The sequence below is a fragment of the Benincasa hispida genome, chromosome 8, assembly GCF_009727055.1.
Source record: "Benincasa hispida cultivar B227 chromosome 8, ASM972705v1, whole genome shotgun sequence".
NCBI lineage: Eukaryota > Viridiplantae > Streptophyta > Magnoliopsida > Cucurbitales > Cucurbitaceae > Benincasa > Benincasa hispida.
This window is the reverse complement of record NC_052356.1, coordinates 51501891-51573979: the sequence shown is the minus strand read 5'-3', so window position 1 is coordinate 51573979 and position 72089 is coordinate 51501891. Positions and strand designations below refer to the sequence as shown.

General features: G+C 32.6%; 1 protein-coding gene and 1 long non-coding RNA gene across 4 annotated transcripts; one reads left to right on the top strand and one right to left on the bottom strand.

Annotated features, from left to right (window-relative positions):
* The first annotated feature begins 24013 nt into the window (after positions 1-24013).
* LOC120083730 lies at positions 24014-25117 on the top strand. The gene is made up of 2 exons (XR_005483526.1): positions 24014-24397; positions 24513-25117. It is a non-coding gene; the product is annotated as an uncharacterized LOC120083730 (long non-coding RNA).
* Positions 25118-28052: 2935 nt separating this feature from the next.
* On the bottom strand, positions 28053-38421 carry LOC120082847 (homeobox-leucine zipper protein MERISTEM L1-like). Of its 3 annotated transcripts, none has more exons than XM_039038186.1 (11): positions 37884-38421; positions 36582-36846; positions 34832-34949; positions 32493-32681; positions 31931-32407; positions 31687-31788; positions 31353-31553; positions 29239-29413; positions 28858-29129; positions 28636-28731; positions 28053-28560 (listed from the first exon to the last, which is right to left on the bottom strand). In XM_039038186.1, exons 2-11 carry the CDS (start codon positions 36809-36811, stop codon positions 28177-28179), a joined length of 2244 nt encoding a protein of 747 aa, XP_038894114.1. In that variant the 5' UTR covers positions 36812-36846; positions 37884-38421; the 3' UTR covers positions 28053-28176. The 3 variants fall into 3 exon arrangements, with proteins under 3 accessions (XP_038894114.1, XP_038894112.1, XP_038894113.1); XM_039038184.1 differs by having other exon boundaries at positions 36582-36839; XM_039038185.1 differs by having other exon boundaries at positions 28858-29120; positions 36582-36839.
* Between the last annotated feature and the right edge of the window lie 33668 nt (positions 38422-72089).

The window sequence follows — 72089 nt, the reverse complement described above, 5'->3', positions numbered from 1 at the left end:
AAAATTATGAATTTTTAATTTTATATTTAATAGGATAATAGGTAATTAGCTATTCCATATTTTTAAAAATTTATTGATCTATTAAATACAAAATTAAATATTTAATTTCATTAAACATAAATGCAATTATAGAGAAAAAGGGTAAAAAGTTAGAAGAAAAGTTTGAGTTGAAAGCTTGACTCTTGGGTAAAGCTTGGAAAATTGGCTAAGTGTAACCCATGCGTTGGAGACTAGAAAATTGGCTAAGTGTTAGTGCCATGCGTTGGCCTTGCTTATTTGAGAGGTTATTTGGGCATTGAAGGAAGCTAAGGTATGACGAAGAGAAAAGTTATGCGTGGGAAAGCATGTGACAACCAAAGTCTTGAGAGGTTAGCAAGCATACGGCAGCCTTAAGTGTGCGCGAGCGTGGGCGCTGGGCGCTGGGCGTTGGAGTTGCGTGCGCTGGACAATTGTATAGCAAATGTGCGAAGCTAAGCGATGAGGTAGGCGATCGTGCGGCAAGGTGTGGCGCTAGACAATGCAAAGAGTCGTGCTAGACAATAGCGCTATGCGATGGACGATAGCGTTAAGCGATGGAGCGTTAGCACTCCGCGATCGGCATCAACATTAGACGATGAAGTTGGGCGATGGCGCTATGCGATGGGCATGGGCGCTAGAAGATAGCCATGATGTGCTAGATGATGGGCGTCAGCGCTACACGACGAGCATCAACGAGATCTGCACGATGAGCGAGAGTTGTGCTGTAGGTTGTGAGCTGAACTAAATAATTGGACTTATGTTGAATGGTATTAACCACTAATTAAAAACATTAGATGTCCTTAGCACCATATTTAACTCCATGAAAACTAAAGGTGTCATGCTATGCTTTAATGAGAAGCGGTGGAAAGCAGTATAAAAAGGGGGGAGGTCAAACTTCAAACGATCAGTTTGATCATTTCCTCTATGCAAATTTAGAGTTCTTGGTGTCATTTGAAAGTTTCGAGAGTCTACTTTCAGAGGTGACACTGCTGGAAGAAGTCTTCATCGGATTAAGGTTGGAGAAGGAGAAAAAGGACCATCATTAAAGAATTAAATCTCTAGGACAGACCACAAGGAGTTTGAAGTTGAAATTTTGAGGAGAGCTTACAGTGGAGTCCTGGACGCATAAGCAGCCTTGTGGATGACCATATGCAACTGTAAGAACACTTGGAGAAAACTGTTGGTTGCAGAAATGGTGTTACGTTTGTGAAGAGCGGTTGGAAGCTTTGCTTGACTGAAAGAAATTCCTAAGTGTTAAGATATATAGTAAGGTGTGTTGAGTGAAAGTCTTCAAAAGGGAAGGCTAAACACAAAGCTTACTTAAGGGTTAGTCTCAAGAGGGAGACTTATGCTAGTAGCTAATATATGCTTTTATGTCCACAGGATTGACACCAGTGATGGAAGCATATCGACCCTTGAGGAATAGTTCTAAAAGTTGTGAGTGACTAAATGTTTATAATGTTTTGAAGAAACCATGTTTTAAAGAAAGATTATTCTCATGCTAGCTAGTTTTACAAAGTAATTTCCAAGCAAACTATGAGTTATGTTTTGTACGCATGCCATGTATGAAATTTTATTGAAAAACTATTTATGTGTATTTAATTACACAAAGCATGCGTTAGTATCTTTAAAGACATGTTTTCTATGCGTATTGCTTTACATGCTTTAAAGAGTAAGTCATAGTATGACTAGTTTTACTTGAAGCTCGATACTGAGGAACATTTGAGAAAGTATCCGAGCAGCTCGATACAAAGGGACATTTTGAGAAGGTATCTAAGCAGCAGTACCTAAGGTATGACAGTACTTAGTTATGGCCACGTGCACGTTGGTAGTTAAAGTTAGAGATTGAGCAAAAGGGTTCTCTCTTGACTAAGTAGTTGACGTTGGGATTTAACCATAGCAGGGTTATTCTCAACTAAGGAATAGTTTAATGTTTTATGATGAAAAAAGCTTTATATGCTTTATGCTTGGAAAATGTTTATATTACAGTACAAGGTTACTGTAGAAATTTACATTTCAGATTGATCTCTTTATTGAGTATTTTGCATGAGAATCAGTTTTCTTTCTTAAGTCCTTCACTGGGCTAGCAAGCTCACCCCATTTTCAAATGTTTTTCTTTCCCCCAAGTAGCGGTGAAATCCTCAGGAGATAGCTCTGCATCTGCTTTGCCACTCAAGGACAAAGTTATCGTAATTTGTCTGTTAGGTGGTTATTGTAAATATTGTACACATATTACAGTTGTTCATATAGGGATTAAGTTTTGGGTATTGGGACTTGTGAAACTAGTAATGTAATCGCTGTAAATGGTTTGTGTTTAACACTTAATGTTTTTAGCCATAGAGGCATCCACTATGTGTGAGATTGCATGTTTGTATTAGAGTTATTTCCGCTAGAGTTATTAGGCAGTAAGTGTCAGCAAAAGGATTGATAACTATTGCAGTCATGTCCTTTCTTAGGCTCAGGGAGTAGTCTGGGAGAGGGTGTGACAATGAGTCTGTCACATTTATTGTCACCTTTACCTTTATCATTATCGTTACTATCAGAGTGAAGTAGTAATGCAGTAACGATAACAGTAATAATAAAATGTGATAGATTCATATTTCTAGGTACACTACAAGAAAAAAAAATTCTCTTCCGTCAGGAGTCTTGTAGTTCAATTTTGATAAGAGCCTTGTAATTCATAAGTATCCACCACACGTTGAAGATATGAAACTTGTGGAGCTATTTGTAAAGCAACAGAGGTTAGGGGCCGGCCGCAACGAGGATGACGTGACCAACAAAAATACGTACAAACACAAACCAATTGTGAAATTACACGTAAATGTTTTATTTTTAGTTTTATAGGAAGAAATATATATGTTTTTTTTTTTTTTTCCTTATAAATATATATATGTTTGTTATTGCAGGGAATCGCACATTTTAAATGCAAAATATTACGCGTCAAAGTTCGAAGACCGAAGCTTTCAACATCCATGTCAACGTTAATGCGCTAAAGATATTAAATGTGATGCCCGATGTATGTGCTTCTTTTAGGTTATGATTTTAATGTTTATAAAGTTTGACTTTTATTCTCAATATTTTCTTATCCTTATTGTTTAACACACACACATATATATATATATATATTTTGAGAATGAGAATGAGAAATAATTAAAAGCTAAAATTTAAACCACATGAATACAAGGTAAAATAATAACGATCAAGGATATTGAAAAAATATTGAAAAGAAAAATCAGGGAAACACTCTATATGAAAATTAAATAACTTTTATGAATCAATTATGATAAATTAATTTAATACTAATCAACATGGCTGCCTCATAGAGTAAAAAAATCCGTTTTTTTTAAATGTTTTTTTAAACTATGATGTTCTCTAACCTCTCATTTTTTCGCTTCACATTTATTGTTTGGTTTGACTTTTTTAACCGTCATTTTTTCGCTTTCATAATCAAAGATACTGAAAAGAATTGGAAAGAAAAAGAGAAAAAGAATGGAAATTTTGACAAAGACTATTTTGTAAATCAACTTTGATAAATTAACACATAATTTTATAGCTCTCAAGTGTGATTTATAAAAATTAGGATTGTTTTCTCATTATTTCTTAATTAAACTCTGTTTTGATAATTTGATTTAAAATTCAAATGTTGTCTTTTTTTTTTTTTTTTACAATTTTCAAAAATCAAAATTGTTATCAAACGATATCTAAATTTTAAATTTTTAATGTAATAATTCTCTAACATATTCAACATCTTTTTATGATTAACAGATCTATTAAAGACAAGATTTAGTCATTTTTTGTCCAATAAAATATTAAAATTTTATTTTGTATTCGATAGACTTTTGAATGGTAAAGAATTAATTATCATCATGGATCAATTAGATATTAGATATATTAAAATCTTAAAAATTTATTAGACATAAATTCGAAAGTTAATGAGATTTAATAATCGTTTTTTTAGTACTTAATTATACATATTTCACATAAACTTGATAGTTCAACATTTCTATTGATGTTTTTATGTCTATGGTTCACAACTATGTAAGAGAAGAATTAAAGTTTTAATTCAATCGCTAAAAAAACAATTAAACTTTTTAAGAAAAATAGCAATCTAATATCACTAATTTTGAACATCTATTTATAGATTGCCCTTATGCTATTTTTATTTGGTCCCAACTTACAATTTTTCTCCTCCGTGGCTGCATATACTTCATTGGACAGCCTTGTTCACTCACTAATGCACACTAAGGTCCTTTCGTGCAATTCTATTAAAACTAGGGGTGTTCAAATAATCCAACAATTCAAACAACCCGAATTTTCCAATCCAAAATATAAGGGTTGGATTCGGTTAGTTTTGTTCTTGGGTTGAGTTTGGTTGAATTTTTCTATTTTTATTGGATTGGGTTGGGTTGTGGATTGGCTAAAAAATTTTTGGGTTGATCCAACCCAACCCAAATTTTGTATATATATTCCTCCTTGTTTAAAGTTTGATTTCTTTGTATTGATTAATTTCTTTTAAAATTGTTATGATATTTGTCTTTGTTTAAAATTTACAATAAATATCATAGATATTTTGTATTTAGTATCTTAGTTTTATGAGATTTTAGTTATTAGTTATGTGTTGTATATAAATTTACATATTTTTCATTAAAAATAAAAAAGTTATAACCCGACAACCCAACCCGAATTTTAAGGGTTGGGTTGGAAAGTCATTTGGGTTGCCAATTAAACCAACCCGAATTTTCGGGTTGGTCCAAAAAATACTCTCAACACAACCCAACCCAACCCATGTACACCCCTAATTAGAACTTCTCTTTGGTGCTTGTGGTCGGAAAGAAACAACAGAACATTTTACGATTTTAGACCTCAATTTTATGGGACAATCATTATTTTCGTTGTCCTTTGGTGTACTAAAGCTTCTCTTTTTTTTAATTATACCACTTTATCTATTGCTCTGAATTGGAAGACTTTTCTTTTAGTCTCTTTTGATGTTCTTGTTGGTTTTATCTTGTTGAGCACATTTCTTGCTCTCTGTATCTATCACAAACTCTTCTTGTACTTTTGGATATTAATAACATTTTATGGGAGTATGACGAGGATGCTAAGAATACATAAACCTAATTATGATATTTGGGTCCACCTCCTGATTCCTCCCATATTTTCAGTTAATAAAAACACTAATGTAAACCTACGAAGCCTTTTTAACGTGTAATATGATAATTTCTTTACTTATATGTTTTCAATTTCTTTATTATTGTTGTTTTGTTTTTTGGTAAAGAATTTAAAATTATATATGTTTTATAATCTTTACAAGGAAACCCTATAATATTGAGATTTATAAACCTTGATTATCACATGCATTGCAAACACCATGAAATCGTTTTTTTCCCCCCTTTTTTAAGCAAATCTTGAAATAAAATTGGTTGGTAATAGAAGGGGCATTCTATTATTTCGTCGAGTGAGCATTATCTTAATATTATAAATTTGTTAAATTATAGGTAGGGTAGACGTCCATTATTAGTGTCCATTGGTCATTCTTTGTGATTTTATTTACTTTTTTTGTTATTTATTTTATTATATTTATTTTAATATTTATTTATTTTATTATATATAATTATCATATTATATTTTCTCCATATCCGTGTTCTCGTTGTGCGTCGTTGTGGTCCTCAAATTCACAACATGTTGTTAGCACGAGCTCCTATCATTTTTCTCGTTAAAGATAGGTCCTAAAGGTACGTTGATTTTTCTTTCTTCATTATAATTAATTAATTTAATGTTATTTTGCATATTTAACTATATTAAATTTCTAATATAAATACAATATTTTATGATAGTGTTACCATGACAAATCTCACAAAATTAGACTTTGTCACCCTTGATATTAACGACAGTAATTACTTGTCATCGGGAGTCATTCACGAACTCCCAACGCTGGATATAGTGCGTCGGGAGTTATGCGAATTTTTGTCGGGCAATGTACGTCGTCAGGAGTTCCACTAACTCCCGATTGCCTCTTCTATGCATCGGTATTTGATGCCAAAATCTACCTAGATGCTATGAATCTTTGAAAGACTATTCAAGAAGAAAATACGACATCCAGTCAAGACAAAGAAAAAACTATGATTTTTCTTCGTCATCATCTCCACGAGAGATTAAAAATAGTGTATCTTACAATAAAAGATCCTTATATCTTGCGAAAATTTTTGAAAAAAATGTATGATCATAAAAAAAATAGTTATTCTTCCTAAAGCTTGTTATGTGTGGATGCACTTGAGGTTACAAGATTTCAAATCAGTAAGTGATTATAACTCTGCATTATTTAAAATTACTTCGAAATTGTTGCTATGCATAGAGGAAATTACTGATACTGATATGTTAGAGAAAACATTTTCTACATTTCATGTCTCGAATATGCTCCTACAAGAGTAATATCGAGAGAAAGATTTTAAACAATATTCTCAACTAATTTCATGTCTTCTCGTGGCCGAACAAAATAACGAGTTATTAATGAAAAATCATGAATCTCGACCAATCGGGACGACATCATTCCCTGAAGGGAATGCTATGAATTTTAATAATAATTGTGTCGAGGTTGTGGTTGTGGTCGAGGTCATGATTGTAGTGGAGGAAGAAATAATTATTATTTTCATGGTGGTCATTCTAATCATTCAAATTTTAAAAGAACCACACAAATTGATGATTACAAAGGAAAAGCTCCACAAGATAAGAGTTAAAAAAATGTTGAAAATAAATGCTTCTGATGCGAAATGATTGGGCAGTAGTCACATACCTGTCGTACATCAAAACATTTAGTTGAACTCTATCAAGAATCCTTAAAGGAAAAAGAGAAAAATGTGGAAGCAAATTTTGCATACCATGATAATGACATCTTAGACCCATCTCATATGACAAATTTGGATGTGATAGACTTCTTTGAATCTCTTGAAGAGAAAATCGACATAATTGATGGAACTTCAAGTGTTTCCTTTTACTTTAAAAATATCTAAACTTAATTTTGTTTCTTTCCATGTTTTTTTCCTCCTAGTAGATGTTAACTTTTTTATATTCCAAATGTTGTTTTTCTTATTGTAATTATTTTCTTTTAATGAAGAAATCTGGATCATTTTCATATGTTGGGTGACTAAAAAAATGAGTAAATAAGATCTATGTCTGGCAGACAGTACAACTACAAATACAATACTTATAAGTAAGATATATTTTTCCAAATCGACAATGCTTGAAGCAAAATTTAATAAAATATCTGGTTCTACAAACCTACTTGAAGAGTTTGGAAAAGTAAATATTATTTTTTCTAGATGAACAAAATTTACAATTGACAATGCATTGTTCTTTTATCAATCAAAGAGAAATCTACTTAATTTTAAAGATATACGTTGCAATTTTTATCATATTGAGATTGATAGACAGAATAATATGGAATATCTTTATATCCGATCTACTATCTCATATAAAAAACGTATACTAGAAGAGTTGTCTGCTTTACGAATAATTGAAACATATACTGTAAGAGTATATCAGCATGCAGCGGAAGCAACAAAGATCAATAAACATTCTAATTCATTAATTTTGGCTATAAATAAAGTATGCTCATACAATAATAAGAGGGTTTCAAGTCATACCTTTGTAGAACTTCTTGCATCTCGATTCTCAGCTGCAATTCCTCTCCAAATCTCGTTGTGAATCACCTCAAGATCTTCCCCAATATTTTTTTGGAGCTTTAGTTTGAGTTGTGGGACTCAAAATAAGCTTGAATGAAGGGAACTTAGAGAAGAACTCACTGCAACAACCCACTTGAAGAACAGCTTCTTCAACTCGATTTTTTCAGCAAAAACTCTATTGATGCATGCCTCAATTCCATTTCCATCTTCTCTATTTATTGCAGGACTTTCATGCAAAGAAGATGGCTACATTTGATGCAACTCATGCTTGGAGATTTGAAACAAATGTTAAGTGGGTTTGTTGTGAGCTAGTTGAAAGTGTTAATGGAAAAAACCATAATTCCATTTTGTGTTTTTCAAACTTTTCAAATTTTACAAAATGATTAAAAAATCAATTTTATTTCAAAATTGAAAATATTGTTAATTTCACAGATTATTTTTCTAATAATTAATATAATTAAAATTAATTTAATATCCAATATTAAATTAATTTTTAAACAAATTCCACCTTCATGAATTTAATGTTTAAATCATATTTAAATATTAATTAAATTCTCCAATTCTGTTTAATTTCAAAATTAAACGCGTAATTATATCTTATATAATTACTAATTCTTTTATTTTTAACTTGAACGTTTCAAATTAATTTATCACGCGACTCTGAAACTAATCCATTTACGAGCTAGTAGAGGGACCTCGCGGACCTACAGATCATGGGCTCCAACGATCAGAGATTAATTGGCTAAACTCTTTACACCGAATTAAACCCATTCTTTAACTAATGAGTCGCTCCACTAAATCCCATAGTTGCACTCCCCTCACTGTAGATATATTATGTCCACTCGATATAACCATGATTAGTAAGTTAACCCTTCACAGGTTGTTTGTAATAATGGTTGGGTCAAATGTCTATTTTATCCCCGAGATTACCTATTATTCCTTAAGTCCCATTGACCCTCTAATGAACAATTGATTTGTGATCCATCAATAAACCGAGTCCCTCTTGGGTCAATGAGAGGGTCGGACCCCTTGTTCAAGACTCGGAGTCAGCAGTTAAGGAAACAACCTCTCTACTATCCCTAAAAGTAGGTAGGAGCGAATTTCATCTTGCACCCTATGTCCCCAGCTATCTTCCCAGTCATACCCCTAAAATGGAGGTTTATTGAGCCAGCGTTGTTGAGCCAACCCTGACCTATGTAAATCTAAGGATAATTTCGAATAAACAGGAGCTCATGTTAACTCAGGATTAAGGTCAAGTTACTTAGGTCATCACTTTGAAACAGTCGGTCAAAAATAGTAAACAACGTTATTAAGAGTGGCTAATTTCATGGTCTGATCTTGTACAAACCCATTGCATAGGATGCCCCAACTCCTCGTGTCATAACATGTACGAATTAGGATCACATCGTCTGTAGTACTTTACAACTCTTTGTAACAACTACAGAATGGGCCGCATCCGATAGTGTTATCAGAATAAGATACCCAACCTCATTCATATACTATAGATCATTTTGACTATTTACTTGAACCTGATCCACTTTTATGTCTCTACATAAAGTTCAAATACTCATGTAATAGTGATGGGACTTTTAGTTTATTGGATTTCTAATAAGCAATATATATATTAAATAACAACTTATTGAATTTTCAGAATAAGTTTTATTGTTTACAAACCACGAATTTTAGAACATAAAACCTAACATATGCAACAATGAACATAAAGTTCATGAATCCAAACATCTTTATAATTTGGCATGAGAAATTAGTGTTGGGCTTGGTTACAATGATAGTGGGCTTAGAATGATCCCACCGAGGCCCAAAGCTGAAAACACATCAACTTAAACCAACTGAAAAGAAAGAGAAAATAGTGGTCTTTGATTCTGTATGCTAAAAGCACAATCCGTGTGTTGCAAGATCGTGGCCTTACACGTTGATGGCTGAGATGTTCTTTATCCACTCACTCAAACAGAGTAATCTTGAATGACTATCTTTTGTTTTTCATTTCAAATATTTTAGAGGGAAAGACGGAAGCTCAAGAGTGAAATCTGAAATGACAGAGAGCGAGATGCTGCCAAAATCCAGAGTGATCTTGAAGAAGAAGAAGGGACAAGCTACTAGCATGAAGAATAAAGAGAAGGGGAAGAAAGAAAACACAAGTTTTTAACGTGGTTCGGCCTAAAAAATGCCTACATCCACAAAGAAGCTGGATTTAAGTTTTGGAGAGTTCTTGGAGAACTTTACAGATGAGTATTTTAGCTAGCTTACTCTTCTGTTTTCAGTACATTATTGAAGGATCTAGCTACATATGTATTTATACAGAACTTTGTTGAAGTAAATCAGTTACAACTGAATTTGTTTAAGTTGATTTCATCATATTTCTTTAACAAATCTCCACCTTGAAATTAACTTCAATAAGTTTCTTTCAGCTCCTTTTTTTGCTAATCCTTTCTTCTTCAACCTTTGTCTCTGAGCTTAAACCCAATGATGTCGAGGTACTTCTGAAGTTTGAGCTGGGTGACTGCTTTGGTTAACATGTTAAAGGCATTCTCAGAGGTATGAACTTTTAGCACTTCAATCTTCTTGTTTTCTATCTGTTCACATATGAAATGGTACTTAACATCAATGTGTTTAGTTCGATTATGATATTGTGGATGCTTTGACAAATGTATTGTACTTTGATTGTCACAAAACAATTTTACTGTATCTTGTTTAATACCGAAATCAAGTAGTAGCCCTTTAAGCCATAATCCTTCCTTAACAGCCTCTGATAAACATATTAATTCAGCCTTAGTGGTAGAAAGGGCTACCACTTTTTGCAATGATGCCTTCCAACTTAATACATAACTTCCATATAGGAAGATATAACCAGATAGGGACCTTCTTTTGTCTAAGTCCCCTGCGTAGTAAAAATCAACATAGCCTATTAGTTCTGCTTCATTGTTTAGTGTTTGTTGATACAGTAGTTTGGCATTCGTAGTGCCTTTTAAGTACCTCATGATCCACTTTATTGCCTTCTAATATCTCTTACCCGAATTATCCATGTACCTATTGATCAAACTTGTAGCATAGGCAGCCTTGTAGAAATCATTAGGTAAATAAGACTTCCCATAGCTTGGGAATATGGAATGGTTGACTTTAGCTTTAAGTGTTCAATATTTGTCTCTTTGGGCGAGTTCTCTGCTGAAAGTTTGAAATGATGTGCAATAGGAGTACAAACTACTTTAGCTTCTATCATGTGATATCTTTTGATTAGCTTTTCACAATATTGTGTCTGATCATTGCATAACTTGCATGATGTTCTATCTCTTTTGATATCAATACCTAATATTCTGTTTGCATTGCCCATGTCCTTCATTTCAAATTATGATTTCAGTAAGTCTTTGACTTATTTTAAGTCCTTCATAGTAGTTCCTGATAGTAGCATATCCTTTACATATAGAAGTAGATAGATAGGATGAGCATAGGTTTTAGTGTTTATATAAACACAACTATCATAGGAACTCTTAACAAACCCATTCTTTTGAATAAAATCATTAAATCTTCTATTCCAACACTTAGATGATTGTTTAAGACCATAAATAGACCTTTTAAGTAGACAGTAATGGTCTTCTTTCCCACTGACTTCATAGCCTTTAGGTTGGCACATATAAATGGTTTCACCTAGAAAGCCATGTAGGAATGCTATTTTAACATCAAGTTGCTCTAGCTCTAGGTCTTGTTGAGTCACAATGGATAGTAAGAGTCTAATAGATGTTTACTTGACTACAGGGAAAAATATCTCATTGTAGTCAACACCTTGTCTTTGAGTGAATCTCTTTGCAACCAGCCTAGCTTTATATCTAGGTCATTGTCCATTAGGAACACCTTCTTTGAATTTATACACCCATTTTGATGCAATCAGTTTGCACCCTTTAGGTAAGGGAACTAAATCCCAAGTGTCATTCTTGAATAAAGACTCCACCTCTTAATTTATAGCCTCTATCAACATTCTAGCTTTAGCACAACTCACTGCCTCTTCAAAGGTAGAGGTTTCTAGCTCATTATTTAGATCTGAGGCATTTAGAGCTAAGTTGATGTAATCATCATATGTAGAGGGTGGCATTATAGTATTCTCCTTTGCCTATCTCTTGCTAGGCTATAATCCCTTAGGTCTGGACCTTCTTGCTCAGGATCAGAAGAAACCTTTTCTATATCTTCTTCATGATGAGGCAGCTGATCAGTGTGAGTATTTGAGCTTGAGGGATCAGATGTAGGAATTAGAAACTACTCCACCTGAATTGTGTCAGTCTTTTCTTGTGGTGCTGAATCATTTGAATTAGGCCTTTGCATAAACATTTTTGTCCCTCTGAAAATGACATCTCTGCTTGTTACACACTTCTTCTCAGTAGGATGCCCCAATCAAAAGCCTTTTATCCCTTTAGTGAATCCCAAAAACATACATTTTACTGCACGAGCAATTAACTTCCCCTTGTTCTGGTGTACAAAACCTGTACACCTAAACACCCTTAGGTTGTTTAGGTTAGGAGGATGTTTGGTTCACCTTTCTTCTAGAGTGAGCAAGTCTAGTGAGATATGAGGGCATCTGTTGAGTTAGACTGTATAAGAGGCTGTTTTAGCCCAAAACTTCTCAGGTAGAATGGCATCTGATAGGAGGCTCCTCACTATTTCCATAATTTTTCTGTTTAGCCTCTCTGCCGCCCTATTTTGCTGAGGTGTGTACCTTACAATCCTGTGTCTAATAATCCCTTGCTGTCTACAAAAAAACATTAAACTCTTCTGCATGTAACTCAAGCCCATTTTCAGTCCTTAGACACTTTATTTAACAGTTAGTTTGCTTTTCAACCATAATTTTCCATTCTTTGAACTTCTCAAACACCATATCCTTAGTTTTAAGGAAGAAGATCCAACATTTCCTAGAATAATTATCAACAAAAGTTAGGAAATACCTGGCTTCACTTAAGGATTGGAAAGGTGAAGGGCCCCAAAGGTCTGAGTGCACGTAATCAATGGCCTTAGTTGTGTGCTGAGCCTTGACAAAACTCTGCCTGGTTGTGTTGCCTATCGCACAATGCTCACAGAAAGATAGGCTCTGATGAATTCCTTTAGGTAGAATTCCTTAGTTGGGAAGAGCTTGGAGGTCTTTGACACTAATGTGGGAAAGTCTTTGTGCCAAAGGTCTCATTCAGTAGGCTCTTTAGTAGTCACAACTAGGGTTGAGTGTACTTTTTGAACTCCTTGAACAACATAGACCCCATTTATCTTGATCCCTTTGAAAATAGGCTTACCATTCTTCAATACTTCACAATAGCCCTTTCCTCTGTATTCACAACCAATTGAGTCTAGTATGCCTAGTGAAATCAAGTTTCTCTTCAATTTAGGCACATGTCTGACATTTCTTAGTAATTTGACTGTCCCATCTTCTAGCTTGAGTGACACTGGGCTAATTTCAACAACTGGACATGAGTTATTGTTATCCATGTATACTGAACTTCCATCTAGATATTTGTATGTGTTGAACCAGTCCTTGTGAGGTGTCATATGAAAAGAACACCCTGAGTCTAGAACCCAATCTAGGTTCTTAGCTGATCCAACATCATCAACCCTTTGATTTGATGTAGCTAGGGCATCTGAATAGAAAAAAGAGTCCTCCCTTACTAAACCTTCTCCTAATTGACTTGTCTGGCTTTTCTGTTCTTGTTGTTATTGTTTGTTCTTCTGTTCATTTTTCCATTTCAAAGTTCTGCAATCCTTGATTAGATGCCCAAACTTCTTGCAATAATTGCATATAATCTTGGATTTTTCTTTACCTTCTTTGGTGGAATTTTGCTTGGCCTTTTCTTTGTTGTTTTGCTTAGTTTTGCCTTTAACAAATAAAACTCAGCACTAAGTTTCTCTTCTTTGTTAGTTAATAGCTCCATTTCTCTGATCTTTAGAGCTGAAATGATTATATCAGTTGTTATCGAATCTCTTCCATACTTTAAAGTTGTCTTAACATCTTTGTAAGAGTCTGGAAGTGAGTTAAGAAGCACAAAGCTCATTATCGACCTCAATTGTATGCATTAGGCCAGTATCTTATCATAAGTACTAATCATTACAATTAGCTTATGGCTATGAGCCAAAGATTTCTCATTTGAGAATTATTGGATGTGCATTATATGTTCCAATTGCTCCACTACAATATACTAAGATTAGTCCTCAAAGGAGGTTAGAAATATATATTGGATATGATTCCCCATCAATTATCAAATATCTTGAACCCCTAACGGGTGATGTATTTACTGCATGATTTACTAATTGTCATTTTAATGAGACAAAATTTTCAACATTAGGTGGAGGAATTAAGATGTTAGATAAAGAAATTACATGGAATGCATCGTTATTGTCTTATTTAGATCCCCGTATAGATCAATGTGAACTTGAAGTTCAGAAGATAACTCATTTTCAAAATATAGCAAATCAGTTACCAAATGCATTTATAGATGCAAAGAAAGTAACTAAGTCACATATACCAGTTTCAAATGTTCAATAAAAAATTGATATCCCAAGACAATGAGTCTGGAACAATGTAGGAGCATGGTAGACCAGTGGGTTCCAAAGATAAAAGTCCTCAAAAAAGAAAAATAATTAATAGTCAAGAAGAAATTCATGACATGATTAATGAGGAGGGTGGAATACATAAAGATGATAATGAGATTTTGATAAACTATGTCATGACAGGAAAAAGATGCAACCGAACTCATGTAGTTATTGATAACATTTTTGCATATAATGTTGCTTTTGATTATATATCTAAAACTAATGATTTTGAACCAAAATCTATTGAAGAATGTCGACATAGAAAATATTAGCTTCAGTGGAAAGAAACAATCGAAGGAGAATTAAACTCACTTTCAGAAAGTCAGGTTTTTGGACCAATAATCTGCATACCAGAAGGTGCCAAATCTGTAGGATACAAATAGGTATTTGTGAGGAAAAGAAATGAAAATAATGAGTTCACTAGATATAAAGCAAGACTAGTTGCATAAGTTTTTTTTACAAAGACTTGGTATTGATTATGAGAAGATTAAGGGGATCGGATCCCATAGTGGAAGCATTTTATGAGAACACCTTACATCCTGCAATTTGATTTTTACATAAACAAATTCATTATACTAAAAAAAAAATATAAACATGTAAATTAGCATGTTTTGGGAAAAGATTAAAATCATTCTTACCTTTGTAGATTCCCAAGTTCCAAGAACGATCCTCTCGAAGTTCCAACAAATGGCTACTCCTACGATCTTGATCACAAACGATTTCTTGAACAATCTCGAACATAGCCATGAGAGTAACCTCGTTATTCTCTAGGATTCCAAAAGGATAGATGGTATCCACCTATTGAGAGAGGGAAAGAAGAAAAGGCGTTTGGAGATTACAGAGGATTCTCTTTGTGGCTTAAAATTTTGTTTTGCACAATAACACTTGTGTGTTGTGTATTGTCTGCTGGTCTTTATATAGAGAAGGGTCAAGCCCTTTTCCTATTTCCCTTTTTCCACAATTAATTAATTAATTAACACTTATTTAATTAATTTAGTACAATTAAATAACATTTATTAATTTAATTTTTACATTAATTAAGTGACTATTTAAATAATAAATCCAATTTAATGTATATATTTAACTATCATAAACATCATATGTATATGTGCAATACCTCTCTATTAATTAATTCTTTGCGAATCTAATTCGCTTGAATTAATTAATTGAATCTTATTCAAATATTGCTTTCCAATTTAATTTAAATTTTAGATCATATCCATAATCAATTATATATTAATCACATTAATATATAGTTTCCTCAAATTAATTTGAACAATTCAAATCATCCCTCTTAAATATCCTCTAGTGAGCTAATAAGGGGATCTGGTGGACCTGTAAATCAAAAGCTCCAACGATATGAGATTAATTGGCTAAACTCATTGACCAAGTTAATTAATATTCGTTAACTGTGGGTACACTCCACTAAAGACTCACAACTACACTCTTCTCACTACAGATATATTTCTATGTCCACGAATATAGAACAAGTTAGTCCTTCACGAGTATTCGAAACTCCAACTAGGTAAAATTGCCATTTTACCCTTGGATTACCCTTGACTTCTTAAGTAACAATGCTCCTCTAATGAACAACTTGTTTATGGTCCAACCAATAAACATAAACCCCTCTCGGGATAATGAGAGGGTAAGGGTCCTTTGTTCAAGTCCCAGAGACACCACTTAAAGAAACACTCATCTACTTACCCCTAAGATGGGAATGAGTGAATTTCATCTTGTATTATTATGTTCTCAGCTCCCCACTCAGTCTTCTCAAAATGGTAGGCATATTGGATTGGTGAACTAGCCACCCTAACCCATACAAATCAAAGGGAAATCCCTTGTGAACAGGAGTTCATAATATATTTAGAATTAAGGCTAAGTTTCCTAGGACATCCTTTTGAAATAGGAATCTAGCTAGTTAACAGTATTACATCTAGTGGTTACTATTTCGCGGTCTGGTCTTATGCAAACTCATTGCATAGGATACCCCAACTCGCATATCAACTACACGAACGCATTGGATCATTACGTTTGTATCAAATACAAAGTAGGTTGTATCCATAATGTTACCAAGATAAGGTACCCAACCTTATTCCTATACTATAGATACTTTAGGCTGTATCTTGAACATTGATCCTTGTATGTCTCCAGATATAGTTCAAGACTCGTAAGCCAGTCTTAGATGTTGGTTTATTGGATTTAGGGTTATTAAGACAAAATAGACAAACAACATAAACAATAACATTTATTGAATTAACATCTATGACTCTTTATTGATGATGATCAATTAATAACATTTACTATCAACGAGTTTTAGGGTATAAAACCCAATAGAGACATATTATCTGGTGGTGGGCGCAATTATGCTAAGATATTTAATTGGTCTGATTGTGTATGAAAGTCTGGATATGCATCTTATGAATGTAGTTACAACATATTTATATGGATCTCTTGATAATGATATTTATATGAGAATCCTAGAAGGTTTAAGGTATATGGAACATATAAATCAAATTCTCAAGAATTGTATTCAATAAAGTTACAGAGATTGCTATATGGATTGAAACAATCGGGACGAATGTGGTACAATCACCTGAGTGGATATTTGTTGAAAGAAGGATTAAAACAATCCAATATGTCCATGTGTGTTTTTATAAACATAGTCAGAATTTGCTATTATAACTATATATGTTGATGACTTAAATATAATTGGGACTTCTAAAGACCTTTCAAAGGCAATAGAATATCTTAAGAAAAAATTTGAGATGAAAGGTCTCGGAAAAATAAAATTTTATTTTGGTTTAAAAATTGAGCATTTAGCAGAAGAGATATTTGTTCATCAATCAGCTTAAAGGAAAAGTTTTGAAAAAATTTTATATGGACAAAACACATCAATTGAACATTTCAATGGAAGTTCGTTTACTAGATGTGAAGAAAGATATATTTCGACCTTGAGATGATAATGAAGAACTTCTTGGTCCTAAAATACCATATCTTAGTACAATTGGTGCACTTATGTATCTTGCTAATAATACAAGATAAGATATTGCATTTTCAGTAAATTTATTAGCAAGATATAGTTCTTCTCCAACAAAAAGATATTGGAATGGAATTAAGCATATACTCTATTATCTCCGAGGAACGATCGACATGGGTTTGTTTTATTCAAATAAATCGAAATTTGATCTATTTGGTTATGTAGATTCTGGATATTTATCTGATCCACACAAAGCTAAATCTCAAATAGGTTATCTGTTCACATGTGAAGGAACTACTATATTATGATGATTGGTGAAACAGACCATAACAGGCACGTCCTCAAATCATGCTGAAATTCTTGTAATTCACGAGGATAGTCGAGAATGTATATGGCTAAGATCAATGACTCATCACATTCGTGGTACATATGTCTTATCTTCCAATAAAAATCTTCCAACGATATTATATGAAGACAACACAGCATGCATATCTCAAATCAAAGGAGACTATATTAAAAGAGATAGAATAAAACATATTTCACTGAAGCTTTTCTACATTCTTGATCTTGAAGAAATTGATGACATCATTATACAACAAATTTGTTCGAAAGATAACCTGGCAGACTTATTTATAAAGATATTACTTACTGTAATCTTTGAAAAACTGGTGAATATTGGAATATGGCGACTCAAAGATCTCAAGTGATGTTTCCATGAGGGGGAATAAATATACTTTTTAAGAGTATTAGATTATATGAAATATGTACTCTTTTTCCTTCACTAGGACTTTTTTTCCTAGTAAGGTTTTAACGAGATATATTTCATATATAAGGGGTATATAACGGGGAGTATTATAAATATGCTAAATTAGATCTAATGTGGATATCCATTATTAGTGTCCAATGGCCAATTTCACTTATCCATTACCCAATGTGTTGTCCATATGTCTCAAGATTACGCATTATTACTGTCCTTGTAATTGGTCCTACTTACCAAATTGCCTATAAATAGTGGCATTTGGTGGGTTTTGAAAGACCACACACATATTGATGATCGATCCAAAAAGATTGGAGAAAGTGGAGAAATCCATTATTTGTTATTTTATTTAATTTTTGTTATTTATTTATTTTATTTTATTATATTTATTTATTATATATTAATATTATATTATATTTTCTCCATATCTGTGTTGTCGTCATACACGTTGTGCTTCTCAAATTCACAATAGGTAATATATTTATTATCTTTTTTCTTTTGGAAATTTTTTTAAGCATTTTTTCTTTTGGAGTTCATTATCTTATTTAAACATGTTTTAATTGTTTTCCAGGTTTATATCTTACACAAATCTTATCTAATTATTCAACGCATCTCCTCCACTAATGAGTGTGTAAATGGTTCGCCTAATTAAAAACTGAAGTGATATTGACTATCTTGTCCAGAATGAGTCCCACAATTATTGAATAACAAAGCATAATAGTTCATTTGTGTGGTGAAATTAGACAAATTTTAAATTTAATTAATTTCAAAACCCTCAGTTGTAAATTTTCAACAGCTAAAATGAATGAAATTGAAATCAAAATTGATTAGGGACGAGACGATAGAAAAAAAAAAATGGTCACAATAGTCTATTGGAGTTTGTGCCCGATGAAATTAATGTTAAGATTAAACGTTGTGAATAATATATCACTATCAAACTTTACATAATGACTCTAGCGACTTGAGTAAATTCCCTAAAATATCAAAAAGATCTATAAAATAATTCTTCAAGAAAATACGTCATCATAGGTAAGCAAAAATCTTCACTAAACTTGTACCTAATTCTATATTCATACATAGTATCAATTCATACACATAACTCTACAAACCAACTAAATTTTTCTTTGGTAAAAATATTTAATTAATAACAATATAAAATGTAAGAAATTAAAAATTCAAATGTGAAATTTGAAAGGAAATTAAAAATAAAAAAAAAAATAAAATTGGTGGGTTGTTAGAGAGAGAGTGTTATACGTGGAGAAGAAAATTAAGGTTTAGTTTGGGGTAGTTGTAGCTTTTGAAATAAATGCCGACAATTGTGCTCCTAGAAAGAAATAAATTGGTGTTGGACAAATTTCAACTTAAACTTGAAAAAGTAGGTTATAGTATTTGTAAATAAATATACAAAATGTTATTTTAGATATAACAACTCAAATAGACTTCTAAATAATTTTTCTATTTTTTTATAATTGTTTGGAAAAATATACTTTGTTTGTCATAGATCATCTTTATTTTTTTTTAAAAAAAAAATCAATATGATATATTTTTTAAAAAAAAAAATTGATGCATTTAATTCATAAAAATCATAAAATAGATTTGATTAGGTAAGAAATAGATATATATATAAAATAAATCTTATTTTTAAAGTATAAAATTAAAAATTAAATATCCATTAAAAATCCTACGATTTTAGGAGAATCTAAAACTTAATAGGATAATTTTCTTAAACATGTTTTATAAATTATTTTGCATTTTACCCAACGCAAAAAGCTATTACCATTTTTCTATAATAATTTGTATCTTTCCAAAAGCATTCGCAAATGTACGCTTAATAATAGTAATAGTAATTAAACACAAAAAGAAGGAGAAATATATCTAAGAGGAGAAATCGTGGGAGAAGAAAAATTGAGCCTTCAAACCATAATTAGAACTTTATGTTTAGAAATTTGGTGTGTGCCATACCTTAGCTTGGTGGAGTTATTGAAGCTTTGTGAGGAACTTTAATGGTGTTATTTCATTTTTTTTTCCTTTTAAGAAAAGTGAGGAGTAGGTTTGTTTATACAAAGAATTGAGTTTGGAGCCTAAGTGATTAAATTTCTCTGTAACATTTTTGTTAATCATAAGAGTTAGAGAGAGATTTGAAGCCTTGTTTGGGTTTTACTGGAAGTGTAAGTGTAAGTGTATTGGAGTAAGTGAGTTTTCTTTGTTTCCAATTTATGAATTACTATGGGTTTGTTCCTAAATCATGGAGATTTTGCCTTCCATTTAGGGGAAAAAAAGCAGAGCTTGAAGCCAGGGCCAGTGATGGAGGTTGTGTCCATAGAGAAAGAAGGGAAAGAGAGAGAAGTTGAAAGGAAGAAAATGATTGATTTGGGAAGGTGGTACAACAAAAGGAAAGGGTGATATTAACGAGAGAACGTGGGTGAACAACCTCAACGTTAAGGGTGTGCTTTGGGAAAATACATATATATATATATATATATATAATTATTTTGTTGCTAAAAGTAAATGGTGAACTTGAATATAGGAGAGAGGAGACGGGAGAGAGAAGAGCGGTTCAAATTAGAATTAAAGGAGTGTTTAGCTCACCAATATGAGTTGAGTTGAGTTTATATAATATATCAATTCATTGTTTGGTCCACCAACTTTAAATGTTTGTGGAGTTTGTTGAAATGTAAACTTGATTTTGGGTTAAAAGTAATTGGGCCTAGCCCAAACAAAAGCCTAAGTTTTAGAAATATCAAACATTAGAATATTCTAGAGAAATTACATGTAGGAAATATTAGAACATTTTGTAGGATTATTTAGAAAGTATGAGAAAAGTAAGTAATCATAGAGAATAGTCTAGATAAACATTTGTAACCATTAGATCATGAATGTGTTGGCAAAATCCTAGCCATAGATTTAGGTGAGCCAACTAGTATAAATAGGATGTATGTCTTAACATTTGTATCAAGCCAAAAAATTAGAAATGCTCAATAACACAAGTAGCCTCTTTCTCAATTCTCTCTTCACATTTCCTCCAACCTCCAAAATTTCTTTCCAACAAAGTGTATTAGAGCCTAAAGACTCTTTTCAAAAAGATGGCAAGCAATAGCATGGTTCCATTCCAAGTTCCTATGCTCAACAAGAGCAATTATGATAATTGGAGTTTCAAGATGAAGGCTCTCCTTGGCTCACAAGATGTGTGGGAGATCGTAGAGAAAGGATACATCAAATCGGGGAATGATGGTGGTCTTTCTCAAGCACAAAGGGATAGTTAGAGAGACTCAAGAAAGAGTGACAAGAAGGCTTTCTATTTAATCTATCAAGGATTAGATGATGATCCTTTTGAAAAGACTTTGGAAGGAAAAATGGCAAAAGAAGCATGGGAGAAGCTTTAAACATCATACAAAGGAGTGGATCCAGTTAAAAAGGTACGTCTTCAAACTTTAAAAGCTGAGTTTGAAACTTTGCATATGAAAAAAGGGGAACCTATCTCGGACTCTTTTTCTAGAGTCTTAACTATCACCAATCAACTTAAAAGAAATGGTACAAATATTGATGATGTTAAAATCATGGAGAAAATATTAAGATCATTAGATCCAAAATTTGAACATATTATCGCCATAATCGAAGAGACAAAAGACTTGGAGGTCATGACCATTGAGCAACTCATGGGTTCGTTACAAGCATATGAAGAAAAGAAAAAGAAGAAGGAAGGAATCATCGATCAATTGCTCAAGTTGCGAATTGATTCGACTAGTGGAGCAATTAGTTCGAATAATAGAAGTGAACAAGAACGAGAACATGGTGGGCATCGAGGATGAGGAAAAGGTCATGGACAAGGACAAGGATGTGGTTGGAGGCTCTATGAAGACAACAATAATAACTCCCAAAGAGGATCAAGAAACTCAACAAAAGATTGTGGACAAGGCAACTCAAGATCAAGGTATGATAAATCAAACATTAAATGTTATAATTGTCAGAATTTTGGGCATTATGCATCCAAATGCAGAGCTCCCAAAAGCAATAAAGTTGAAGAGAAAGTGAACTACATTAGAAAGAAGTCAAGAATGTGGCACTTTATTAATGGCTTACACGAATGATGTATGGAACAAAAATAATGCATGGTACCTGGACACTAGGGCAAACAACCATATGTGTGGAGAAAGAAGCATGTTCGTGGAACTTGATGAATTAGTGAGTGGCAATGTAGCCTTTGGAGATGAATTCAAGGTATAAGTAAAAAGAAGAGGTAACATTCTCATCTGATTGAAGAATGGTGATCACCAATTTATTTAAATGATTATTACGTGCCAAATATGAAGAGTAATATCTTGAGCCTAGGCCAACTCCTAGAGAAAGGATATGACATTCGATTAAAAGACAATAACCTTTTTATAAGAGATAATGCAAGTAATTTGATTACTAAGGTACTAATGACCAAAAATAGAATGTTTATACTTAACATTCAAAATGACGTCGCAAAATGCCTCAAGATCTGTTACAAAGATGCATCTTGGCTTTGGCATCGATGCATCTTTGATACGAGCATCTCAATTTTGAGGGATTAGAGTCACTCTCCAAGAAGAGCATGGTGAGAGGGCTGCCTTCCATAAGCCGTTTTGATCAAGTGTGCGAAGGATGTCTACTTGGTAAACAGTTCAAGAAAAGTTTCCCAAAGGAGTCAAACTCAAGAGATCAAAGGTCTTTGGAACTCATACATACAGATGTGTGTGGACAGATTAAGCCAAGCTCACTTGGTAAGATTAACTATTTCCTTCTCTTCATTGATGTTCTTCCGAGAAAAACATGGGTATATTTCTTAAAGCATAAATCAGAGGTATTCGAGAACTTCAAGAAGTTTAAATCCCTTGTTGAGAAATAAAGTGGTCTGGTGATCAAGGCCATGAGATCTGATCATGGAGAAGAATTCACATCAAATGAATTCCAAAAATATTGTGAAGATCACGGAATTCATCAACCCTTGACCGTGCTGAGATCCCCTCAACAAAATAGAGTGATAGAAAGAAGGAACGAAACAATTTTGAACAGAGCAAGAAGTATGCTTAAAAGCAAAAAACTACCAAAGGAGTTTTGGGCAGAAGCAGTAGCATGTATAGTCTACCTATCTAACCGATCTCCAACAATAAGTATATCTAGAAAAATGCCACAAGAAGCATGGAGTGGAAGGAAACCTGGGATTTCCCATCTCAGAGTCTTTGGAAGCATTGCTCATGTGCATATAGTAGATGAAAAGAGAAACAAGTTGGATGAAAAAACTGAGAAATACATCTTCATCGGTTATGACTCAATTACCAAAGGCTACAAGCTCTGCAATCTAAATACAGGAAAGACAATCCTGAGTCGAAATGTAATATTTAATGAAGAAGGAGAATGGGATTAGGGAAAGCATGATGAAGACTACAACTTCTTGCCCTAATTCGAAGAAAGTTACATGGAGCAAAAAAGTACAGTGCAAACAAGAGGGGAGCCTTCTATGCATCAACTTCTCCAACTTCAAGTTCTCAAGAGGATGGAAGCTCAATCTTAAGTGTTCAATGCTTCAGAAGATTACAAGAAATTTATAAGGTAATTGAAAATCAAGATAGTCTTCTTTGTTTTGTCTTTTTGTCGATTAAAGGGAAGAATAAAATATAAAAAAAAGGAAGAAACAAAAACTGAGAAAGAAAATAAAATGAAAAATGAAAAAATGAGGGAAGAACCAAAAATCGAAGAAGAGAAAGAAAATAAAATGACTAAAAAAAAGTGTACTACAAGATAAGACAAGAGAGTGCGAAATTAGAAATTAAAAAAAAAATCAAGATTGACTAGTCAACTCATCCATATTTGCAAATATTTTAAAGATGTATATTTTTAGATTTTTTTCTCTTATTCTACTATGTATTACAAATAGCTTTTTAAATTAGGTGTGTGATTAATTTAATTGATATTGAATTATTATTTAATTAATTAAAATTAAATTAATTTCTCATTTTATTTCAAATTTAAGAATTTGAACTTATGATTTTGATTTTGATTAATTTTGAATTAATTGAGATTTACAAAAAAAACTGAAACTGAGAAAGTGGAAAACATCCCAATTTTGACAAAAAGAAGGTGTTTCCTCCTTAAATCACCACTTAGCCAATTATCTTCATGATCTGAGTTGAATAAAACTCTTCATTTTGATAGAAGGTGTAAGGTTTTTTGCTATTGAAATTAGTTTCTGTAGAAAAGTTTATTCATCATCTTCAAATTTTTTTTCCTTCATAAATTTACTTCAATTTGAAGTTCCGCCACTCAAATTCAAGGCTAAGAATAGTAGAAAAGATCTCTGTAGTTCACTGTTGAATTGGAGCTGAAACCACGTGAAGAGCAGCTTGGAATTGGGGAAATTCATCTAAGGTATGTAGTTTAGAAACCCTCTTCTGAAGTTTCTATTTAAGCATGCTTTTAGATCTCAAATTAAATATAATTAGAGTGCTTATTGATTTTGTTTGCTTCCGTTACATGCTAGTAGATCCTAACAGTCATAGACTCGAAAACTAACTATAAGCTGCTATTGGGATGTCATGGATTCATGGAAATGGGGTCATAACATCAACACTACATCAATATTTCAAGTTCAATCAAAATGGGATTAGGAAATTTGAAGTAGACTCTAATCCATTTTCAGAAGCTAAGTCTCACTTCGTAGATGTGAAGTTTTATTTGAAGAGTGGGGGTGTTAGTGAGGCAATACATGTGGAGACTCTATTAATAAAAATATGGAGGTGAATCCAAGTCAAAATCACAAGCAGATGTAGGGAAAGAAATAGACGACAAGGCACGAGCCTCTGATCTTGCGCTATGTTCCTTTTATATGTCTCTACAGTCGAGTGCTTCACTAATCTCTTGTCTTCGACGCTCAAAATATAGTATTGTGCGATAAAATATTAGCCTAACCAAAGAAGTAATTGGTAATATTCTAGCACCTTTGAAAATAGCATTTATGCATTCAGGTGCATTGCTTGTCATCTACCCATAGCGGTACCCACTGTCATGTGATTGGGTCCATTTTTTCAAGTCAATATCAGAAAAATATTCAAGGCATTCAGGGTTCAATTGTTTCAATTCTTTCATGTACCTAATGAACTTGTGCCTTTGGTTTTGATTTCCTGCCTTAAACACTGAATCTTTTAGTTGCTTTGATTTATATTTCATAATATTGGCAACATGGCAAAGATAATATCGATGGTACGCTCTAGGTTCACTCCAACCAATTTTCTCATTATTAATTGTAGCAAGAATGCCCTTATGTCTATCAGAAATCAAGCAAATACCATCTATTTGGGTAACATATTCATGCAATGCCCATAAAAATCATGACCAACTAGACAAAATTTCACCTTCAACAATAGCAAAAGCAAGAGGAAATATATGCCCGTTTGTATCATAGATAAGACGGTCAATAATTTTTCCTTACACTTTCAATAGAGATGAGTTTCATCGATCTGGATTAGTGGTCTACAATATTTGAACTCTTCTCTTGTAGGACCGAAGGACCAGAAAATTCGACCAAAAATAGTCGTACCTGGCACATCAGACGGAAGGAAATAACAATCTGATCGTATTCCTGGATTGTAGTGAACAAGAGTACTCAACCAATATGGAAACTCTGAGTATGATTTCTCTCAATCACCAAACACAGTAGTAATCAATGTTTTTCTCTTGGCTTGCCACACCCGTCTATAATTAACATTATAGGCATATTGTTTTTTAATTACTTCTTGGAGTAGGACCACAGGTATCCCAGGATCACCTCTAACCAAATATTAGATTTTGATAATCATAAAATTTGAATCAAACTGTGAATGATTCTATGTCAATTTTAAATACAAATATGAGTGTTCCCCTTCAAGTTTGGTGATTTCGAACATCCCATGAGTTTTATGCCGACATGTCGATAACCTCCAATCACAACCATCCTTCCACTGTTTGCATCTCACATACCAAATATCTTGATTTGATTCCACTACAATAATCTCATAGTGTTCTAGTAATTTTTTTTTACAGTAAGTTGTAAATCTTCTTTAGTATTAAATAATATTCCTTTCTGTATTAAACTAGAATTATCTACACATATACTTCTTTCCTTCAAAGTTGACCCTCGTTCACATGTTGAATTAGTAATTTTCCAATCTATTTGGGTGAACATATTTGACGGTACCAACTTAAGATCATGTTCCCCACTTCTATCTTTTCCAAATAATTCATCAAGTTCAACATCAATATCATTGTCTCCATCATTTTCAGATTCATGAATATGAATGATTAAATCTTCAGGACGCATCGACATATTTGTTATGGTTTTTTGAACTGTTATAGTTGACAAAAAATATGTTAATATGACAAAAAGATATTATTTTTTTCCTTTTTAAGAAATTCCAAATATTTTCTTAAATCGACCCAACAAATAGCCCAACAAAATCATCCCAAAAAATAGCCCAAAAAAATCCAATTTAAGTTCAACATATAAGATCTCAAGATTATACATTTAAATCAACCCAAATCTAAGATCCATAAACTATACATTTAAATCAACCCAAATAAAAACAAAATAATATATCCATGAATTATACATTTAAATCAGCCTAAATGAAAACAAAATGATAGATATATGAAGCAATTTTGATTTTTATAAACATATATATATATATTGGGAAAAAAAAAAAAGAAAAACTTTACCCAAGGCGGATGAAGACAAAGATTGGAGACAATGGGTGGTAGATCTTGGCTCACGGCGGCAACAACAAGAGAGGAGAAAAAGGTAATCATGAAGACGGCGGACGACGACGGATTTGGCGAACGATGGTAGTGGAGAGGAAGAAAGGAGAAAAAGGTCTCGGATAGGGGGAAGAGGAAGGGATTGCGACGTTTAAGGGACCACTAATTTGTGTACCTAGTCCACGACTTAAGGTAATCGTGGACCCAATTCACGATTACCTTGGTCAACGTTGCATGACTTCCACATTGGTATTCTGCGTGTGCCAGAACATAGGACTCATGTAACAGGTACATGATTTAGTTCTACATGATTTAAAAATCTATTTTTGTCAATATTATCCATCCAACATTATTTTTGTTAATAATTATTAAAATAACATTATTTAAAAAAATTATGATATTAGTGATAACGGTGATAGAACTTTCTTAAATTGATTGCCATTGAAAATTGATAGCAAATTGAAAAATTATCGATCAAAGTATATCAATGATAGCCATTGAAAATTGATAGCAAATTGAAAGGTAATATTTCAAGTGTTACTATTTTAAGGTTGCATTAATATTTCTTAAATTGAAAGCTATCACTGATAGCAACTATCAATGATAAGAATTAATAATAGCTACATTTGTATTATTTTAGGTCTAATTATTATTTATGTAATCAAACCCTTTATTTAATTAAGTACCGCAAATATACTAGCATTCCATTTATTTAGAGACAGAAGAACCATACGTCTAACTGAGTTAAAATCATCTAAATATGCGAGGGAGAAAATTCAACGAGAAACTGTCTTAGTGGGATTTCGATTTCACCATACGGGTCAACAAATTTAATTAATTGAATGCAAATAGCAAACATGTAATCATTGAATAAGTCAAATACAATTAATATTTTTTTCTCATAAGGTATCTAGTTTCGATAACCCTAGGAAAGGAAAGACTTTCAATTAAATTACGTTCATAATTGGCCATTAACTAGCGAAAACATACATCATCTTAAAGCAATAAATTAAATTAACAAAATTTTATGAAACACCTGGCGTAATTCGAATGACATAAATTTGAACTATTTTGAAATCTAGTTTTGATTCCTCACTCCATATATTAAATATATATATATAGAGAGAGAGGTCCTGAAAATTAATTACTAAAAGTTTGGCATATGAGAAGTCAATGTCCGAACCCATTACCATTACAAGCCTTGCAAGTAATGTGAATTTTGGTGCATTTGGTTTGGTTAGTCATTTCAGACAAACAAAACAACACCCACCAATTCACAAGGCGTAGGATAACACAAGGTTCGTTTTTGACTCCTCTTCCTCCCTTCTACTCTGTTTAATTTCTTTATATAGCTCACTCTTTTGAAATTAATTAAAGAAAAAAGGAAAAACATAAAATAGTGTCTATGAAAAATATAATTAATTCATGGGTTGGTCACACATGAGTGCAGCTCTAATCCGCTCCACCGTGCACTTGATGAGGCTGTTCACCGTCGCCACCGACCCAAGAGATAATTTGGCAGTTGGAACCGAGTCCACTAATATCTGAAAAGCAACGGTCAACAAGGAACCACCGGACCCGAATTCGAGAATTGCTGGAGGCCCATCAGGCCCAATGGGCGGCCCATCAGGGAGAATGGCGAATCCAGATGGCAAGAGAGCCACGTAATCAGGGTCACCGCCGCTTAAAACCACGTTCATGGCGACGGTGTCGACTGGGGCGTAGATTATGTAGGAACCGGTGATGTCGTCGCTGCGGCTCTCTTGTAGTATCAACATGTTGCTTTGACTTGAATTTGCACTCTGTGAATTTAATGTGAAATTAATTGTGTGAGTTTGAGGAGGAGGAGGGGAAAATGTTGAATAACAAGCACTTACATTAACACGAAGTAATGACACACAGTTTCCTGGGTTTCGATCGTTGCCAATTCGAGCCATTTCTTGAACTAACCCACCGTTTGAAAGTATATCCCACTGCCAAAACAAATATTTCGTCATTGAGCTCACAAATTCATCTCTTTGCTGTAAATTTCACGTTTAAATTCTAAGTAAAATTTCGAAAACAATATAGTTATCAAACAAGGACTTGAAATTAAATACCTGATTGCGGGTGTTTTCGTCTCGGAGGAAATGGAAAACCCTATTAGGGAGAATTGGAATCCAGAAAGAAGTTGCTGCATTGAGAACAATTCCAGGAGGTCGACCTGGGTCGTCGAGGCTCTTTCTCGCCATGACACGAACATCGTCGGAATCAATGGTGGATAATGTGGTCCAGTTTTGTGCAGTAGCAGCCCCAACGCCACTGCAGAAACTCCTCACCATTCTCTCTGCTAACTTCATTACGCTCTTCCTCCCCTCTTGCCCTGTTACCACTTCACAAAATTATTGCAAAATTCAATCATTATATTACTAATTTTAATTCCCTAATTTAGAAAATTGAAACAAAAAATGTGTTGATTCATTTTTTTTTTTTTAATTTACCGCATATGTCTAGTGCAGGAATATTGGTAGATGAGGAGTTGGTTAGGCGTTGGCATTGTCGATCGAGAGTAGCCATCCATCGTTTCGCGCCGAAGGCAAGACCACATGTCACCACTCGTTTGTACAAATTGTGTACTGCTCGATCATCCACTTCTACATGTTCCACCCATGTCACCTATAATCAAATCATCTCATTTTAATATTTTTGTAATTACACTTATAAATTGATGTGTATTTGGTAGCTATTTAGACTCCGTTTAGTAATCATTTGATTTTTTTTTTTTAAATTAAGTCTATAAACATTACTGTCATCTCCAAATTTTTTTTCTTAATTATCTACTTTTTACTAATGATTTAAAAAAACCAAGTCAAACCAATAAAATCGTAGCTCAACTGGCATAATGTTTATACTATCGACTTCGAGTTTTGAGGTTCAATTCTTCCGCCCCATATTTTAGTTACAATACCTTTGCAGGGAAAAAAAAAAAAACCAATCCAAGCCAAAATTTAGAAAAAAAAAATAGTTTTTTAAAATTTATTTTTATTTTAAAATTTGGCTAAAAATTCAACTATCGTAAGATAAAAAAACAAAAAACAAATTAATTAACAAACAACGCCTTAATGTTTCGCTTTTGAAGATTGATTAAGATCCGTTTGATTTTTGAAAATATGATTTGCTTTTTTCATAATTCTTCTAATGGTTTCCATAATTGGAATTCGTAGCTAGATTAAAAAAAAACAAAAAGCAACTTAAAGAAACTTTCAAAACCTGGTTTTTTTTTTTTTTTTAAAAAAAAACAGCCCAAATAAAGATAGACAACAAAACAATTGAATCTTATAAATAGAAATAATGAAGTAAAATTAATTTAAAAACTAGGTAATTGCAATAAATATCATTTTTAGTAATAATAACTAATGAATTGTTTAGGGGCCATCATAGAATGAGTTTGTAATGTAATGTAATATAAAATCCATATTTAGATTGAGCATTTTGTATCCAATTTATAATACTAAACTCATTCTATTTCCAAAGTTTTCAATCAAACCCTCTTTCGTACCGTTTTCACGCTTCACAATCTCATTTCCGTTCCACCCTTGATTTCTTACTCATTCCAACACCCCTCATATTTTCGGTAATCCCCATTACATTCTAGCCTCCAAAACAATGGCACAACCCCTAAGTGTATAGCAACATTTTTTTTAAAAAAATGCAAATATAGAAAAATCTATTAATTATACGATCTATCGTTGATAGACTTCTACCAACGATATGACCTACCACTGATAGCCTCCTACCAATGTTATGGTTTATCATTGATAGATTATCTAAATTTTTCTATATCTACAATTTTTTTTGCATTGTACTATATCTGGTAATACTTTAAGTTTGATTACTATATTTGCAACTGCTCAATAGTTATCAAACAAGATTTCAACATATTTAGATTGACCTTCTTGCACTTAGAACAGTTAGAAAGTTAATAATATCTACGTTTTGAAAAATCACGTTGAGTTTTAAAAACTAAAAAAAAAAAAAAAACCATTGCAAATATAACAATTAGACCCAAAATATTAGTAGATATAACATAGTATAAAAAAATTACAAATATAACAATATTTAGATAGTCAATTAGTGATAGATGTCTGATAGACTTTGTTATATTTGTAATTTTTTTTAAAAAAATGTTATTATACACTTGGTTATGATTTCTAAAGATGCTATTCATCGCAATTATCCTAACAAAAATAGCTCTAATTTTTTGTTTCTGTTTTTAAATTTTACAAAGAAAGCAAATATTTCTTAAATGAACAAATCACAATAATGAAAAGAGGATGAAACAAGCATAAAAATAAAAATTAGACAACTAAAAACCAAATACTCAATTATAGTCAACCTTTTGTTAGTAAACGTTTGAATTATGAACCAAATTTCTAAAAATATAAAAATAAGTTATAGTAACTTTCTTTTTGGGTGAAAATATAGCTTTGTATTTTGAAAAAAACTCTTAAAAAAGTAGATAACAAAATAAAATAAAGTATTCAAGAAAGAAAAATAGTATTTATAAGATTAATGATGAAAAATAAAGATTTAAAAAAAAAAATGAAGAATATACCTTTGAGTAACCATTGGGAAGTTCTTGGATTAAGCAACCAGATGGTCTTCTTCGAGTCCTTGAAGTAGGAGTGGGGCGTAAATAATCGAGTGAAACATCGACCACAGCCCAACTTCTGTCTGCCTGCTGCTTACAGTATCTTACGAAGTAAATTTCTCGAGTCGGAACCAAAGGAGAAGCTACTTGCAACTCTGCCGTCATCTTCACACAAACCACAACCAACTTACCATTATTATTACCCATTAAACTAATTTGCATCAACTTCCCAATTTGTGTCTGTTTAATTTTTAAATTATAAAAAATAGGGTCTTTTTAAGAAAAGGTGAGAACGTACGATTTGTAGAGCTCCATTATAGTCATTACCAACTCCAGATGATAAGACTTCCAGTGTCGATGCTCTTGAAACAATCTCGCAAAATACGGTTGACCATTGATTCTGAAATATGTCACCATATTAAAAAAAAAAAAAATTAATTTTATGTCCAATAAGAATATATAATATTAGTTTAAACTTATAATTTGAACTTACTACAATAGTTTTTAACTGGTGAGTAAAAAGGTAATTAAGTGAAACTCACCACGTCCATGAGAATGTGGACAAGTTTTAGATGATTAAAAGCAAGAATGGAAGTTTGCCTTGAAGCTTCAAAGCTTAGTCCCACAATTCTAGGGCCAATTCTTGTAGAATAAGTCCTCAAGTACTCATCTTCATTCAGCATTTCCATGGAGTTTTCACCAGTAACCCACAATGGCTCACCTGCTTGAGCCATTTTACACACTTCTTCCATGGCTGAAACTGCAAGCTCAACAATTACTGGCTTATCAATTTCAGTAGTCACAGATGATTTTAACGTCATCGTCTGATCTCCCACTGATCCATACATTTCCCCTAACAAATTATGATCATCTGCTTTCAACTGTTGGCCCGGCTTTAAATTTAATGATGATCTTCCAACCCCAAGATGATCAAGCTGCCCTCCACATGGAACAATATGAGAAGAATGGGAACCCCATGCCTTCCCACCATATTTGCTACTACTGTTTAATCTCTCTATCTGTAACAGTTTTACATTAACAAAACCACAATCAAAACAAACGTAAACAATACAGAGATTTATTTAGTTCATTATAATTAATTACCTCATCTCTTAAATGTGCATTGTCAATTCTCAAATGTTGGGCATCAAAGGACATCTCTCCAAGAGCAGCAGGACCTCCACAATTTCGGCAACTTGTGTTGCTTAGAGCTTCCTTGTACCTCATGTTTTCTGCTCTTAGTTTCTCGTTTTGAGATTTCAATATTGCATTCTCAGTCCGTTCTTGTTGAGCCTACATGTATTTTTTCAAACTTTACAAATATTAGTGCTTAATTTATTCATTCATTAATTCCACATAAATCATTAATTAATCATTTATGTGGTGCAATCCAACCTTCAAATTTTGAATTCATTAATTAATCAAAAGGTAGCCTTAAGGTACAATCCAACCTTCAAAAGTAATGTTAGTGTTAATTAATTTAGATCTAAAGTAGGAAAAACATCTTTTTGGTCCCTAGGTTTTGTGTTTAATTTTCTTTTCATCTATATATTTCAAAACGTTATAATTATAACCTTAGGTTTTAGTTTTATCTCAATTTGGTCTATAAATTCAAAATTTATACTTTTAATAATGATTTTTCCTTAAATATTCACTTTCGTCTTCGGCCTTAATGCCTATTAATTAATTTAAAAGAAATTATGAAGTGAAACTTAAAAACTAATTTCTATAATAATAGAAAAAAGAGTGAAAATGGATTAATTATAACTCTTTTAACTCTTTTAAATTAATTAGTAGACATTAACACTAAAAATTAAAAGTGAGTATTTTATAAAACAAGTCGAGATTAAAGAGTGTAAATCTTGAAGTCTTAGGATTGAATCGAAACAAAAATTTCAAACCTCTAGAGTAAACTTGTAATATTTGGAAGCTTAGAAAACCAACCAATTATTTTCTCCTTTTTTAGGTATATGAGAAATCATAGTTTAGTGAAACTTGGAGGGAAATATTTTCCTAGGGCATACAAAACTTTTTATTGTTGTTCATCACATGGTGAGTTTCAACAAGTTAAAAAAAAAAAGGAAAAAAAAAGGAGATAATATTTAAAAGTAGGTATATATATATATATACACACGTTTTAGATGAGAAAGAAATTATTTATTTGGGAGCAGATAGGAAATTATTTGTACTGAGCTTCTTTTTTTTTTTCAGCGAAATCATATCAATGGGACAAAGTTGTATAAAAAATTGAATACAGAAACTAAATAGAATTAAAATTTATTAATTGCGAGGATGAAGGATGAGAAAGGAATGGTGGGTTTATGGAAGTGTTTTTATAACAATGGATAAGACGCAGAGACAGAATGAACTGTCGGTGCAGGGGAAAATAAATATTAATTTGCAGTGTTATTAATTATAAGGTTCGTCTGAAATAAATTCCATTTTCAATTTGCATTAAAAAAAAACAACTTTCATCCATTTTTCTGAGAAAATATGAAGGAAAAAAAAATCAAGTGAAATTTTTATACGTAGAAAAATATCAAATTATTTACCTAAATAGCAAAAAAAATACTGATGAACACGGATATATTTTTATGGGTGTCTATCATATAGTATCAATGATAGACTTGATTAAATTTTACTATTTTGTGTAAATAGTTTCTTTTATTTTTCTATTTTTAAAAAATCCCAAAAATTCAAATACTTAAATGAGTTTCAAAATAGTCTATTGAGTTTTGAATTTAGTTTCGATTTGGCTCCTCATTTTCAATATTTTATAATTTTTATCCCATAATTCTTACTAATGCTAATTTTTATATTTCGGATTAACTTTCAATTATTTAATCTAAAATAATTATATTGTGAAAATTTTAAAGTAATTTTAGGAAATTAAAGAAAATTAATTTAATCATAAGGTAATTATTTTAAATGATAAAATTGTTAGAAATATTTTCAAATGTAGCAAAACGCGTCTGTCTACGAGAATAGACGATGATAGACAGTGACATTTTGCTATATTTGTAAATAAGTTAGGCTCGTTTTCCTATATTTGAAAACAACTTTTAATCATAAGTATTTTAATTATTTTAAATTAGTTAATAAAAAATGATACTAAAGACTAAAAGTGAGTATTCATTAAAAAAAATCAAAGTCAACAGTATTTTTGAAATTGTAGGACTAAATTTAAGCAAAACTTAAAAGTTAAACATAAAAATGTTAACATTTTGAAACTTATGAATCAAATAGAAATTAAATTCAAAATTTAGGATTAAAAATGTAATATTACATCTTTTGAAATCTAGTGATCAAATAGAAATTAAACCCAAATCTTAAGAATAAGAATATATATATATTTTTAAAATAGGATAGAAGGGGTTGGATAATAGTAAAATAATGATGATTAGAATGAATTGGTAATGAAAGGAGTTATGAGTGAATGAGACCTTGATTTGGGTGCGCTTGTTTTGAAACCAGAACTTGACTTGGAGGGGTTCGAGTCCTAACTCATGGCTCAGCTGCTTTCTTTGCTTGTCATCTGGATGTGGACACTCCTTAAAGAACCTGAAACCATTGTTCCCACCCTATCTTTAAATTAAATCTCATATAAAACCTATTGTGCATACACACAAACATTTACCTAAAACAAACAAATGAAAAAAAAAAACATTTTACATGGTTGGATAACATTTACCCGTACTCATTCGAATCTCTAATCTTTTAGTCGATATCATATGAATCTAAATGAGTTATGTTCATATTGATTTAAGGCTACGTTTACCCCACTAAAAACGTAATAGATCAATGGAAATAAAAAAAAGTGAGCTCCACTTTATTACTTTTTGTTATGGACCCACATTCAAATCGGTTATGAAATGACAAAATCTAATTAATGAATAAATAGTACTCAATCTGATCGCATTTGAAAATTACGTCTTATCGTTACAGTTGAAAATTATCAATTTTGACATTTTTACTGTTACCATTACTGCTCGACTCTCAGAGATAGAGGTAGAGGTGGCGATAATAGTAAATTTGACAAAATTCATAATTTTAAGTAAATGCAATCAAAATCAATTCTATTGCATTTGCGATCTAAATTCATTACAATTGGTCAATTAATAAAATTTTATTACGATTACGTTAATTTTCATTATGGTTCAATAAATGTGATCTAAAAATAATAATATCTATATAATAATTGTGACAGCATTCTTCTTTTTACTTCACGTGGATAATAATAGATCTTTGACTTTCTTTTTGAGAAAAAATCAAAAGTTTTATAAGAAATCATTTCATAACCATTTTTTTTAAAATAATAAGTTTATAAATATTACTTAATTTTTTTTTACTATTTTTTTTTTATTTAAACTATTTTTTTACTATTTTTATTTTTTTTTATTTAAACTAAACCAAGAATGAAATAAAGAAAATAGTAATAAGAAATTGAAATTTTGTTTTTTTTTTCAAAAAAGATTTCTTTTAAGGACGGTGAAAAGCTCAAAGATGATGATAATAATAATAATAATGAGGTGAGGTCTCCATGCATCCCTATCTTTTATCCACAATTTTATTTTAATTAATTTTTAAAAATATATTTATCACATGACAAATTTTTATTAGACAACTATTTGGAAGCTGCACAAATATAGGTGTAACCAAAGCAACACCTAAACTTTTCTCAAAAAAAAAATTGAGAGAATATAAGCCTAATTTTTTTATTAAAAATAATTAAAGTGTTATCAAATCGTGCCCAAATTATCTATTTTATGTTTTATAGATCACGAATTTTAAAATGGACCAATTATTTTTTTTTTAATTTTCAATTTTAAAAGTAAATTTAAAATTTTAGAAAATTTTGAAGCATTTTTAATACATAACATTCTCTTAGATAGCTAAAATTTTAAACTTAATTAAGCACCAATAATACTTAACGATGGCCAAGAGAGCTTAGTTCAAGTAGGATTTGTAGTGGTTGAGGACCAAGAAATCCGTGATTCAAATCTTTTTATTCCCATTTGTACTAAAAATAATAGCAAAAATGATTTTAATCAATTGAGAATATTTGGCAAATACGTCGAAGTAAAAGATTTGAAGATTCGAATTCTACCCCTCAAACTAAAACGAAACAAAATTATTCTAAAGTTGTCAGCAAGCCTTAATTAATAAAGAGAGAAGAAAGAAGAGGATACTCACGCTTCCATTTCCTGGATTTGAAGCTGAGTATGGCGATGGTAACGCTTCCTCTTATTTCTCTGATTAAGAACACAATGTTCCTCTCCCAAAGAAGCTTCCATGGCGTCGGTCACCGATCTACTCTCGAACTCATCTTCTCCAAATTTTTCCAGTTCAGCTTCAAAGTTTTTCTGTGTCATCTCTAGTAGTAGATCCTCATGATGATCTTCAAAACCATGTCCTCCAAACATCTCTTCCTTCCTCAATATTCTTAGCTTCCTAAAATCTACAAACCCATTATGAAATTCAAGGGAAAGTTCAATTTTGCTGAGAGGAATTAAAGGCTCAAAACTAATGATATGGGAACTTTTATTAATTACACATTAATATTGATACAGCACATTCTGAACTCTAAGGAAAAATAAATTTATATGACGGTATTAATATATTTAACATGCAGAGTGTAAAATTTAATGCACTCCCAAAAAAGTTGTAAGATTTGAATTTTCTTGTTATATATATATAAAATTGATTTTCCTCTCCAGGTAAATTTCTGTCCCAATCCACAATGAGTTAGCTAAATAAAGTATAGAACATTAAATTAAGAAAATTGGATCGATGAAGGCTTTTCGTTTAAAAAACAAGCAGTGAAATCTTATTCAAACCTTGTTCGTCTTTTCATTGTGATAGGACCTAAATATATCGGGATATAACTACGGACGAAATTATAAGATAAACCAAATAATTTAAGGTTTTTAATCTTCTGTATCTCTTGAGATCACTCTCAAACCTCCTCTTCCTCCTTCCCTACTTATTGTATTTATAACAAACTTTTACCAACTATTTAGCTAATTACTAATATATCCTTAATTTCCCTCTAATACCATTCCTATCATATTGTTTGAAAGATATTTGCTTTTTTGCAATTTTCTCAAGTACAATAACTGCACAATATAAGATATCGAATCTTCAACTTTTTAGAAAAAAAAAAATCATACTTATTATTGTCGAACTAGTTCATTTTGACCTTTTTTTTTTTTTTTTTTAAGCTTGGTTGTATATTTCTCACATACTAGTTATCAAGTAAGAGTCTCATTTTTAGTTAAAAAAAAAAAAAAAAAAAGGAAGCAAGAGTGAAGATGGGGGCAGTAAATGACTTTCTTCCAAAGTTTAATACTCATTTTAATTTGATAAACCAAACCAATCTGAACTTAACTCAAATATCTTCACACAAAAAAAAATATATACATATATATATACATGCATATAAAGAATGTTGCAAGAAGAAAATAATTTAGTAGAAAAATGATATTGAAACTTCACCTTGTTGAATTGAGATGGGAGGTGAGAGAGTGAAGCTTAGTATTGGTTGCCATGCAATGTGAATAAAGGCTTCAACAAATAATCAGCACTTGAAGAAACCCTTAAATAAAACCCTCTTTTTTGCTTTCTTTCTTTGAAGTTGGGAAGACAATTAAAGATAGTTGGCGTTGACAATAAGCTAAGGGAGAGGTTTTGAAACAGAATGAGGAAAACAAGGCCAAAATAGACAAAGAGGTTAACGTAGTAAATAACAGCAACTGAAAAAAAAGAACATAAGGAGGTGGAGAAGGATGATTGGGGACAAAACAACAGACACCGACAACTTGAGTTTTTAAGAAACACAAAAACCAAGACACGAAAACTAAAACGTTCAAACGCTTTTCCCCTGAGTTTCAGTACTCAAGATTCCATTTAAACTACCACCTTTGATTTTTGATTTTTGATTTTTAAATTTTCTGATGATTGATTATGGTGAAGAGATGAATAGAAGAGAGAATTAGGGCCCTTTTCTTTTTCTCTTAGAGTTATGGGGGAAAATGCAGAGAGAGAGAGAAGAGGGTCAGAGATTTTGATGATTGAAAAGTTGGGTTTTATAAAGAAGGGAAAAAAAGGGTTCAGAAGTGGGTGTGAGTAGTAATGGTGAAAAATGGTTAGAATTAAGAGAGAGAAATGAAAGGGTTTCAGAGAGAAACAGTTGGGAAGACGAGTGGAAGTTGTAGTGTGACAGTAAATAAGGACTGCAGAGACAACACACAAGAATAAGAGACAGATCATTTGTTTTTTTCTTTTTTCTTTTTAATTTTTATGTTTATTTTTTTAATTTTCATGTCTATGCCTATTTGCTTAATAAATGTCTTAATTTTTAATTTAAAGATGAATTTTTTAACTTTCAATTTTGTGTTTATTATATTCATGAACTCTAAAAACGATCCAATGGAGTGTCAAATAACTCAACTCCAATAGTGAAGTTTGCACATTTGTCGAGTAATTTCATCTTTCTCTATATTTCTATATTGTACATTTATCGAAGAATTTCATCTTATAACTTTTCATTTCGAATACAAACTTACTAACTCTAACATATTAACTTCAGATTTTATAACTCAACTCAGTGCCCCAAACGCCTCTTCAATTTTTTTATGTTACGTCCATGAAGTTCCTAAACTTTAGGAACCATGTAATAAAATCCTATTTTCAATTTCATGTCCAATAAATCTCAAGGCTCTTAGATAATCGTTTGGTTATTTTATGGAGTTTAAATCGCAAATATGTAAGTCTTTATGTTTTATTATAATTTTCTGCTTTCTACTTAAAAGAACCAAGCCCAAATTTTGAAAATTAAAAAAAAGTGACTTTCAAAAACTTGTTTTGTTTTTAAAATTTGACTATAAATTTATATTTTAAAAAAGGAAAAAAAAAAAAAAAGATGAAAACTACAACAAAAAATGAGAGGAAACAAACATAAATTTCAAAAATAGAAAACTTAAAAGAAATTAAATTGTTACCAAACAAGATCTAAAATTTTCAATTTGTATCTCCAATAGGTCATCGACTATTTTGATATATATTTTTTAAATTCATGTATCTACTAAACATAAAATTGAGAGTTTAGAATTTTGTTAGACATAAACTTCAACTTTATATCTATTTAATTTTCAATTAATTTTATAAAAAAAAAATATTCAAGAGACTTATTATATACAACATAATTAAAAAGTTTGGATAGTTATTCAACATACAATTTAAAGTTTATAAATTTAATTAGACACTAAATTAAAAGTTCAACCCCTATATCTTAATAACATTGAAAGTTTACCTAAAGGGAAGCCAAAAATTACTTCCAAGTCTAGATACGATGAAAGTGTAAATAATATATCAACTTAGATAAAATATTTCATGCATCTACTAATCTTTTTATTTATAAATATCTTTCTTTGAAGAAAAAAACACCTTTTTGAAATTTTAAACTTGTAATTTATTTTTAATAGAAAAATGGTTTGGTCAGAATGAGAACACAGACGGCCGTACCTACAAAACATCACCTTTGCGCAGCTTTTCCATTAAAATCTAGAGAGCCCACCCCCATAACTTAATTTTGTATAACGCTTTCTTTCCTTTTCCATTTCCTCAACCACGATAAAGCTGCGTAATTCACTCAACGTTAATTAGAGAAGATAACATTGCACAGGTTATCGATTGAACAAAAAACTTATGCGATAAAGACAATTACTAAGCTTTAAAACGCTTTATTGTTTAAGATATGTTTCCTTCATCATCATGGGTTCAAGTGTTCTTTTGCTTCAACAATGACTTGTAATGTAGAGATTAGAGGGGGATTAAAGAAGGGGCCATGAGGGGCATGTGTCATCTCAGATCCAACTATTCTCATATATGTATAGAGTGTTTTCACCATGATGTTACGATATTTAAGGTATTTCTTAATTTGATATTTGATCAATAAAATTTATTGGCTTTTTTATAAAGATACAATGTAGATTAGTAGGTGTATCAGAATATCTTAACTAAGTTGACACATTCGTAGCATCCTCATCATATTTTGATACACATATCATTAGATAATAAAATTTGAGGTACAAAAGAAGCATCAGGGCTAGAGGAAAGCCCAAAGAAAAGCTGAAAATTACATTGATGGGCTGACCACTCTTCTCAAAGCCCAAATACTCAAGATCAACGTTGGAAAGATGAAGAAATGACTCATAAATATTCTGCCAAATCCTCGATACTTGAAACTCGATGCTCGACGTCTTCCTACTCGATCCTCGATGAGAATTCCCTTCTTTGTCTGACGAGTCTCTATTAAATCCTTGATGGAACTTGATGACAATAGAACTAATACTCGATCGTACTTGACGGTTCTTGAACGATACTCAGTGCGACTCGAAGTTGAAAACGATGTACTCGAAGCTACTCGATAGCAAAGAATCGATGCATGATTGACTCGATATTCATATTACTCGATGCGATTTGAAAGATAATTGAATGACGCGTAATATGTAGTAAAGAAAACACTCATATGAACAAGAAAGATAAGACAAGAAGATGGAGACACGGTATTTACGTGGTTCGATAAGATTGCCTACGTCCATGGGAAGATCTGAATTCTTTTACTGATGAAGATTGCATATAGATTTTGTTGTTTACAAAAAACTTAGGAAAATGATGATAACTCTCTGTTTTGAATTTAAAATCAGTGGTATTTATAGAGTATACCAGCTAACCATTTTCAACGTTAATTATAAACAAACAAAAATCTGAAGTATTTGAGTCAAAGCTTGTTCAAATTCTCCACTTTAACTCTAATGCTTTGCAGTCTTTTGATTTTCCTGATTCTGACCGGTTTGTCTACTCTGTGTCTGGAAGCTCAAAGCCAATCTATTCTAAACATTTAAACAATTTAAGCTTTGAAAAAGGTTTTGTTAACATGTCAGCTGCATTGTCTGAAGTATGAACCTTTAAAATTTATATCTCCCCTGTCTCAATTTTATCTCTAATGAAATGATACTTGATATCAATGTGCTTAGTTCTAGTGTGGAATTATGGATTTCGGGACAAATGGATAGTACTTTAGTTGTCATAGTAGAGTTTCACTACTGTTTGATCTATTCCAAAGTCTTTCAACAATCCTTTGAGCCACAATACCTCTTTGATTGCTTCTATTAAAGCCATATATTTAGCTTCCGTTATAGATAAAGCTACTATAGGCTGTAGTGATGCTTTCCAACTTATTAGATTAGGACCAAAAAGGAAAAAGTAACCTGTTAAAGACCTTCTTTTGTCCAAATCACTAGCATAGTGAGCATTCACATATCCATAAAGCTCTAGATTTAGTTCAGCTGACCTTTGGTAGACTAATTTTGAGGTTTAGACCAAACCAGGTACCTTAGGATCCATTAGTAGCCTCCCAGTGTCTCTTACCAGGATTGGACATATATCTATTAACTAAGCTAGCTGAATATGAGAGATTAGGTCGGGTAGAAATCATTAAATACATTAAGATTCTGACTACTTGACTATAGGGTATGACATTCATCCGTTTCTGATGTTCTTGGTCAGAATCCTTAGGTAGTTGAGGAAAGCTTAAAGTGCTGAGCAATAGGTAAGCTCACAGGTTTAGCATTATTTATGTTGAACATTTTAAGGATCTTCTCACAATAATTGGACTGATTAGAATAGACTCCTCTTTGTTCCTTTGAATTTCTATTCCTAGGACCTTGCTTGCTTCTCCTAAGTCCTTCATATAAAACTCTCTTTTTAAGATATTTTTAACATATGTTAGATCTCCTTTGGACCTACCTGCCAACAACATGTCACCTATATATATGAGTAGGTAAATTTTGTCCTTGTAAGAACCTGTATTTACATAAACACATATGTCAAATAAATTACTTTTGAACCTGATGCTAGAAATATAGTCATTGAATCTCTTATACCAATACCTAGATGATTGTTTTAACCCATATATAGACTTATTGAGTAAGCAAAAGAGATTTTCTTTTCCTTTTACTTCAAATCCTCTAGATTGCGTCATACAGATTATCTCCTTTAGATGTTCATGAAGAAAGGCAGTTTTGACATCTAGTTGATATAATTCTAGATTATTTTGAGCAACTAGGGATAGAAGAAGTCTTATGGAAGTCTGTTTGACAATAGAAGAGAAAATCTCAGAATAGTTTATTCTTTCCCTTTGAGTAACCCCTTTGTAACCAATCTAGCTTCATACCTAGGCTTTTGATCACAGGATACTCCTTCTTTAGGTTTGAAAATCCATTTAGAGGCAACAGGTTTATAACCCTTTGGTAGAGGAATTAAAGACCACGTGTCATTCACTTTTAGTGAATGCATCTCCTCATTCATTACTTCAATCCAATCCCTTGCATTAGCATAACTTGTTGCTTCCTCAAAGGTAGTTGGTTCTTGGTTAGTAGAAGCTACCACAACGTTTAAAACCAGATTCATATAATTCATTTCAATATATCTAGCTGAAGATGTGATAGTTCTCCTCCTTTGTCTATCCCTAGCTAAGACATACTAGCTTAAATCAGGTTGCTCACATGTTGTCTCCTTATGTTCCCCTATATCTTATCCAGTTTCTCCTGTGTCACTACGTTGGTTAGACTCAATTGGCTACTCAGTTGGTAACTCTACCTCAATTCCTGTGTTGGATGACTCTCCTTCATCCTCAACCTTTTTCTCCTTTTGCATAAACATCTCCTCTTCCATAAAGGTGACGTCTCTGCTCATTATGAACTTTCTCTCAACCAGATGCCACATTAACCCATTGACACCCTCTGTAAGCCTACAAACATGCACTTGATTGCTCCGACCTTTAACTTTTCCTTATTTTGGTTTACAAACCCTACACATCCAAAGTCTTTGAGGTTATCTAGATTAGAAGGATGATCAGTCCACTTTTCCTCAGGGGTAAGCAACTCTAAAGATGTATGAGGGCACTTATTCAAGGTATACACTATATAAGCTACAGCTTCTGCCCAATAATTTTCCCCTAAGATAGCATCAGAGAGAAAACACCTATCCCTTTCCATTATGGTTCTATTTAACCTCTCAGCAATCCCATTTTGTCGAGGTGTATACCTCATTGTTCTATGCCTAGTTATACCATTCTCACTACAAAATTTATCAAAGTGTTCATTGCAAAACTCAAACCCATTATCGGTTCTAAAGTATTTTAACCTTTTAAATGTTTGATTTTCTATCATGGTTTTCGATTCTTTAAACTTCCCAAGAACTTGGTCCTTGGTTTTAAGAAAGTATATCCAACTCTTCCTAGAAAAGTCATCTATAAAGGTCAGAAAATACCTTGTGCCACTAAGGCTTGGTGTAGAAGATGGTTCCCATAGGTCAGAATAGACCTAATTCAATGTTCCTTTGATGGTGTGCTGAGATTTTGTGAAACTTTGCCTGGTTGCTTTACCTAAAATGCAGTGTTCACAAAAGGAAAGGTGCTCACTGATACCTTTGGACAGAATTCCTTGCTTGGACAGTGCTTGCATCCCTTTTTCACGAATATGGGATAGTCTTTTATGCCACAAGTCAGCCTCTGTTAAGTTTACTGTTGAAACCGTGTAGACAGTTGTCATCATCTCTACTCCTCTCACAATGTAAAGGTCATTGACCTTCTCACCAACCAAAACAACCTTAGAATCCTTGATCACCTCAAGAACTCCACCTTTTCTTCTGCATTCGCACCCAATAGAGTCCAACATGCCTAGAGATTTGAAGCTTGATAGATCCATCCTTTAGCTTCAAGGATACTGAACCAACCCCTTTGATCTTGCAGGCTTCATTGTTTCCCATGTACACATATTCTCTATCTACTTCCTTGTAAGTATTAAACCAAAGTCTGAAAGATGTCATATGATAGGTACAATCGAAGTCAAGTACCCAGTCATGTTTCCCAAGAGGACTAATTTGGTTGGTTTGATTTCTGGTGGAGGCTAAGGCATCAGAATAAAAGTAGGAACCTTTAACCATTGAAGCTTTTGGTTGTTTTCCTTTCTGATTCTTCTCTTTTTCTTGGTTTAGCAATCTCTCATCAAGTAACCTTTCTTCTTGCAGTAGTTGCATCTCAGCTTGGTCTTAAGTTTGTGCTCTTCACCTGATTGGTTTTTATTCCCCTTAGACTGGTTATGCTTGTTCCTAGGTTGCTTCTTCTTGACTGACTGAATCTCTAACTTTCTTGTTCTTAATGCTGAAATGATGGCATTAGTGGTAACTAATTCTCTACCATCAAGACATTCTTCACCTCCTTATAGGCTTCGGGTAAAAAGTTTAATAGCACAAAAGCCTCATTCTCGTCGCTAATTTTCTCACCAAGGCTCTTGAACTCTGAGACTTTCCTCTTGAACTCATCCAAATTATCTGAAAGAGGCTTGGCAGAATCCATCTTAAACGTGAAGAACTTCTCCCTTAGATACATCTTGTTAGGGAGATCCTTGGTTGCAAAAAGACCTTCCAGCTTGACCCACATCTTGTAGGCCGTGTCTTAATCAATTAATTGCTTCAAAATACTGTCACTGAGATTCAAAACCAAAGTTCCATATACTGTAAGCTCCATGTCTTCTCTTTCTCGTGTTGATATAGTGGATGGCAGAGTTGATTGGTCCAAAAGGGCCTTGTATGCTCTCTGTTGTCCAAGAATGACTTTGATTTTGGCCTTCCATAGGCTAAAATCACCCTTCCCATCAAACTTCTCAACCTCATACCTTGCAACAGCCATTTCTAATCTGATCGAGTATCGAGTCTTGATGCTTCAAAAATGTTGACCTTGATGATATTTAAAAGCTTTGATACCACAAATTGTTGGGCTGACCACTTTTCATAAGGCCCAAATACTCAAGATCAATGCTGGAAAGATGAAGAAATAACTTATAAATATTCTACCAAATCCTCAATACTCGGAACTCGTTGCTTGACGTCTTCCTACTCAATCCTCGATGAGAATTCCCTTCTTCGTCTGACAAGTCTCTGTTAAATCCTCAATGGAACTTGATGAGAATAGAACTAATACTCGATCATACTCAACGGTTCTTGAATAATACTCGGTGCGACTCGAAGGTAAAAACGATGTACTCGAAGCTACTTGATAGCGAAGAATCGATGCACGATTGACTCGATATTCAAATTACTCGATGCGATTTGAAAGATAATTGAATGGCGCGCAATTTGCAATAAAGAAAACACTCGTATGAATAAGAAAGATAAGGAAAGAAGATGGAGACATAGTATTTACATGGTTCGACAAGATTACCTACATCCACGGGAAGATCTGAATTCTTTTACTGATGAAGATTGCGTACAGATTTTGTTGTTTATAGAAAACTAAGGAAAATGATGATAACTTTTTGTTTTGAATTTAAAATCAGTGGTATTATATAGAGTATACCAGCTGACTATTCACAAAGTTAGTTATAAACAAACAAAAAACTGAGGTATTTGAGTCAAGACTTCTTCATACATAAAAGCAACCAAATTGAGAGAAATAGAAAATGAGTTGTAACCCTTAAAAAGATTAGAGCGATAAGGCCAACAACCAACCATGGAGCAAATGGTCACCCAAATACTCAGATTATTGTCGTAATTCTCATTAAAGTTACAATTGTTTATTTCCATTCAGATTGTCTAACAAGTCGCGATAGTAGTGTTAAAGATAATAATGTTTCTCTTTGATGTCATACTTATACCACATAGACTAGTACAAAGAGAAATGATGTCAGTAAGTGGATTTAAGACTGTTCCTGGAAGATTTTGTTGCCTGTTCCAAACAAATTTGGCCAATCTACATTGGATGAAGGGGCGCTCTATATTTTCATTGCTTTCTTTGCACATGATGCACCAATTCAGATTGAGAGAATGATGCAATAGGATTAGGATAATTTAGTAAATTCAAACTAATCTTCATTAATTTTTGATTAATTACATTTTAGTTTCATAATTAGTTTTTAGTTTCCTTTTATTTATCATCTTAGAATACTATCTTACATTTAGTTCTCTATAGATAAAGGATTCTTCTCTTGTATTCAATAACTTTTGATTCTAATAAAATATTCACAATCTTGATTTTTAGAGGATTACTCCTTAAGAGCACTTAGGCTACACAATTTTGGTATCAGGGCAAATGTTTAGACCAATATTGACTGCTGTCAGTGGAAGATCGAAATTTTTTTGGTGACGCTGATCACAAGAGGTAGTTTCGTAAGAAAATAGTAATACTAAGCGAGATTAGGTTGAAGCATCTCCAACGTGTTCAAACCCCCTTGAGGAGAGGATAGTCCATATGGAAATTTTCCATGACAGTGGAAATGTCGAAATTACCATTTGTGCTTAGCTACTGTATTGATTGGTCTACTCCTCTTCCCTGGTCAGAATTGGGGAGCTGAATTTTGATAACGTTCGAGGTGGTTAAGTCCCCGTCCGGCAGGGGCCTACGCCGGTGTAACTTCCATTCCTTAACAACCGGATTTCATGCTCCCTTCACTCTCAGATTATTTATTGGCTTTTAAAATTCCCAATTAATTTATTTGTTAAAAATATATTTACTCCAAATTTATTAATGGAAATCTAAAGCAATTATGTTAGTGTTTTTGTAAACCTAAAGTTATATGTGAAAGTGATTTAATATCCTATATATTACTTTTGAAAAATTAAATGTAACGGAGTCAATCCTACTATAAAAATGATTGCGACATGAATTAGTTTAGAGACTCAGTATTTTTGGCATAAATCCTTAGTTATCAAGAACTCAATAATCAACCCTTTAAATTTATCATTTTTTTTTTCTTTTTCCATCTTTTGATAAGGCCTATAAGAGTCAACAGGTTTTTTCTATCATCTCTGATTTGTACTTTAAAGTCTACCTTAATGGTAGAGTATGGTAGATCCCTACATGACAACTCACTAACATGTGAATTTAAAAGGTCTAAGGAGATAATTAAAATATTACAAATATACACAAATTAATTAAATCAAATAGTCAATCATCGAAAATTTACGTGCATTCATATAAGCAATTATTTAATTACCTACTACCATCATTAATCACTTAAATTCAATTGGAACAATAAATTCATAATGATTAAGAAATCAAAAAAAAAAAAAAAAAAGAAAGAATTAGATCCATTCCAATGAGAGAGAATATGCCAAATAATTAAAATAATTGTTTCTTTTTAATTTTTTTCCTCCCTTTTTGAATCATGTGAATTTCCCCCTCTCTTCTATATTTTATATTTAAAATCATTCCTATATACTCCAAAGATTGATTATATTCAGGAAATGAACCAATTTATTTACAAATATAATAAAATGTCAATATCTATCAATGATCGACATCGATAGTCACTAATAGACATCTAATAGTGTCATTGACATCTATCAGTGATACTAATAGATGTCTATCATTATTTGTCAGTGCTTATCAGTATTTATTATTAATAGATGTCTATTAGTGTCTATCACTTTTTATCATTGATAGACAGTGACATTTTGTTATATTTGAAAATATTTCCAACAGCTTTGTCATTTAAAATAATTACCCTCATAAAAAAATATCTCTAAATTATGATGTTGGTTTCAATTACACTCTTGACTTAGAAAAATTTCATTTTAACGTTCAAACTTAGATTTTGTTTCAAAGTAATACTTGTAAACTTTTGACCGTTAAATTTATAGATGAAAACTTCGTATCTACTTATATGAACAAATCTAAATACATACATGAAAAAAAATACATGTACATGGCTCGCATATATGAGCCATCATTACAAGTTTTCTTCTTCCTCCTATCAATCTCAAGTCCTAACTTTTTGTTCTTTCATTTAGAATTTTCACTAACCTTAACTCCCAAATTTATTTCTCTCACATGTGTTTAGATTTGTTCATCAAAACAATACATAATACATAAGCATACACAAACATTTTCGCCCATAACTAATGGCAAAAACCTTCAGCGATATTTTGAAGAAAAAAAATATATCAAACTTCGAGAGTTAAAAATAAAATTTTTCAAAGTGTAATTTAGAGGTACGATAAAAAAAAAATTCCATAATGTATTTTTTTTGATAATTTAACCTAATTCTAAAGTGTCTTCCTGATCACCATCGATTTCTATTCTTTTTAATCTTTTCTAATTACATTTTCTCATCCCACCCCTTTAATTCTTCTTTATACTAAAACATGTAATTTTATAAAGTATATGCCTTCCTAAAATGTATAATTAACCCTCTTCACAAGTTAATACCGCGCAACGTTAATTATTAATTAATCATGATTATTTCTCTAATTTCTTCCTTTTTACGTAAAGGAAGTTAAACTGTCCAAACAACACTGATACTGGCAAAATAAAGGGTAAAGTAGTATGAGGATATTAAGCTTAAAAAATAATTCAACAAATTTATTCTTCAATTATTTTTCCAATATTACTCTAAACTAAAAAGAGGGAAAAAAAAAAAAAAGAAGATATTTTATGGTAAAACATGTAATAGTTCGTACTTATTCTGGTGGCCCTTTATTTGATACGTTTGGTCCACACATGGAAGCAGCTACCTAACTTGTTATGTGCTTGTGTCCGTTAATAACGATTAAACTACCTATTATAATATAGATTATACGATGAAATATATCTTTTAACTTTATTTATTATTAAGCTACTGAGTTTGGCCGATTTAAACTTCCCTATAGGCTATAGTGTTAAAAGAAAAATATTTATATATCTTTGTTAAAAGTCGATGGGTGAAGATATCCAACAAGTGGAAATCAATGTTAATTGGAGAGAAAATAACATTGCCTCCCTAAATCACCTCTCTGATAACATCTTAAATCACCAATTGACTTAAAAACTTAAGTTAATAGATTAATGTAAATTTAATATTATATCATCTAACAATCTTAATCTATCAATTATTTTTTAAAGTAGTAGGTAGGTTCAAATATCTCTGCCTCCACTTATTCATCTATTTTAAAAGACATACATTTATTTTTCCCCTCTTTCTTTTGCTTTCTATTGTAAATATACAATAATATTTCCTTATTAAGTTTTTATTTCTTGTATTCTATATTCACATTTGTTGACATCAAATTTTAAAGAAAATAGTCAAACCTTCACGTGACATATCGGTATAGTGTTTGCTACATACACTTTACTACTTAAGTCAGCGAGTAAAATAGTGTGAAAGTTTTAAAATACGAGAGTGAGAATTGGTTTACTTCTCTTAAAGTCATAATATTGTATTTACAGGAAAAATCTGACCTACAATAGCCATATTAAGATTTCAAAATATGATTAGGCTGAGGAATGCATTAGACATGCTCTATTTACGAAAATGGGAGCCAAGACTTGGTCAAGGCCGAGCATGGAAATTTCGGTCTTCTCCTTCAAGTCCATCTAGTTCTCGAGATGTGGTTTTTGAACTCGAGTCTTGCCATTTTTCTAGTTTGTTTGCTTATAAATTTCTTCAAATGTCGATTATATCATTTGGTCTAAAATCATCTATAACACATCGTCCAAAATTGTAAATTGTCTTTCAATTTTAAGAGAGTACATATATATATTTTTTAAAGAAAAAGGTTTAAAGGGCATGTATATATGCTTGCATTTTTTTCACCACACTTTCATGCATGCATGTATATACATGTAAGAGTGTAATTCGTAATTCATTTTAAATCATTTTAAGAAAAGGAGCACGAGTTTAGACTTTAGAGCATATAGAAAATCAATGATGGATCAACAAATTCCCTTATAAATTTATAAGGCAAATCACTACAAATTTATCAACGAAGTGTTATGGATATAAGTGCTCCTTATTTCTATATCAATATAATATTTCCTTTCAAAGTTTAAATTTATATGTATGGTTTTGCTTTTAAACTTCACTCAAGCGACCATTAATGTAAATGCAGAAAGTAATTTAAAATTCTCACATGGTCATGATTTATATCGAATAAAATAGAATATAATCATAAGGCACTCGTTATCTATTACAAGAAGCGATTTTTAATGAGCATTTAATGTCAGAATAAATGATAATACAAAAGGAAAAGGTAATATTCTTTTCAATAAAGGGGAGAAAAAAGAAATCAATAATTCAAATAATGAATTTTCAATTTCACCCCATGTTACATATTAATGTCAACCAACAATAATTTTCATTTATTACATAGTTATAAATAAAATGAATTATGCCCTGCAAAAAAATTCTTATAATTTAGGTTATATTAATGAACTTAATTTGGAGTCAAGTTGGGAAAACAAATTTGTGGACGGAGTTGCAGCCAAGCTTTAAAGTGGGTTGTCCTTCAAAAGCCCATCCTAATTAAAACAAAGCAGCTTAACTCAGTGCCCAATATTGCTTTGTTGTTTCTTGCAAGCATTCTAAGCACAAATATACATTGACTTTTGCCCACACATTCAATCAATGTGAGCATTTCCCATTCTACTTTTTCTGATTTTCAGTGCCTTTGTTTACTGTTTAAGCACATCCATTAATGTCCTTAGTGGCAGCAAAAACATAAAATAATTGCTTATAAAAAAAATGAAAAACTAGATCAACAAGTACTGATTGCTTAGTTTTTTCAGTGGTTTATTAAATGAAGTTATAAATTAAGCTATATTGTTTTAATTTAATATTGTTGAGGGTTACCCCAAGCAAGGCCTAAAATTTGTGGAAAGGCCCAAATCTAAAGAAAATTGGGTGAGAACATGGAGAAACGCATGTCTTCAAAGAGAAAAGTCAAAGTCTCGAGTTTCATGCTAATCAACTTAGTCGGAGAAAATATATTAATCAAGAAATAACTAAACCAAGCTTGACCTTTGCAACCTACAACCTCGAGCGTTGTAACCATCCTGATTCATCGGCGTTACACATAACCACAAATAAGTGTCGGAGAAAGGGCATTATAAATAGCTACATTCAACAATCCCCAAGAGGAAGAAGTAAGTAATTTTCAGAAGAAAACCCTAACCTTACTCTCTGTGCTTAACTAAACTATACACTTCTTACCAGGGGTGTAAAAATCTTAACCAAATCGGTGGACCAAACCAGTTTAGTCCAATTTTTATTAAAAGTAAAATGAAATAAAATTGAACCGAATCGAATCCCAAAATAGAAAAAAAAGAAAAAAAAAGATCTCTCGAAGTTCAAATTGGGCTTCAAGTTTGGAAGTAGAAAAAATTGAGATCCACTTGACTCAACCTAGCCTACTTCAAACTCAAAATGAACTGAGTCGGGTTCATCCGAATAAAATCGATCCAAGTCTGGTCGGGTTAGTTACAAATAGAATCTAACATGAACCAACTCACTCACACTCCTACTGCTTATACTAACAAATACTAACATCAAATCAGGTCGGTTTAAAAAAAAATCTTACCCGACCCGATCGTCTTACACTCCTACATCTTGTACTAATTTAGACATAAGAATGTGGTAGGTTCAGCATCACACCAATGAGAGTAACTTTTATGTAGGTTAGCTTGAAAGATGAAGTCAAATTAGAGAAACAAGATGACAATGCATGCGAGTTTTCCATGCCAATAATTATCAGATGGACCATTGATGTGAGTACTATATTAGGAAAGGGTTATTAAGGGATGTTGTTATACAGAAAGGTGAAAATAACTTCAAAGTAGTTACAAATTTGTTACATTCAAGTTACCTTTAAATACACTGTGTAACTAATTGTAAAGAGCAAGAGAGAAAAGTTGTACAGAGTGATCAAGAAGCTTGAGACTTATCTTGTAGCAATCTTGTAATATTCCCTAATAAAAAACTCCCGTCAGCTTCTCCATGGACGTAGACTATTCTTGACCGAACCACGTAAACCATCGTGTTCATCTTCTTCCCAATTTTCTTGTTCTATCGTGTACCTTTGATCCACCGATCGTGTAGCTTTTAGCCAACGATCGTTTACTTCGGCACCCCTATCGTGTAGACAACCATCGCTTTGAGCCTCATCGTCTAGATGATCTTCATTAAAGCCTTCATCATCTAGACGACTCTTCCCTTATAGTCTAGATGACCTCCAACTTTACATCCCTTCGCCTAGACGACTAAAGACTCATCGCCCCTGCGATTTTCGGCAACTCTCCCTCCGGTTTTCTCTTTTCTTTTCTCTCTATTTTCTCTGCAACAAAGAAAAGAAAAGTTTAGACATTCGAAGTCTACAATCAGCAGAAGTGCCAAGTTCTAATCTTAGCCATCAAAGTGTATGGTCGAGATCTCTCATCACATAGATTGTACTTTCAGCACATTGTTTTGTGTTTGTGTGAATAAGCAAGGTGGTATCCGGTATTCGTATAGGGCCTGAGTTTTTTCAAGCTCAAAGATCAAGTGCAGTATGTTATTCCAGCCCATATTTCTCTTATCAAGCCCAACAGATGTAAACGAAGGAATTTAAGAAATGTTTCACTTTGGTTTTAAGAATAATTTGATAGACTTACAAAATTAATTCTTGATGAGATTTGACTTAATTATTCAATGAGGATTGTTAGGTGTGATAACATAATTACTTTATATCTATATCGAATAGATAAACCTTAGGATCATTCATGCCAAATTGTCAAGAATATATATGTACTGAAATTGACGAATTGATAATGACTCCAAATTGACTCCGAATTGATAATGGCTCCAAATGGCTATTGTCTTCCTCAACCAAAAATCTAAATGCCCTAAGTGAGATCTTTCTTTAGATGGAATTCAAGAAAGATTGATTGCTTATTGTTTTGGTATATTGGGGACCATAGCCTCATGTCTCTTTATATACTAGTTCAATTAGGGTTACCATTAAACCCTAATTAACTAGGAATGAGCTTCTACCCATTAAGTCTATACTCATTTAGGAATCTAGGGCCTTAATTAATTAGATCACATAATATGACACAATCTAATAAAATAACCTAATGTGATAAATTATTAATCCACATACATTGCCTATACTTTAATTAAATATATGATCATTTAAATATATCTAACAATCTCCCACTTGGGTTATGTGTATGTACCTGATATAATTAAACCACATAAACTTTAAGCGCGTATAAATAGGTTATTTCAATAATAGAATTCTAGTTCAATCTGGTCCATTTCCTGTATTAGCACAGAATCAAGACGGCTTTTTGTCACTACCCTCGTAACAAAACCTTCCTTCATCACCAATTCCAATACATTCAATGACATAGATCAAGTATAGATGGATACATGGAAACTACATGCAAAGTAATCTAGATCATGCCTGTTTCCAACTGGTCCAAATTCCTTAGTGAGATCATTCTTACAACTTTATGCTAAACTGCATTTGCAAAACCGCATGCATGATAAACAAGTTCAAATAATAGAACTTAAACCATCAACTTTATTCTATATAGAAAATAAACAAATTAAGGTCAAAGAACATCCTTAATAACAAACTCCCATTAAACCATGGAATCAGAATAGTGACTAACACCCATGTGAGCAACATGCTCATGAAAAACTTTAGGTGTTAAATCTTTTTGTCAATGGATCTACCACCATAGAGTTTGTTTCTATATGTTCTATCGAAATTTGACCATTCTATACTCTTTCTTTAACAACTAAAAACTTTACATCTACATGTTTTGACTTTGGATTACTTCTGTTGTTGTTGGAATACATTACTGCCGACTTATTGTCACAAAATAATTTTAGTGGTCTTTCTATGCCAACCACTATCCGCAGCCTAGTGACAAAATTTTCCAACCATATTCCATGATTAGATGTCTCATAATATGCTATAAACTCCGTAACCATAGTATAAGAAGCCATAATTATTTGTTTAACACTTTTCCAGGATAAAGCTCCTTCAACCAATATGAAGATATAACTTGAAGTGGATCGCAAAGTGTCTTGACATCTTACATAATCGAAATAAGAATACTCAATGATCTCCAAAACTTCTGATCTTCAATAAATGAGCATATAATCTTTTGTTCTCTATAAATACGTCAAAATCCGTTTGGGTGCTTTCCAATGATCCATCCCCGGGTTGCTCAAATATCTGCCTAACACTCCAATTATGAACGTAATATCTGGACGCGTACACTCTTGAGCGTACATTAGACTTCCACCAATCAATGCATAGGGAACCTTCTGCATCTCCTTAGTCTTGAGTGTGGTTTTGGAGCATTTACCTAAATGAAATTTATCTCCTTTAGCGACTGAGGTATCTCCTGGTGCACAATATTTCATGCCAAATCTACTCAAAATCTTTTAAATATAGTTCTTTTGTGACAATCTCAAAACACCTTGAGAACGATCTCGTAGTATTTCAATTCCTAATACAAAATAAGCATCACCAAGTTCCTTCATCTCAAAATTTCTTTTTTAGAAAACTCTTAGTGTCATGTAATAAACCTAAACAAACACCAAAAAGATTGATTTACTCCTACTGAACTTGTGATATATACAATCTTCCACTATAATCACCTAAAAACCAAAGGAGATTATGACTTTATGGAATTTTTGATACCATTGACGAGAGGCTTGCTTGAGACTGTAGATAGATTTCTTCAATTTGCACACCATAAACTATGAATTTCCAGACACAAAGTTTTTTGGTTACACTATATAAATCGCCTCATCAATGTTCCCATGAGAAATGCAGTTTTTACATCCATCTAGTGTAGCTCTAAATCAAAGTGAGCTACCAATGCTATGATTACCCTAAATGAGTCTTTCGATGAAACTGAAGATAAAGTCTCTTTGTAATCAATGCCTTCCTTTCGAGTAAAACCCTTTACAACAAGACAAGCCTTATATCTTTTGATATTGCCATGTGAATCCCTTTTGGTTTTAAATATCCATTTACAACCTATAGGTTTCACTCATCATGGAAATTCAACAAGTTCCCAAACGTCATTGTCTTTCATGGATTTTATTTCCTCTTCCATAGTATTTATCTACTTTTGAGAGTTAGAACTTTGTAGAGCTTGTTGAAAGTTGATTGGATCATCTTCCATTATGCCCACATCATCCTGATGTTTTTGAAGAAACACAATATAATCATCTGGAATTGCACTTCTTCTCTCTCTAGTAGATTTCCTTAGTGGCACTTCTTGAACTTGTTGAGTTTGAATCTCAGGTTCAATAATGGAGACTTCAGTGTTGTCTTCTTCTATAATTGGTTCAATAGTGAAGTCAGGAATTGGAGCTTGAACATCATTTATAACCAAATGAGGAAAAGAAACTAATTCCTCTTTTTTTATTTACATCTTACATTTAGGAATTTATCCATCTTCCATAAAGGAGCCGAATGAAACCAAATGGGAAAATTTTCTCTTGTTACATGAATCCAATTTGCATTTCATCTGGGAAAATCCATCTTTTTCTCAACTTTTTATCACTCTTCCCTACTTACTACCAACCTTGTTATTTCGGGGGAACTCGATAGGAACTTCTTGGCATGTTGAACAACACAGTGACTAGCTTGCTGAGGCAATTTGCCTTATGTTATCTCCTCCTTCCCAAACTCAACATCCTCAAGGAATCTAATATTTCCTGGCTCAAACAATAATCTAGAAGTGGGATCATAAAACTTGAAACCCCAAGATCGCTTAGAATACCCAACAAAATACCAGTTAATATTTCTTGAGTCCAATTTTCTTTCATTAGACTTGTAAGGCCTAGCCTCAGCTGGCAACCCCATATGTGAAGATGCCAAATACTAGGCTTATTTCGTATCCATGGTTCGTAATAGATTTTAACTATTACTTTACTATCCTATTAAGGATATATACTACAGTCTTTAGTGCCTCACCCCAGAGAGATTCTGGTAAAAAAGAATGACTAATCATACTTCTTACCATATTCTTAAGTGTTCTATTTCGTCTTTCCGCCACACTGTTCATGATGGGTTTGCACCACATAGTGTATTGTGGGACAATTCCACATTCCTTTAGGTATTTGAAAAAGGGCCTTGGACGTTGTTCACCTGATCCATCATATTTACCTTAATATTCGCTGCCATGAATTTTCTTTCCAAGTTAAAGTTCAACATTAGCTTTGAAAGATCTGAAAATGTCCAAAGATTGTTACCCATTTCTTGAATAGTCATCTATGAACGTGATAAATTGTTGTTGTCCATTCCAAGAAGCCATAGGGAATGGACCAAAAATATTTGTATGTATTAGTTCTAAGACGTCTGAGCATCTATTGGCACCTAAATTTATCTCGATATCAAATGCCTTTAATTTACCTATGAGATTGGAGATTTCTATAATGTACTCCCTTATGTTCACATTACCCTTATACCTCATAGAAGTTAAAGAACTCAAAACATTAATTGTTTCTCATTTTTTTCCCCTCCATTTTTAGCAAAATATTTATCAATTTGAGCTAGGAACTTATTAGCATTTTCACTTTCCATGATAGAGCCCCAAAAAGACTCTGGAATGGAGTGTCTAATGATCATCAGACACATGCGATATGACTGTTCCCATTTCTTTATATGAGTCGTATTCGGCAGTTCCTCGATAGAAGTAGGTTTATCGGTCCTTAATGCAAGATCCAAATCCATACACCCGAGAAGTATCTCCAGACTTTCCTTCCAAATCTTGAAATTCGATCCATTCAACTTAGGGATTGAACTTAGATTTCCGAATATTTGAGTAAGACTAATTGAAACAATAAACATCAAAACATATGCTCACAATTAAAATATAATAAAATAATTTCACATATATGGTAGACCCCTTTAACAATATGCCTAGCACAACATTGATGTCTAGCCTTTGAGCAAAAACAGAAACTGTAAATGGTACTCTCAACGTAGTAATCAAAGTACTGACAATAAACTCAGTCAAAAAATAGTCTTTCGTTGGACCAACTATTTTCCACATTAGTAATCCTTATAATTGCCACATGCTCATTACCACATTCATAACTACAATTTGGCTAAATAATTATGTTTCTTTGGACCGATAATTATCCGCATAAATTCATGAAAATGCATATTTTATATTTCATAATTAAATTGATCTAGATAATAGAGACTACTTTGGTAACATATCATTTTTTACCAATTCAATCTAAAATATCAAACACAATAATATAATAACATTATTGTACAAAAATAAAAGAGGAAGAACACCAAATAGTCTTTACCAATATTCACTTAATAATTGCATACACATAATACAATTACAACAACATAAACATGTGAATATTACCAAAATTAACAATCAAATTTTAGATTTGAATTCACAAACTTATCAATCAAGAACTAAGAACTCTTTTCAAGAATTTCGCCAAATTATTAATCAAGAAAACTTAAGAAATGTGGGCAATAAATTCAATCGGCAATTAATCCAAATAGTTGACAAATTCAATATTATCAAACTATTAAAAAAATAAACTCATAGAATTCAATCATTTTTTAAAAAACCTTAAAAGAAGAAAACCACTGATGTCCAAAACTATCAATCACAATTGAGTTTTAGAAACTCATATTCATTAATTAAGTATTAACATAACTTTTTGGTTAAAAAAAATAGAAACAATGATAACTTTTCCATTATTAATCAAATTTAAAATCGTATTCATAAAATCATTCGTTAAGAATTAAAGAATAAAAAAAACTGATAATTAAAACCAAGAATCGCCGACAAGACTTTAATCGATAATTGACCGATACCTTCATCCAACGGTAACTCCAGTCAGTCATTGACCAAAAGTCTTGATAGGCAAAACTTGCAGTAGAAACCTAACTCCTTCAGTCGGTCTTTAACCCTTTTCAGTGGATTTCATCACATTGGTGGACTTTTGTCAAGAATGTTGAACTGAACATCCTCAATTTTGACAATAATAGGAAACCACATTCAATCAAAATAATCAACAAAAAAATCACTTTAATCCACCACTAGCACATCATTCATAATCGGTGATGGGTATGCCAAATACCATCGACAAGAACGCGGATTGCAAGAACACATACTGTCGAAGAAAAAAATGACTGCAGAGATTTCCAACCTAACGCTGGTGAGATTTACAGCGTTGCTATAGTAAGTCGGTCGCTTGTTTTTTAAAATTCTTTAAATTCTTTACCGAAACCAAAATTTAATCAACAATACCAATGGAAAATACTAAAACTAACAATCCAACATGAAATTCATGCTCTGATACCACTTGATAGCATAATTATTTTAAATCTATATTGAATTGATAAACTCTAAGATCATTCATGCCAAATTGTCAAGAAGATATACATACCAGATTCCATTGACGAATTGATAATGACTCCAAATTGACTCTGAATTGATAATGGGTCCAAATGGCTATTGTCTTCCTCAACCAAAACTCTGAATGCCCTAAGTGAGATTTTTCTCTAGATGGGATTCAAGGAAGATTGATTGCTTATTGTTTTGGTATGTTGGGGATCACAGTCTAAGGTCTCTTTATATACTAGTTCAATTAGGGTTCCCATTAAATCCTAATTAACGTACTTCTACCTATTAAGTCCATACTTAATTAAGAATCTAGGGCCTTAATTAATTAGATCATATAATATAGTCCAATCTAATAAAATAACCCAATGTTGATAAATTATTAATCCACATACATAACCCATACTTTAATTAAATATATTATTATTTAAATATATCTTAACAAGGTGCACTAAGTTGAGTTATGAAACCTAAAGTTAATATATCTATAGAGTCAGAAAGTCTATGTGTTTGGGAGTGTAGAATTGTTTAGGTCTAGAATTAAAAAGTCCATGTGGTATAGAGTAGTTATTAAGTTAGGGATATGTGGTGCAACTTTTTGTAATCTAAAAAATGGTCTTCTCGTGACTATTTTTGTCTTCATAACTTTTTGTTTAATCCTTTAACTGTACACATATTTTTTTAAATTTTTAAAACTTAATTGAGATGTCAACTTAAAATTTTCACATATATTTCACAATGTTTTACATGTAACCATTGTATTTGAGATAGATAAAATAGTCATGTTTCATATAAACAACATACGAATGTGATATGTAACAAAAAAAAGTAGATCTTCTAGGGGTTTAGGATTACTTTGTACGGTATATTTTGTCAAATTATTGTTGGTTAGGTTTTATTATGCATATATGTTGGTTTAGGAATACAATCAACGTTCCACATTGGCTAGATAAGGAGATGAACATGGTTATATATAAGGGAGGAAAATTATCATCATTAATATGATACCACTCAAAAGTAAAGCTAGTCATGAGAGTTATTTATGTCAGAAGTGAACAATAACATATAATCTTGGAGATATATCTAGAGGTTTGTTATCCCTAAAAAGTGATATCAAATCAGCATCAGGCCCTAACTTAGCCGTGCCAATAGAATCTTCAAGTGTCGAACAAAGAAGTGGCTAGCCTCAAAATATGTAGTCATGGTGGCAAACTATCTGTGATTGAGCTTTTGAACCAATGGTGAAATATTTTTCAAAAAGTCATTTTCATTTAAATATTTTTTATTAAAACATGATTAAATAAAAATTAAAATGTGTAGTTACATTTTTCTCAAAAGTGATTTTATAAACAAGTTTGTTTGGTTTGGTTAATGCTCAAAGTGATTTTATTAATGTTAAATTACTATATAAAATGATTATTTTTTATTACAACATATGAGGTGGGGAATTGAGTCTCTGACCTCAAGGCCGATAGTACAAGTTTGATGTTAGTTGATTTATGCTTTCGTTGCCTACATAAAAACGACTATTAAATATTATGAATTAATAATCTCAATTTTAAATTAAAAAAACTTTCACATGCCGAGTTCTTTTTTAGTATATGATCAGCTGAGTTGGTCATTAGAGTTAGTTGTTGAAAATTATCAAAGCACTGGGTGGTCAAAATTGGTCATCGGAGGTGATCGTCATAGTTAGAGTCGAAGGTGGTCCTTGAAGATGATTGTCAGAAGTATTTAGGAAAGTGGTTGTCAAAGTTTGGTTGCCAGAGATGGTCATCAAAGCATGTCGCTGAGGTGGTTGTTGTAGGTGGTTATCGGAGCTGGCAATTGAAAGTGATCATTAGAGCATGTCACTGGTGATGATTATTGCCAAAGTTGGTTGTCGGCAATGACCGATCAGTGAAGTCATTGAAAATATTGGAATGAGGCAAAGAGAAAGAGAGGCAGATAAAACTCATTGATAAATGTACAAACTTCAATAGTGAGTAGAATTGAATTATTTAACATCAATTTGTGAAGTTGGTGAGGCCTAGATTGAGTTAAAAACCTAACTTAAATCAATCCAAGTCAATGCCCCAATGTAAGACCCACAGGAGGTTCTCTAACCATGAGATATTTGCATATAAATTAGTTTAATTTTGAATTTTCTTTTAGTTCGAGGGTAAAGTTTTAAAAATGTAAAAGAGAAGAAAATTTAAATAAAAAGTTGCTAAATTACAATTTCTCTTAAAAAGGAAAAATGGAGAACAATAGTTTCCACTCGTGAATATTTAGTTTCTTTTAAGAGAAGGAAATTTGATTGAGCCAAAAATAAGGACGTTGTGTGTTTTTATATCCTCCAAATTTTATGAGGTTTACTTTACTATATTATTGCTTAAACTGATATAGAAAGAAATAAAAAAAAAGAAAATGTGAGGATTGAGGCAAAAAAATAAGTAGATAGAGATTTATGGATTAACTTTTAAGTACGAGACTGTCATGGAATCTTTGTAGGTATTCCTTTTGGGGATACCTCAAGTTAAAGAAGTTAAAAGAAGTAGAAAAGCTCAATCTTGAGGATTTCTATGGACTTATCTTGGAGCAAAAATAAAAGAAATTAGATGAGGATAAAAGAGAAAGATTAGTTTACTTGTATTATTCTTGAATTTTATATGAGAAAAACTAAAAAGAAGAAAATTGTTGGGATTGAAGGAAAAAAAAAATAAAGTAGATAGAAAGAAATAGTAAATTTTGGTTGACTGAATATTGAGGAAAAAGCTGATGAGCAGTGAAAAAAAAAAGATAGGTTATTAAGAAAGGGCATGGTGACAAGGACGAACATATCGTTATCTAAATAAATATCGATAGGTTAGATTTACGGATATATCAACGGATATTTAAATATCGATGGATATTTTAGAAAGAATCATGGATATCGCACAAATTCATAAAAAATATTGTGATTTTTTAGTGAAATTTTGGAATAAACATATTTAAGTAATAAACTATGACTTTAAGAATAATAGATACTAATGAAGACTGAAAAATTATTGTGTACGAAATATTTTATTAATAAAGTCTAGGTCATACAAAATGAAGGTCAAATACAAGACTAAATAATTAAAAGATGATCTGAGAGGTACTAGCACAACATTAGCATAATTCATTTGATAATGACAATATTGCTCCCAAGTCATTGTACGTTAAAAATTTATAACATAATTGAAAGTACGTCATCTATGAGTCTCAACATCAACCCAATGATATGATTAGAAGGATACTCTTGGATCAAACTGTTTCATTCAAATAAGGATAGTCTGAAGAATGTAGATAACATAAAGACTCTAAGTCTGAGTCAATTTCACTAGGAAGTTGTGACCATGTATAGATTGATGTCTTAAACCCATCACTATAATCACAGGAATCATAATAACTCGAATGACTATAGTTACTATTGTTATAGACATATTAACCATGTCCATATTGACTGTCCAAACTCATCCCCTCCATACTTGAAACAAGAGAATCATCATCAATATGTGGATCTTCTATAAATGAAAGATTTTCCTATTACTCCAATTCCTAGCCCTCCAACTTGTGGTCATGGTTGGAGTCTTGTGTGGCATGCGTGAATTGAATTCACCAGTGAAAGGGCTAATTCCTAGCCCACTAACTTTATGAAAAAAGAACTTACCCGTCAATATCTCTATTGGGTATGTGATTTTACAGATATATTGTGGATATATCATCAATATAACGAGATATTTTCGACTTTGTGGTTTCTAATACACTTGTATGCTAATTGATCTATGCCCGATTTGACAATTATGGTTTGTGTTCTTAACATTAATTTGGGTATTTGAGATTTCAAGGAACTAATGGTCATCTCGTAATTGTTTACTATTGTAAAAGACTTATGTTGATGTTTTCTTGGTTTAGCATAATTGAATTCCAAAAGATTTACGTTTATGTGCAATTTAGCTATAATGACTTGTTTGCATTATTGGAGCTCATGAAATGTACATTTCTAGAAATTTCTTCATTTCAACCATTTCACAAAAGTTCAAAATTATTTGACAATAAATCAATTATTCGTGACTTTGAGAAATCTTGTTTAAGAAAGAAAGAACGTGATTTTAGAATGATTTGAGGATTGTGTCGAAGGATGATTTTTAGAGTGATTGAGGATGAAGAGTTTTAAGTTGAAAGTGGTTTTCAAACCACTAAATTTTGTACCGATGGTAATTTTCAAAATTTTGGAATTGTTGGGTTGTATGTCCTAAAATTTGCAGTTTGTAAACATTAAACATGTTTTATTTTGCAATAAAGATGTTATTGAGATATATTCAGTAAAGTTGTTATTGAATATGTAAATTGCATTGATTAAAGCCTAAATCCAATAAACTAACGAACCCCTGCCTATAGTATGAATACTTGAACTTTATGTAGAGACATAAAAGTGGATCAAGTTAGAGTATATAGCCAAAACGGTTTATAAGTATACTGATAGGGCTGGGTACCTTATCTTGGAAATAGTATGGATGTGGTCCATTTTGTCTTCAAGACAAACGATGTGATCCTCAATCATTCATGTAGAGACATGCAAGTGGAGACATCCTATACAAAAGATGTTTGCATGGACCAGACCATGAAATAGTCACTTTTCTTTATAATGTTGTTTATTGTTAAAACTGACTATTTTATTTCGATGACCTAAGGTAATTAGATCTTAATCCTGAGCTAACTATGAACTCCTGTTTACCTGAGATTATCCTTTATTTTTCATGGGTGAGAATTGCTCAACATCACCGCTCAATAAGCCTTCCATTTTACGGGTAAGACCGGGTAGATAGTTAGGGATATAGTCCTATAATATGGAATTTCGCTCCTACTCGATTTCAGGGTTAGCAAATAGATTGTTTCCTTAAGTATCGACTTTTAATCTTGAATAAGGGGCCTCACCTTCTCCATGACTTAGATAGACTCGGTTTATTGGTAGGACCATAAACCAGTTGTTCATTAGTGGATCAGTGGAGGCTTAAAGAACAATATTTATTACAGAGATAAAATGGTAATTTTGACCCAACTATAAATATGAACAACCTGTGAAAGATCGACTTACCGATCATGGTTAAATCAAGTGGATAGAAATATGTCCACAGTGAGGAGAGTGCAGCTACTGGACTTTAGTGGAGTGTGTTGGTAGTTAACGAATGTTGGTTAATTCGGTTAAAAGTGTTTAGCCAATTAATCTCGGATCATTGGAGCTCATGAACTATAGGTCCATTAGGTCCTCATGCTAACTCATATCAAACTAAATATTAGAACAGTGTGATGAGTGAGTTTGAAGTGTTCATATTTGAATTAGGAAATAAGCATTAAATATATGCGATATATTTAACGGTATATCCTTCAATTGAGAATTAAATGATAAAGTGAGAGTTGGAGATATTTAAATAAGATTTAAATATCAAAAGTATTAATAAGGATTCATCGAGATTAGTGTCGGATTTAGTAATTGAATATTAAATTAAATTAATTAAATTATTTAATGAATTATTTAATATTAATTTGATTGAAAATTAAATATTTGAATTAATTTTGAATTAAATGGAATTAATCAAAGTTGGTCAAAGTCAAATTTAACTTTACCAAGCTTTGAAGATCAAAAGTCAAAAGTTGACTTTACTAAGTGAAAAATTCCAAAATAGTCTTGAATGAATTTTAAATTAAAATTGTATTTAATTGGAATTTGACTAATGTCAAATGTTAACTTCAAAATAGGCAAAAGTCAAAATGTTGACTTCACTTAGTGGAAAGATCCAAGAATGATTTCTAGTGGAAAAATCCAACTTTTAGTGAATTAGTGAGTAATTCATTTGGCAAAATGTTGATTCCACAAAATGCCGCTTATCCCACCAAATTGAGTGCATTTTGAAGTGTCAAAATTTGGTTAACTAAATTTTTCATGAATTGTATGTAATTGTTCTATAAATAGGATGTTTTGATAAAGATTAAACTTCTTGGCCATTTTGGTGATTTTCAAGTTAGTTGAAATACAAATTCTTCTTGGCAACTTAAAGATTCTAAAAGAGTCTTAGAATTTAAGTCCTCAATTCTCTCTCAATTTCCATTCTAAATCCATCCCTAATGTAGTTACTCAACGTATCCCATCATCTTGTTCTAAGGCCGAAGAATAGTGGGGAAGACCCTCGTGGTGGTTCACAGTCAATTCGTGAGAAGATTGAAGCTGAATTGGTGGTCAATTTGGAGCTACAAAGGTCGTAACCCAAACCCCAAAGCTATTTGCATGCATATTTTATCTTTAAAATTAATGAAATCCAGAGTGCTTAAAATCCAAATTTTTTTCGCATGCACATTGTTCATTCTTACACGAATTGGTTCCTCACACGCTATATAGATGTCACACAAGACTCCTTGCAAAGTTAGAGACAACAACAAAGTAACAGATAGTAAATCAAGCATAAATACATAGGAGTTGGTAACCAAGTTTGGTAATCAACCACCTACGTCTGGGGGGCAGAGTGCCGAGGAAAGATAATCCACTAATATGTATAAAAGTCAAGCAATTACAATTGTACTTATCTGTAAATAATGAAGATTAAAGTAACACACTAGAGACCAAGTTAGCTAATCACCTAGGCTTCCCTTAGATATGAGACTCCATCTCACTTAAACCTAGGCTCCCATTAAGTATGTGAATATTAGTGCTATAACACTTAGGCTCCTCCTAAGTGTGTAAGACTCCCTCTCACTTGAAGATATCTTTCCTCCTTCTTGTGAACTCCTTTCACATGAGAACTTATGCTACCCTTAACCCTTGAGAACTTCCTTTTCATTGCATAGAAACTAAGTTCCCTCTGAGTATGGAGAATTCCTTCTCGATCAACTTTGTCTTAGGCTTCCCTAAAACTTGAAAACTTCCTTCTTTGTTCGGATGGACTCACAATCTTTTGATTAGAAGGAGAGCCAATACTTATCTCATTTACGTTAGCTACATTAGTTGGGCTATGTTCAACAACAAGATCAAAATTACCAGATACAGAATGAACTTTGGAAACCCTAAGTTGTTTACTAGTAACAGATGAGGGTTCACCACTATTATGCATAGTTTTTACTTTGGTGTTTTGACTTACCACACGATAATCTTTTTTAGATTCAGAAGAATTACTAGAAGAGGATTTATTTGATGTAGATAGAATAGACTTACCTGAGCCCACCAAATCAATCATTGTCAAGGCTGCTAAAACGCACCTAAAATGTGAGTTATTTGCCTTTGATTTATGATAATTTTTACATGATTATTGTTAGATTTGATGGTGTTTGCTAGTATTTTTAGGGTTATGTTTGGGATAGAGATTAAATGTCAAAATGAAAAAAAAAAAAGCTAAATAAGCCCAATGAATTCAAATCTGAGTCAAGCATCGAAAAGAGGAAAGAAAACATGGAAGAAAACATGAAGATGTGGAAAAACAGGGTAGCGTTGAGTAAAGCGTTGCGACACTACCCTGGGCACATTTTCTCGAGGGATTTTTGTGCAGGTTTTTATTGTCTGCCATCTTTGGTGCATCATTAAAATATTTTGATTGTCGTTCGTCATTGTTTGTTTGTCATGGAAAGGTGAAAGCACTGTAGTGCCATGCCACAACACCGAGTGGTGCTTTGATAAGAAATACCAGCATTGCAGCGCCAGGCTATTTTACAAGAAATTTGTATTTTTAGAAAACTTTTGCTATATAATCACCTAAGGTTTTGGCTGTCTATTGGAATTAATCACACCACAAAATTCAGAGCCTTAGAGAGGGTTTTTAGTCTAGAGAGAGTGAGAAAAATTAGAGGGTCGTTTGGAGGTCATTTGAGATCCCGAGGTGCGAATTAAGGTAAAATTGGTGGGCTTAAATTGTGGAGATTGCTTTGAAAGGTGTTTTTCCCTTTAGTTTTCTTTACTGATTATGATCGTACCAATGTATAAGAATGCATTCGTATTTTGTAGCAATGATGTGTGGTTAAACATTCTAGTTCTAGTATATTGATGAAATTATTTATGGATTTATGTTAATGCAATAGTCTTTTCCATGGATGTTTATCATTGAATCTTTTCAATATTATTGTACTTTATCACATCAATTGATCATAGATGTATGTTAGGTTGAATGTCAACTGGAAATGTCTCTATGTTTAATGGGATCTATAATGTTGAATCGTTAGCTAAACCTCTCATGAAAATAGTTAGATTGTTAACGAAAGTTGATCATGACTATTCTTAATATCATACTTCTTAATTTGATTTCAAGGTGTTAGTTATCAATTATGCTTGCATAAGAATGGGTTTCTATTGAAAGGTAATAATCTTGAAAATAGTTTCTAGACTTAAGCATATCATTGACATAACAACCCATATGAACCTTTTGAATGACTTAATGAAGTAATTAAGGAATTCAATACCCCGGAACGTCTTTATCTCTTGAGTTTAGATTTTATATTATTTGCTTTCTTTTATTTCAAAAATTAAAAATCATCATCCCAAGTTCAATCCTTAGATAAAATCGACATAGTTTTTGAGTAGCTAACCATAATTCAATTACTTGATTCCTTGAGGATGATACTCGGTCCCTTGTCCATTTTACTTGTCTATAGCTTGACCACGTGTGCTGGCATGCATTCTACATTAAGTTTTTGGCGTTGTTTCTAGGGAATCAAAGTAATGGATTTGCTTAATATTCATAGAGTTGGATCGATCTGGATTTAATGTGTACTTTACTTTTGTTTTTCTTTGATTAAGGTATCATGGTGTATGCCACATACCAAGGAGTCTAATCATTTACCTCTTGATTCAGAAATTGAAAGAACTTTCAGGAAAAATATCAAGGAAATCAAAATCAAAGAGATGAAAGAGAAGGCTCTTGAAAAGGCCATTAGAGAATATGTTCAACCTAATTTGCTTTCAGCTTAACCTAGGATATTCCATGCTCCAATCATTGCAAATAATTTTGAGCTAAAACCTAGCTTGGTTCATATGGCAAGGGACATTTCTTTTAGAAGACATTCCACAAAAGATCCTCACAAGCACATTATATCATTCCTTGAGATATATGGAACAGTAAAGATTAATGTTGTTACTAGCAATGCAATTAAATTAAGATCATTCCTTTTTTCTTTGCAGGATTGTTTCTGCATGTCATCTTAGGCCTTTTATTTAGAATTATGAGGGCTGTTAAGCAGAATATGCGGCAATTATGTTAGGAATTCTGAGAAAATGAGTTTGTGTCGTTCAGCATGATGAATCTCGGCTAACCCATTATTATGCGTTATTATGCGTTCAATGTTCTATTTTTGTAGCTAACGCAAGAAGTGGACGCAAACGCAGAAACCAGACTACCGCATAGACGACCGCTTGTGGAGAAACTCTCTATCGCAAAGGCGAACTTATTCGATCAATGCATGAGTGTTGCGGTAATCAGTCGCATGCGTCCATCGCATGGGAGTTTCGCTCATCAAGCGATTGCGGTCATCGTGTAAAAGTTGCGGTATTAAGCGAATGCGGTCACTAAATGATTGCGGCTACACGATAACGCATGATAAAGAGATCAACACAAGGTTGGTTGNATATAAATTTCATCTATATAATTAATATTTGAATCATATTCAAGTATTTAATTCCTCTCAACTATTTATGGTATTTAATATAAATCATATTTATATTAAATTTAATTATATGAATCTCATTCATATAATTAGTATTTGAATCATATTTAGATTCCTCCCATAATACTTATAATATAATGTATCAAATACATTATATTAATTATATCATAATTAATTTAATTTATTATAACATATATAATTCATTCTCTCAATTAATTTGAATACTACAAATTAATCCAAAATTAATTCCCAGATAAATCCCTGTTGAGCTACAGAGGAGACCTCATGAACTCATAGATTGAAGCTTCAGTGATGCTTGGATAATTAATCAAACTCTTTAATTAAATTACCCAACTTCCATTAACTATCGGTCACTCCATTAAAGATCGATAGCTGCACTCTTCGCACTACAGATATATTTTTGTGTCCATTGGATATAACCAATTAATAGTGCGATGACTCTTCACAAATATCTTATAAGTACAGCTAGGCTAAAATTACCGTTTGCCCTTATAGTTACATCTAACTCCTTAAGTATAACTGATTCCTTTATTGAACAATAAGTCATAGTCCAACTATGATCAAGTCCCTCTTGAGCCAAAAGAGGGAGTGGCCACATTGTTCAAGCCCCGGAATCAACCCTTAAAGGAGCAATTTATCTACTTACCCGGACATCAAGGAATGAGTGAATTCCGTCTTATGTAGTTGTATTCCTAGCTCCCTAATCAGACGAATCTCCAAAATGGTAGGCTTATTGAGTTGGCAATCTGGCTACTCTCACCCATACAAATCAAATGACTGCCTTAATGAGCAAAAGTTCACAACTTACTGATGACATGCAGAAATGCATGTCATCTTACGCCTTTTATTTAGAATTATGAGGACTGTTAAGCAGAATATGCGACAATTATGTTAAAAATTCATGAGAAAATGAGTTTGCATTGATCAACATGATGAATCTTGGCTAACCCACTATTATGTGTTATTATGCATTCAATTGTCTATTTTTGTAGCTAACACAGGAAGTGGACGCAAACGCAGAAGCCGGACTACCGCATAGACGACCGCATGCAGAGAAACTCTCCATCGCAAAGGCGAGCACATTCGATCAATGAATGGGTGTTGCAGTAATCAGCCACTTGCGTCCATCGCATGGGAGTTGCGATCGTCAAGTGATTGCGGTCATCGTGTAGAGGTTGCGGTATTACGCGAATGCGGTCACTATATGATTGTGGCTACACGATAACGCATAATAGAGGGATCGACGCAAGGTTGGTGGAATGAATGCATCAGCACATATCTCGAGGAAATCAAAAGAGGATGTTGACATTTCACCTACCACACTGTTAGCAGCAGAGATTCAGAAAAGGGCTAACGCGCCGCGAATGTCAGAATCAGAGCAGTCCATTAATACTATCGACGATTCGAGCTCTATATAAAGAAGCTGATGAGTAGAATTTCAACTTATCCAAGGTTTTCACCTGAGGTTCGCCTTAGGGCGGATCCTTGTGATCCAGACAAATGCGTGAGAAGAAAGCTTAAGAGTTCTTCATCTCCTTCATCCATTCCGAGTGACGATCAGAGCCTTCGATCGGAGCTAGATCTCGGGAGAGTTAGCTCCACCGCCCATCCATGGCACCACCGGCAGCCTTGACACACATCCGTTGGAAGCAAGTCGTTGGTTCCAGCTGGTCATTTCATTTTCTCTCATTTTCTTATATTGTATTGAATTACATTTTGTGATTAAAGAATTAATACATTATGTGTTCAATGCATTTCTGTGTTCCCTTCGACTCCATCTCTATCTTCTTTACTTAGCATCTTTAACTTCATTGCATCACTTAGTGAGATTACTAGAGTATCACATACTTAGTCATGTGGATTAGGGATATGAAGCATGTAGCAAACCACCGAAAGGTGTGTGTTGCGTGAGTGTGTGAGAAAACCTTATTTTCTTAGTGTGAAGTTGTAGCACGCTTGTCCATGAGTAGAATTAGCAACAACTAACTGCCCGAGAGGGTAAGTGGTTGGTCGTATTAAGCAATGTAAGCAAGTATTCACTAGGGATAAGTTCATGCAGTTACCTTGTCCTATGTATACGTCCATTGCACCTTTAGAGCTACTCGGGAGAGAGTCTAAAGAAAGAACCTGACTCGAGAGAGCTAGGTTAGAATCGATGCTCGGAATGGCTAGATTAGGTTTGCATAAGCAAGAATGGAGACTTAGGAATAAGTTCCGTTTGCTATCACACAGCATATGCACCCTACGGATAGGATATTACATGTGTCCAGGAAGTAGGATATAGTGGTAATATGCGGCCATCATGCTCATGCGGCGAAGGCACGTGAGCGAGTTATAAGAGGTTTAGGCTGGCATAGGCTTCTCGGCACTTTCACATATCCATCGCATACGTCCTAGAGTTAGGCTCAAGTGTGTGTAGCATGATCGCATGGCTTACATTGACTAGGGTTGCCATTACGGTCACTTTTAAGGGTTGCGATGAAATCATCTCCACATTTTATCTATTTTTCCATTCATTTATGTCATGTCATGAATTGTCATGTCTCTACCTCTCATTCATTGTCTGATTATTAGAAGTAGGGTAGTAACTGTTAGCAATAGAAGAACCCCTCCATCATTCTTTTATTCAACCGCACTGCATGCAGCATTCATTACCGTCATTCATGTCTAGCTCACAATTCTTCTAGGTTCGGCCTCTGAATCCACTCCGCACGGAAACTTGCACTTGTGACAGGACGCATGGTCATCACATACATTTGTTAACGCATAGTCATTCCAACACATGACCATCGACGCATGACAATCAACACATACTTCAAAAACATACATCGCATATTGCGTCCACAGAATTTTAGTTATTGAATAATGGACATCTAATTTCCCGTCATCAAGGATCAAACCAAGGATTGGTTGGAGACCATCCCATTTGAGAGCATCACTACTTGGGAGGAGTTGGCACAATTTTCTTAAACAAATATTTTCCACTAGAGAAGTCACAGAGATTGAGGTCAGGGATTGCTATATTCGATCAGTAACCTGAGGAGCAACTGTTTAAGGCTTGGGAGAGGTATAAGGATCTTCTTCGGAGGTGCCCTAAAAATGGATATCCAAATTAGTTGTAAATCCAACTGTTTATAATGAATTGGTCAGCTCTACGAAATCCATCTTGAATGTTGTTACTGGGGGATGAATTTTTGTAAAAATAGCTTCAGCACCATATGTCCTTCTGAAAGAGCTGGCAGCTACAAGCTATAACTGGCCTAGCGAGAGATCCGCCACTTGAACAGCAGGGATATATGAAGTCAATGAGGTAAGTGCTCTGAAAGCCCAGATATCATCTCTTACTAATGCTTTAAATAAATTGGTTGCAGGGGGCTAGCCCAAATGAATCAACCATCCATAGTAGTTGAGATTGAGACAACAAATTTCATGAGTAGAAATCAAGGATATCAAAGATGCCTACAGCAACAACAACCAACACATTACACTGCAAATTTGAGAAATCATGAAAATTTCTCGTATGCTAATAATAGAAATGTGTTGCAGGACCCCCCAAAAAATAAAAAGAAGTTGGTTATGGAGGACTTCTTAATTTACTTCATCAAGGAATCAAGGCCCCAACAGCAACTCTATAAAACACTGTGTAAACCATAACAAGCAATATGTAGAGTATGGCCACAACTGTGTGCTGCCTGTTAAGCATAATGGCAAGTCATGACAAAGCTATGCAAAACATGGAGGCTAAGCTGGAACAAATTGTTGTTGCAATAAATCCATCCAGGTAAGTAATACCTCTAGCATATCTGAAGGAAGGCTACATGAGCAATGTCATG

Bases quoted from the DNA above. Each gene is read 5' to 3' on its own strand.
- LOC120082847 (XM_039038184.1), bottom strand. From the start codon at position 37,936: ATGGCAACCAATACTAAGCTTCACTCTCTCACCTCCCATCTCAATTCA. The intron at 34,950-36,581 runs GTGAGTATCCTC...CAATGGTTTCAG, and splicing joins CAAATCCAGGAAATGGAAGC to GTTCTTTAAGGAGTGTCCAC. The intron at 32,408-32,492 runs GTAATTAATTAT...AAACTGTTACAG, and splicing joins ATGCACATTTAAGAGATGAG to ATAGAGAGATTAAACAGTAG.